The sequence below is a fragment of the Microcaecilia unicolor genome, chromosome 2 (genome assembly GCF_901765095.1).
Source record: "Microcaecilia unicolor chromosome 2, aMicUni1.1, whole genome shotgun sequence".
Classification (NCBI taxonomy): Eukaryota; Metazoa; Chordata; class Amphibia; order Gymnophiona; family Siphonopidae; genus Microcaecilia; species Microcaecilia unicolor.
The window spans coordinates 141408371-141480459 of record NC_044032.1 but is presented as its reverse complement, the minus strand read 5'-3'; the positions used below and the strand labels follow the sequence as shown (position 1 = coordinate 141480459).

Below are 72089 nucleotides of genomic sequence, written 5' to 3'. Positions count from 1 at the left end.
TCACCTCCTTTTTCCTGCTGACTGTTTCTCTTCCTATGAACGAAGCATCCCTGTAGTTTTTGCCGTCATCTTTTCTACCTGTTTGGCAACCTTAGGATCATCACATATGATCACATCCAAGTTCCACTCCTCTTTCATGCACAAAAGTACTTCCTGCCATAGTACTCTCAGCCAATATATAGAACAGCAATTGAAGTATATATACAATGAACTGTAATATCAGAGAAAGTGATTAATTTATAATTTACTGTTTTCATTGATTAGATTTAAACTTTGAAGCTAATATATTAACAGGCAAAGTTCTTTGTCAACTTGAGTCAGCACCACAAGTAGCGTTTAACACTACATTGGCTCATTGAAGTATCATGCAAATGACTTTCATGTGGTTAGACTTTTAGGAAAATTGCTAGTGTTCCATGTGTAATTTTGCTATTGTGAAATCATTAATGATCTGATTTCCATGATTCTTCAATTCGTTAGCGATTTTGTGCAATTTTTATGAATGGCTTCACAAGTCCAAAATCACATACTGAAAAAAAATGGCAAATACAATATGTAAAAATGTGTAAATGGGATTTATACCTGCAATTTGCAGTATTCCCATGTGTGATCATGTTTACGAAGCTGTTCGCACTCTAATATATCACTCTCTATGTCTAAAAAGCTAAGCTACTATCCTACAATTTAAAACATATGCCACAACTACAATAACAATTAAATTGCCATTATATATTAAAATGCATTTTATGTAATTTTTCATCTATTATCAGAGTAGACAAATTGAGAGTAAGCATCTCCAAAATCGCAAATAACTATGAAAAGACTTGATGCTCTGTAGTTTAAGTACATTGTTCAAAGATAGCAATTTCTATGCCAGATAACATGGAAGGTGCCTTTGGAACCAGTGGAGGCGTGGCCCAGTGGTTAGAGCAACGGGCGTGAAATCCAGAGGTGGCAGGTGCAAATCCCACTGCTGTGCCTTGTGATCTTGGGCAAGTCACTTAACCCTCCATTGCCTCAGGTGCAAACTTAAATTGTGAGCCCTCCTGGGACAGAGAAATGTGCAGCATATCTGAATGTAACTCACCTTGAGCTACTACTGAAAATCATGTGAGCAAAATCCAAATAAATAAGTTGAATGCACTGCCTTATTCAAGTTGTTTGGTTGGACTTTTTATATAAATGTGCACACCAAAGGAAAAGAAAGTTGACTTGGAATGAAATGAATTGCTTATTCATCTCATCAATAAGTATATCTAACTATAGTTATATATCAATCAAATTCCCTACACCAGTTCAGGTGTTCAAACCACTCACTATGGACTCGGAGCCCTTTTACTAAAGCTTAGCATGTGATAATGGAATTAGTGTGCAATAAGTGCCAGATTGTATATAGCTTGCCGAGAGATCTGCGCTGAAATGTAGGCATATTCTATAACAACACACATAACTTAATTGGTTTAACATGCTAATCAGCATTGATAACGGCACTTAACAAGTTATAATGAGCACTAATTGGCAATAATTAGAATTTACATGCACAACTCACTAAGAATATTCATTATGAACTGTGCCTAAATTCTAATGTAGAAAGTTCATAAGGGGCATGGCTATGGGTGGGGAAATAAGCATTCCAAAATTTACACACGTAGTTATAGAATATGGCCCAGTGTGCATAAATAATCTACATGCAGGGATTTATGCATCATTTTCATTGGAGTAAATGGAGGCATGTAGTTTTAAGTACTGGGATATCAACTAAGCATATACCTAAACCTAGGCACTACTTGTAGAATATGTTTACTGCATGGATTCTTTAGGTGCCTTATATAGAGTCTGGCCCTAAATGCTAAGAAGCCCATTTTATAGGCTTCTAAGCATTTAGTGTGCACTAATTCCATTACATCTTCAACAAAGCCTACCCCGAAAATCCATAGCGTAATTATAACACCTCATCACTCCAACCTTCCCTGAAAGTCTTTTTTATATAATCGTCTGATTAACTCTTTGTGTTATCCATGATTCTTTGTAATACCAATTGTATCTTAGTTATTTTTGATCTCTGTAACACCAAATGTATCTGTTACCCAGTAATGGCAATGCCATAACAGGATTATGTAAGCCACATTGAGCCTGCAAATAGGTGGGAATATGTGGGATACAAATGCAATAAATAAATAAATAAATAAATAAATAAATAAATAAATAAATTAGCACATGGCAAGCTTTAGTAAAGGAGCCCCTACTTAATGGATGTGGTGAATGATAGTTAATGCAAAAATGGGATGTAGATGTCCTCTAGCCATTGGGGATTGTTGAAAAGCATATTCAGGTCATTTTCAAACAGAAAATATCCTAATAATGGTAAAGAGGGCCAGAAAGGTAAATATTAAAAACATTCGGAATGATAATAGAGATTACAGATAGAAAGCAAAGAGGATGAGAATGCAAAATCATATATTGTTAAAAATAATTAAAATGTAAAATAATTAGAACTATGTCCCTTGCAAAGAAATGGTAGATCATTATTTTACAAGATTTAGGGGTCCTTTTACTAAGGTGTGCTAATGGATGTAGCAAGCTAAATGATGACACCCCTAGGAATATAATGGGCATCTTAGCATTTAGGGCCAGATTCTATATATGGCGCCTAAAAAATCTGCAGGGTAAACGTTTTTTTACTAGGTGTAGTCTATAAGTGGTGCCTAAATTTAGGCACGGCCTATAGAATATGCGTTGGTGGAATTCGCAGTGCCTAAAACTATACACATCCATTCATACCAATGATAACGTGGTGTAAATCCCTTTGTGTACATTTACGCAAACTAGGCCATATTCTATAACAGTGCATGTTAATTTTGGAACACCCATGAAATGCCCATTTCCCTGTCTATAACCACACCCACCTTTGCCTGCAGGTGTTAGAATTTAGGTACAGTGCTTTATAGAATACACTCAGGGATTTGTGCATGTAAAATTCGAATTATTGCCAATTAATTCTCATTATTGCTTGTTAAGTGCTGTTAACAAAGCTGATTAGCTTGTTAAGCCAATTAAGTTATACACATTGTTATAGAATACGCTTGGATTTCAGCATGGAACTCTAGGCGCGCTATATAGAACCCGGGGGATTAGCACACACTAATCATTAGCACGCACTAAATCCGTTAGCATGCCTTAGTAAAAGGACCCCATAGGCAGGAAGTTATTAATGTGGGCTACTGTTAAATTGGGTTATTGTACCAGAAGTTGAGTTATTTTAGCACAGGGTCCTGTTTTATGCAATGAGACCCTGTGCTAAAATAACCCAATTTGTGAAAAAATAACCGAAATTATGGTTAAAAAAAAATCAAGGGGAAGCTGTCAGCATGGGTTACTGTTAAGTTGGTTTATTTTACCACAAGTCAGGTTATTTTAGCACAGAGTATCAGTGCATAAAATGGGACCCCTTGAAAAAATAATCCAACTCAATAGCTTCCCACATTGATAACTTCCCCCTTAACAGTAGGCCACGTTGATAATGTCCCTCCTAAATTAAGAAAGATGACAGACTAGAAAGCTTTCATTTTAGTTCTAGCAAAATCCTTAGTGAATGCATGTGCTCTGTAATACTGTTTTTTTCACATTAAAGAACAGATTAACATAGGTGCCTTATTTGCTTTTAAACCTTTGTCATTGACTGTGGAAAAATTAGATTTCATAGATGATCCTGTCTTTTGAATGCAGAGCCCTTGTAGACCCTTTAGGACACAGGACCTCTGAAACCAGTCCTCGGGATACACCCAGCCAATCAGGTGTCCAGGATATCCACAATGAATATGCATGAGATACATTCGCATGCACTACCTCCATTTTATGTAAATCTGTCTCATGCATATTCATTGTGGGTATCCTGAAATTGAAGTTGAGAACCTCTGCACTAGGAGCAGAAGAGATGACCATTCAATTAACTACATCACAAAATATATGGGTCAATGCCTTGTTGTATAGAATTTGTCATAAATATTACTTAATCAGGAAACAAGAAAAATTAAATGCTTTTTTTTAATAGCAAAAAGCCATAAAAAGTAAATACAATTCAAAATGAATGCTTATTTGGTGAAATATATACAGAAAGAAATATATGAATGAAATTCTAACATTATTCTGCCAAGATGAAACAGATCTGTTAAAACTCATTGTATTGTGCTAGTCAGTTTGACTTGGCAGGCAAACAAAAAATATTCAATACAAAGAAAATTGCATAGCAAATGTGATTAATAACAGACAAGTGTTCCTGAGCAACAATGAACAATGTGTGAATGTTAAACTGCTTGCAGATAATGAAAGAATAAAACACAACAGAACATACCAACAGTTCACACCATTTATTTGGGGCTTTAATTTTATTTCCACCTTTAAAATAGTTAACAACAGTCAAAGGATACAATATTCAGTTGTCTTTGCCTGCTTAGCATATGGCCCTTTGCCAGTAGAAAAATAGTACCAAAATGGCTGACAAACAGGCACAGAAAGCTCTGCTGATTAGAGCATTCTGTATTACTAAATAGAAAGCAGAAGTTGGCATGGCACAGAACAACATTCGCTTCAGTTTCTCCTGGAGTTAGAGCTTTAAAATCCTCCTTGTGTGAGCAGAAGTTTAATTAGGTTGCATTATACCAGTCTCATGTTTCCTTTGATTCAAGCAACGATAGCACAATACTGTTATGGGGACCAGGTCTCAGAAGCACATTGTGCATTTATGTGTATGTAGGAACATGGGTACTGCCTGAGCTGTTTTTCCAAGGAGCCAAAATTTGGTTTGTAAATTCCTAAATGGGTGCAACGTAATACTGAGTTTCATCAAATTATTCTTCAGCAGTAGGAACAATGGCAAATTTAGTTTTTTTGTTTTGAAAATGGAGGACATAAAAGGTTTTTTTTCTTATAAAAAGCTGATTTTTCCCTCTGTTGAACAACTTGAAATGTACTTTGCAATCATATCATGCAGCTGTGTGAATTTTTTGTAAAGCCATTCCTAGCACAGTTTTGATGTAGACAAGGGCTACTTTTTCAATGTGAGTCCTTTTAAAGATCAAATATATTTCTGTGGGTTTTTTTGGAAGGTTAAGGAGGTTGCAGTTATTAGAAATTAATAAAAGGAAGCCATTTAACCCCAATATTCGTGATGAGTAATGTGTAGAAAAGAAATATTCAGACTCACAGAACTGATCACGATCTTTACAGCAGGGAATTAAGTTTCGCTTTGCCTCTGTACTGTCCTGTGTTTCAGTAGAACAAAGACACATCTGCATATTGAATTTAGGCAAATGAGTCAAAAGCAGCCTGAGACTGGTGTAGGAGGGGGCGGAGTGGAATCTGGCAGGCAGTAAAAAGACAAGAGAGGAGAGGAGAGGAGAATTGCAATATTTGATGCTAGAATATCTAGACTCATTTGTCCATCACCTAAGTGAATGGCTTCTGGAAAGACCAAAAAGGGAACTATTTTTTATAATGGGGGTGGGGGTGGGGGGGACTAGGGAGGATGATTATGACTGTTATTATTGTCATGACCATTGTTTTATATATGGTTGGCAAGTTCTAATCTCTCACTAGTCAGAGGCTCATCAGGGAATGATACTGGTTATGCACAACCTTTTCTACCTGGCTGCATGACGCACTAGTACTCATTCTCTCACCATCATAAGAGGTTCCAGGAACAACAGAAGCTGAGCAGTTGTATGAACCTGAAAATGTATCTTACAAAATTCTCTTTTAGTGACTCTCAACAAACTGTGGATCTGCTAAAAATGTCTTCACTTGTAAACTGCTATACAATGATGACAGCCCTTGGCGGAGATGTATGCTTTACACAAAACAGCTAGACACAAACTCATGTTTCATCAAAATTATTTAGGATACATCATCAAATGTAACCTTTGGTTTTTCTTATATAATGCTTGTTTTATTATTTGCAGGGGCTATGTAAAAGCCTAGGATGTGTCTGGTATAGATATGCTCAAGTATACAAGAATTCAGTACTATAGAAAGCAAAATTCATTCCTACAGGGCTTGAGTTACTAATATTTTTGCATATAGGTTGTCCGTAACGTTTGGCTAGTTATGAACTAGATGTTAAACAAAACCTGTCTTGAAGATGCCATGCTCTAGCTGGATACAGTAAGCAGATGATTGGAACATAATTTAAAGCATACATAATTAGAAACATCAACAAAATTTATTAGCACTGAATGGAGCCAACATTATGAAACTCAACTGTGATATAAAGAGGATTCTTTTTATTTATTTATAATATTTCAAACCTTATTCACAAGATATATCTTGTACAAGAAACACAGAGATATTATCTAAAATAACAAAAAATATTCTAAAGTAAATATTCCTCTTTTCTTAGACCACTACTTTAGAGGGGGAGGATTCTTTTCTACTACTCAAGTATGCCTGCACTCTCAGAGTATAATGAGTTTATGTGCACTTGTTTTTTTCTTTTTCAACATGTGAAGCTCTTTTCTAACATCATGACAAAAAGAACAAGCTTAGGACATGAAGTATACCATTGCTTCTTATTCTTATTTATTTATTTATTTATTTTAAAAATTATATTACTCATAATCCAAGAGTCCTTGGTGGATCACAATTATAAATCCATAATATGTAAATAAAAAAACATTAAAGGCTCTGTTTAGTAAGGTGCGTAAGCATTTTTAGCGCGTGCTAACTGTGTAGGCACCCATAGGAATAGTGTGGGCACCTGCACAGTTAGCGCACGTTAAAAGCACTAATGAACCTCTAGTGTGGCTTAGTAAATGGGGCCCTAAAAATAAAAACAATATAATACATTAAAACATCTTACAAGAAATCATACTTTCTATCATCATCATCATTCAGGGGCCATGAAAGCACCTACGTGCGCCCAACATGTGCCAATTCTAAGTTACTGCCCGGCTACTGCGTGGCCCTTGCGGTAATTTCATTGTTGGCATGCATCTGCTATGCGCGTCCCAAAATTTTTTTTAATTTTCTGGCACACATCAGCTACATGTGTCAAGTAGCATTTGACGCACATAGGTCGTTACCACCTGGTTACCATGTGAGACTTTACCACTAGGTCAATGGCTGATGGTAAGGTCTTAGTTCCAAAATGGACGCGTGACAATTTTCATTTTGCCGCATGTCCATTTTCGGCAAAACAATAAAAAGGCATTTTTTACAGGTGCACTAAAAATGATTCTGCTCACGCCCAAAACACATGTCTACACCATCGCAGGCCAATTTTCAGCACACCTTAGTAAAAGGACCCCTCAGTTCTCTACCTTCTCATATGCCTGTATAAACAAAATAATTTTTAATTCTCTTTTAAACTCATTCATATCGCTGATCTTTCTCATCCTTAAAGGCAATTTATTCCAGAGCAAGGGACCAGCAATATAAAATATTGAATTCCTAAACTCAGTTGAGCTTATCACCTGATAAGATGGTACATCCAAACTAAGTTGATCAGCTGATCTTAGTGACCTCCTGGGTTGGTATATTTGAAGCTTTGCTGCTAATTCTTTTAATTCTTTTCTTCATCACACTAATGTCTGGTTGGGAGAACATGAACTTCATCAGCTCTCCTGATGACGTATTTATTTTTTCAACTAAAATATGGACACAAGATCACTTGGGCAAATAATCTCTCCTACAACTGCTATGCAAAGCTGCAGTTGTAGAATATAAAATACGTAACAATCAGACACTTTAAGTACTTTTTATGTCAGTTTCTTAAAACTAGAGTACCGTTTAGATCTAAGAAAAAAAGCCCCAGCTCAACCATTACAATACAGAAGACCTTCCAGAATGTTTTCCATTTGTAGCTGACTGATTATTTAGAATTTCCATAAAAATACAAGTGTAACAAATCTAACCCATAGAAAGAGGAAAAAGCCTAATGAAGAGGCCTATAGATAAATCCATGATTATTATTTATGTTATTATTTGGATTTTGCTCACACCTTTTTCAGTAGTAGCTCAAGGTGAGTTACATTCAGGTACACTGGATATTTCTCTGTCCCAGGAGGGCTCACAATCTAAGTTTGTACCTGAGGCAATGCAGGGTTAAGTGATTTGTCCAAGATCACAAGGAGCAGCATTCGTCCATATGGGGAAGTTGGTGGAGGGGTGCAAATGCTAAACATATATTTCACCAGTACTGTGTTATGCTTGTAAAGCAGAAGACCAGGCATTTGCAAGATGCAATATTGCTAGTCTGGCAGAGAGGCTGAGGGAGAGAGGAAGAAGAAGAAGGATATAGGAAGCCATGGTAACACGACATTGCTGCATCTCTAATAGCTTAAATTAATTTGCATCTCACTATTCCTTCAGGTTGCCATCAATGCCATACAAACCTCAAATATATCATTATATCTCACCTCGAAACGAAATATTTCTTTTTACATTTTGCATATAGACACTTGCAGCAATATAAAGAGCTATCTCAAACGAATCAATATTCCTGTGTAGAAAAACTGTCATTTAGAATATTAGCATCTCTGTGTTGACCACTGTATGTTAATGTAATGGAAGCTGATTTTCTTTGTATCCATGTGCTATAGAAATGCTGTGCACTGTCTCTAAATACATCATAGTGTGGAACTGTGGTTTTTTTTCTACATCATAACCTTGAATTTATGACATGTGCTTTTGTGGAAACTGTTGGTTGTTTTTTTGTTTTGTTGGGGTTTTTTGTTTTTGTTTGTTTTGATTGCTGACTTGAGTTTAACAAAGAATGAATGAATTACTCGAACAAAGATGAACTCTGTATGTGCATTGGTTGCTATAGGCTAACCACGACACAGATCTCTTAAATCCATAATATGTAGCATGATCCTGAGTGGCTTTTGTTTTCAATGTCTTTTGTAAGCTTTCAGGGTTTTTCTTCCCTCTGCATCAAATGTCAAGTTAATTTACAGGGCGCTATCACTGATATGTTTCCTTGGTTTGTGGTTTTGTATGAAAGGCAGGCAGCTGAGACCAAGTCTTGGGATGAAGGGGGAAGGGCAGGAGTAGACCCCATAATGCATACACTGTACCAGTGCCTGTAAATTGGCAGCCTGTATGAGAGCAGGCCAAGGAAAACCTCCAGTGCTCATTTGCATGCTGAAGAATATCTGAGATTAAACTAACTTGATTTTCATACAGGATTTAGACCTGGCATTTATAATGCAATTCAAAGACCTCTGGCAGGAAAGTTTGTTTTCCACTCACAGATGAAAAACAAAATTCTAAGATAAATAAAGACTAGTTTAGCTACAGTGGAAAAGACATGCAGCTCTGTATTTCTTATAAATTTATCTCATGCTTACCAGACAGATGCTTGCAAGCAAATTGTTCTGTTTTGCTACTTAGCCGTTCTGTAGAAAAAAACATCTATCATCACTCTTCACTCTCATTCAGCTTTCCATCTCTCTCTCTCTCTCTCTCTCTCTTTCTCTCTTTATTTATATATTTATATATGCATCTTTCATTAGTCAAACATAACATAAGAACATAAGAGTAGCCATACTGGTTCAGACCAATGGTCCACCTAGCCCAGTATCATGTTTCCAACAGTGACCAAGAAACCCAAATCGTGGCAACATTCCATGCTACAAATCCCAGGGCCAGCAGTTGCTTCCCCATGCCTGTCTCAATAGCAGACTAAGGACTTTTCCTCCAGGAACTTGACCAAACCTTTTTTAAACCTAGATATGCTAACCACTGTTGTCACATCTTCCGGGACAGAGTTCCAGTGCTTAACTATTCATTGTGTGAAAAAATATTTCCTCCTATTTATTTTAAAAGTATTTCCATGTAACGTCCTCGAGCGTCCCCTAGTCTTTGTACTTTTGGAACAAGTAAAAAATGAATTCACTTCTCATTCTACACCACTCAGGAGTTTCATCCCTTTTATTATTTTGGTTGCTCTTCTTTGAACCTTTTCTAATTCTGCTATAACTTTTTTGAGATACAGTGACCAGAACTGAACGCAATACTTAAGGTGTAGTCACAGCATGGAGCAACACAGAGGCATTATATTATTTTTGGTCTTATTTACCATCCCTTTCCTAATAATTCCTTACATCCTGTTTGCTTTTTTGATCGCCACTGCACACTGAGCAGAAGATTTTAGTGTATTATCTACAGCGACACCTAGATCTTTTTCTTGAATACTGACCCCCAAGGTGGACCCTAGCATCAGTTAACTGTAATTTGGATTATTCTTTTCAATATGCATCACCTTGCATTTGTCTGTATTAGATTTCATCATTTGGATGCCCAGTTTTCCAATTTCCTTAGGTCTTCCTGCAATATTTCACAGTCCACATGTGTTTTAACAACCTTGAATAGTTTTGTGTCATCTGCAAATTTAATCACCTCACTCATAGTTCCAATTTCCATATTATTTATAAATATGCTAAATAGCACCGGTCGCAGTACAGATCCCTCCAGCACTCCACTCAGGGCCGGTCTTAGGCCGAGGCGACCGAGGCGGCCGCATAGGGCCTTGCGCCTAAGGGGGCCCCACGTGGTGCGCCTCTGCCTCCTCCGCTCCATCTCGCTCTGCTCCCACACCGACGCCCAACCCCCGACAGCCCTCCGTCCTTTCCATTCCTGCCATCTCCCATGGCATCTCCCTTCCTGGAACTGGAAACAGCATCGCGCGACGAGAGCTGATTGTATCACCGGAACCTGCGCATCCTCTTCGCCTCTTCAGTCAAGGCCAGTGCAGTGCAACCTTCTTCCTCGCGCACCGCTTGGCCATTTTTGGTGTTTCTGCCTCCCTCCACTCCCTACGCGATGCAGCTGTAACAGCAGAGTGAGGCAGGGGGTGGAGTCAGGCAACGCGGACCAGCAACGCTCGCGCCGGTCCCCGCAGCCGCGCGCTTGGAACTTGAAGCAGAGAGGACGAAGAGAGAACAAGATGGAGGCGAAGCGGAGCAACAGCAACAGCAGAGCCTGAGACCAGGGCTGTACAGAGCAGAGAGCCACCAGTCAAAGGAAGGCTGAGCGGAGTGGGAGAAGCACAGGCTGGCTGCGACTGACATGGCAGCCATACTTGCGGGCAGCACGGAGCCCAAAATCGTCCTCAGCTACCAGGTATCGCCAGGGCCAGTCAGGCCTAGGCGACAGTCTTTCTACACCTGACTTTGTACTCATGAGGGAACCATTATTGCCAGAGGAAATGTTCACTGCCCTTGGGAGAGAAAGCCACAGCCTTGTCTGAACTATGACACATGTGGGGTAATCTGTAAGTGATTTTAGCATGTAGAACAGCATTTTTACATGCTGAAATAGGCACTTACAAAATTGCTAGATGGTAGATGTTCAGAGAAAAGTATAGGGCAATTCTATAACCGTGTGCCTGTGGTTTTGTGGGGCAGCGTATGGGAGGACCGATGGTGGAGTACTCAGCTACATGTGTAACTTACAAAATACACTTGGGTGCCTACAGTTACACCAGGTCTTTGAGTACTTTAACTGTGGGTACCTAAATGTAAGATTAGTATTGCTGCATGTTGAGTCTGACTTCTTGAGGTAACGTACATCTTTTTTGGCTACTTGGGGTTGGGGATCTCTGTTTGATGGGTTACAGAGTAATAGGGGAATTTGAAAGTACTGGATCTTTTCTTAATTAATATTTTTCCTTTATTCTCCTTTGTTATGAGAATTGGAACTACTAATTGTAGTGGACTTGAACTGAATAATTTCTAAGGGGGGGGGGTTCATGATATCATTGTGCTTAATTTCAATCCGTTTTCTGTACAAGTTTAGCTTCATTGGTCTTTATTTGAAATTTCATAAATAAAAAAAATTCTAAAAATTGAATAATCATCAATGGGGTGGGGCGGGGGCAGGGCTAGGATGGGGCCCCACCAAATTGGTCTGCACAGGGCCCCGCACTTGCTAAGACCGGCCCTGACTCCACTATTCACCCTCCCCCATGGAGAGAAATAACCATTTAACCCTACCCTCTGTTTTCTGTCCAATAACCAATTCCTAATCCACACTAGAACCTTGCCTCCTATCCCATGGCTCTTTAATTTTCTCATGAGTTTCTCATGAGGAGCTAAAAGCTTTCTATAAATCTAGATACACTACATCAACCGGCTCACCTTTATCCGCATGTTTATTTAGTCTTCTCTATTCAATTAAGATCACTGAAAATATATGAATAAAGTTAAATGGATAAATGGATTAGTAAAACAAAAGCAACAAAATGAAAAGACAAACCAAAAGAATACAAAGGAGGCAGTTATTAACCAATAAATAAGTCTATAACTAAATAAATAAATAAATTGCAAATATATCTTCAAAACCATTAATACAATTTTATTAAACTACATTACAAATGATAAAGATGACAATTCAAGATGGCCATGTTTCCACAACTGGCTGCACCAGGGGTATGCGTAAAATTGATTAAAGACATAAAAACCATGATGCACCTTCTTTCATCAGAAAAGAGAGATCACACAGCCAGTGGCGTTCCTAGCCTCAACGGCACCCGGGGTGGATCGCCGATGCGCCCCCCTGTGAAATGACACCCCCCCGGGTGCACGCCGCTGGGGGGGGGGGTGCCGCAGCGCGCGCCTGTCTGCTCCCAGTTCGCTACACTTGCTAAATTCTCTAATTTGCTGCAGCTCCCTCCCTCTGCCCCGGAACAGACCTGTTCCGGGGCAGAAGGAGGGAGCTGCAGCAAACGAGTGAATTTAGCGAGCGTAGCGAACTGGGAGCAGACAGGCGCGTGCTGCGGCACCCCCCCCCCCAGCGGCGTGCACCCGGGGCGGACCGCTCCCACCGCCCCCCCCCCCCTTGGTACGCCACTGCACACAGCTTAACCTTCTCTGGTTATAAAGGACTTTTAACAGACCTCTTATTTCATTAGAGTCCACCACAATTTGAGGATCCCAAGGTCTTTCTACATTAAAGATACCAAAAACTACAGCTGCAATGTGAAGCAAGCCAATGTTACCAATAATAGTGGGCAGAACTGCAATGATACCTCAGGACTTTGTTTCCTGACCAAAGAAGATATACCACAGTTTTTATGTCTTTAATAAATTTTACCCCTGATGCAGATGCCACCAAAACATGATCATGTTAGGTTGTTTTGGTGGCATCTGCATCAGGGGTAAAATTTAGGTTGTTAGGTTGTTGTATTTAATTTTTTATATTGCATACAATATGGTTTATTAACATTATATATTAACTGTTCTGAAGATATATTTCAATTAGTCCAAACAGGAAAGATTAGGAACCAGTATGACAAAATTTACTTTATTGATAAACACTGGTAAATATCTGACATGGCCACGTTTTGGCAATCACCTGCATCAACTGAATTCAGCAATTTGGATATTTGCTACGTGACATCCTATACACTGTCATTGGAATATAATGCTGTGTAGAAGCATTTTCCATCACAACACATTGACTGTGTTGTTCCTCTGATGTAGACCTGTTAACAGTTTGCACTGGTTGTTACCCACCTTGTCCACTATATTAGAAGTTTATTTATTTTTATTTACTTTTTAAATATCTGTTACTTATCGTCTTTGTTTTCTTTTGATTTGTCACTCACTGTTGCTTCACTGCTGCTGTTGTGTGCCAGTGGTTTGCTTCTGTTTTATGAAAGTTTAACTTCATACCTGTTGTTGTGCAGTCCCAGTTGGATGACTAACTTATCCACAGTGCGTCTGAATATCTCCACTGTTTGTATACATTTTTCCCATTCCAGGAATTCCTCTATCCCTGCCTCCACCTGGACAGATACATTTTATTCATTCAGCAACTTAAAGGGATAACATTTATCCATTCTCTAGGCCACTAGTTCTCAGCCCAGTCCTCAGGGTACACCCTTCCAGTTGGGTTTTCAGGATATGAAAAATGAACGTGCATGAGATATTTGCAAGCACTTCTTTCTTGGTGAGCAAACCTATCTCATGCATATTGTCACACTGGAGCGGCCGACAAGGTGCCTACTGCTGGGTTAGAGCTCCATGGGCCCAGGTGTGACCTGTCTAGCCTCCTACAGGATAAAGGATCAGAGGATAACTCCATCACACAGGATACTTGTGTGGTGATCCATCTCAGCAAGTCAAACCAGTTTTGTGGGTTCCTCTGCTCAGGGTCAGTCAAAATTGAGAAATCAGATTATATTCCTTCTAGGACCAGGGTTTCTTAAACAAATCAGTGGTGCTTCTCTTTATATCTCAGATTCTTATGGTGTTATTCCTTAAATTTTAACTCACAGGGATAACTTTTTACTCATAGATTTGGCATATGCAAATTAAATAGCAGTCCCTATATATGCAAATTATGTTATTATTCCCCAGTAGTCCCAACCCATGCCAGTTTGATTTCAGTCAACCCCCCCCCCCCCCCACCCCAAGAACAAAGAAAATAAATATTCCCCTCCATTCTTTTGGATAATCTTTTTTTATTTTTATTTATATATTACATTTATTAAACAGGTATATAATAATCCATAAACCCGAGTAGAATCAGAAAAATACATGTAAAAAATATATAGAAGTAAACTATTTTATACTGAAAGAAAATACAACAGTTAAGAGGAAAATTCAAAATAAATGTGACTCCAAAGCCAATACTCTGAGAGTCAAAAATTCTTTCCTACGCCTCAGTGTAGCTTGTGACAAATCAGGAAATATATGGATGTTTGAACCCAGAAACTGCTCATCTAAATGTAAAAAATATAACTTCAAGACATAATCACTATAATGTTCCGAGGCAAATGTCACTAGGAGAGTCATTCTAGCTGTTATAACCTCCAAGGAGCTTTCCAGAAAGGCTGTTAAGTCTACTGGCCTCTTGTCCTTTGCACCAACAGGAGTAGAACTGCCAGGGTTTCCTCCCAAAGTCAAATATTGAGTTCTTACTAATGGAGACATATTTTCAGATGGTATTTGCAGAACCTCTCGAAAGTATCTCTGCACCATTTCCAAAGGTGACATAACCGGAGATCTAGGAAAGTTTAAAAACCTCACATTGTTTTTCTTTGATTGATTTTCCATGTATTCTAAAACCAATCTTTCCTTATGCAGTGGCCCATAGCCGGTTAAGTGCTGAATATTTCACTAAGGGTCCCTTTTACAAAGGTGCACTAGCATTTTTAGCACACAGTAAAAATTATTGTTTCCTGAATACTAAGACACTCATAGGAATATAATGGGCATCTTAATATTAAGACCCCCTTAAGTGGCTATGTGTTAGCAGGCTCTGCAAATCTGGAAATTCAATGCCAAAGCTTGGACATAGCCCGAATATTGAATTTCTGGGTTTAACACCAACAGCGGTCAGCAAAACACTGAGCACCACCAGCAGAATATCTGGCCCTTGGTTTGTTAGTGTGCATTAAAAAAAAAAAATACCAAGAGCAATCAGGGTATCATAAAATGTTACAAACCTTTCAAACACAACGTTTATTACAAACATAAATTTACATAGAGATACATGTATAAAATTGAAAACTTATACTTACAGTGGGTTACCACATAGATATGAACAGTGCTTTTACAAAATCCAGTGGCTGTCCATTCTCAGTTTGTCATATTTAATTCCGCCATATATCATATGCCCAACATGTTTTGGAGTTAATGTCTACTTCAGGGGCCTCTTAGGTGATAAAAAAAGGATGTCAGGGTAACATGCCACAAATAACATGGACAAAATTAACCCTCCAAAAATCTGTCAGGATGGCATAGGTATTAAACATATATAAAAAGGTGACTTATAGAGCCTCCAACATGAGTCAGTGCTGCCCTGTTGTTGTTTTGTCACACCTCTGCTTTCTTCATCATCTATCAAGTGCATGGAATCTGTATAAGTTGTTTTAGACTGCAAATCACAGATTTATATAACATTTTGGGGGAAAATAGTTGTACAGGAATAAATTTGATCCTGAATGTGAAGACTATCAAATTACTCTGGGGGTGCGATTAAATATTTCACTCTGGTGCGCTGAAAAATGGTTACTAAGGTGCGCTGAAAAATGGCCTGCGATAATGTAGACGCATGTGTTGGGCATGCACAGAATTATTTTTCACTGCACTTTAAAAAACGCCTTTTTAAAAATTTTGCCAAAAATGGACGTGTGGCAAAATGAAAATTGCCGCGCATCCATTTTGGGTCTGAGACCTTACCGCCAGCCATTGACCTAGTGGTAAAGTCCCACACGGTAACCGGGAGATAATGACCTGCATGCGTCAAATGCCACTTAGCACGCGTCCGATACACACGTCCGAAAATAAAAATTATTTTTCAGATGCGCCAAAAATTACAGCAAGAGCCACGTGATAGCCGGGCAGTAGATCCATTTTGGCACACATTGGGCGCACGTAGACGCTGCCGTGGCTTAGTAAAAGGGCCTCTCTCATTCTTCACTGTTTACACTCTGCTATTGATAATGGGAGACATAGCAATATGTTTAAAATAATATTTGATCAGCTACCGTCTACTGTAAATAACCAAGCAAGAAGACGCTGCCTGATGTATTGTAGTATCTACAAAGGCTTGAGTTTTGAAAGCTTGAACATTCATATTACAATTAGGTGCTTATTTTAGAAGCCCAATTCAGGTTTTAGACATATTTTTAACTAGCATTTAGATGTTCATATTGCAAAAACATCTGTAGCGAAAGTTAACAGTGTGGTATTTTACTATTAACCCCAGTTATTAGTAACTAGGGGGCCCTTTTACTAAGCCATGTAGGTGCCTACGCGCGCCCAACATGCGTCAATTTTGAGTTACCGCCTGGCGATTTAAGTAGAGCATTACGCCAAAGAGAACAGAAATGGATCTTTTTCTTTAACTCAACTGAACCAGAAGAGTTGAATGTCTGAGTTGAATGGTCGGCGTTTTTTTGAAGATATGTTTTGATGGAAGTTCGATCGACTATATAAACACAGGATTGGATGAGAGAAGGTTGACACAGCTGGCGGATATGATGAAGAGGAGTAAAAATGGAAAGGGAGGAGCTTAAATCCCCTTATAAATATGGCAGCAATTCCGTTGTTTGTTACCCGCTTGCTTTAAATTTTTTGGATACAGTAGAGCAAATACTGGATACAATTGGACATTACTGTATAACCCTTGATGCAGCAGTAGCGAAATGGGGGCTCCCTGTCAGGTTGATCAGCTGGTGATACCGATGAGAGCAGAACGTAACAGCGATCGGATTAAGCTAAGTGATATCTGGCGGGAACACCGGGGCTGAGCCAAAGGTTACAATATAAATGATATGGATTGTATCAGAGAAATATTGAAACATTGATCCTAATATCTTTAAACACACACAACTGTTATTTGAGATTGAGAAGTATTCTGAGAGAACTTATTTGAGTAACAGCAGTTAGTAATTAATTGATGGAGTTTTTTAAAGCTAAATGATGGTGCACTAAACCTACGCCTTATAGCCTGCTATGTCGAGCTGGCTGGGTGGTGATACTGAAGCTTTTTTCTCCATCAGTAATTGAAATAATTGTGATAAGGTTGATAACAGGGTGAGTGTTTGATACTATATATACACAGCCAGTGTGAGGCTGTGGTTAGATTTTCAATTGTAAATAGTATACCATGACATTTTTGTATTGTTTTTGAATATTTTTACTGCTGTAATTGTTTATTGCTCATGTTTGATCTATTCTTACTGTACACCACCTTGAGTGAATTCTTTCAAAAAGGCGGTAAATAAATCCTAATAAAAAATAATGATGAAAACCACTGTCCACTGTAGTAGTTGCCCTCTGGACTGATTCCATCTTGTTTATTTCTTTTTAAAAGTGTGATCTCCAGATTTGTGCACAATATTCTAAATGAAGTCTCACTGGAATCTTATACAGGGGCATCATCACCTCCTTTTTCCTACTGGTCATCACCTTTTCTCCCTGTTTGCGCACCTTAAGATTATCACATACCCCATGCAGGATTGTAGATGTGCAGGCTACAAGCCCTTTAAATAAATAAATAAATATAATTACACCCAAGTCTTGTCCCTCTTTTATGCACAAAAGTTCTTCACCCCCTAAACTGTACCATTCCCTCGGGTTTTTGCAGCCCAAATGCATGACCTATTTCAGATTTTGGTATCATCCACAAAGCAGCAAATCTTACCGACAGCCCTTCAGCAATATCACTTACAAAAATGTTAGAAAGAACCGGCCCAAGAGCCGAACCTTGCAGCACACCATTGGTAACATCCTTTTCCTCAGAATGAGCTCCATTTACCCCTACCTTCCGTCACCTTCCACTCAACCAGTTCCTAACCTAGTCAGTCATTTTAGGGCCCATGCAGAGGGAACTCAGTTTATTTATTAGCTGTCTATGTGGAACTGTGTCAAAGGCTTTGCTACAATCTAAATACACCACATCTTGCGCTCTCCCTCGATCCAACTTTCTGGTTACCCAGTCAAAGAAATTAATCAGATTTGTCTGACAAGACCTGCCTCTGGTGAAACCAAGTTGCCTTGGGTCCTGTAATCCATTGAATTCCAAAAACATTTCAATTCTCTGTTTTAAAAATGTTCCATTAATGTACTCACTGAAGAAGTCAGACTTACTGGTCTGTAATTTCCAACCTCTTTCTTACTTCCGCTTCTATGGAGAGGACCACATGAGACCACTCCTGACTCTAGAGAAGCATTGAAAAGGTCAGTCAGTGAAGCTGCTAGAACTTCTCTAAGTTCCTCCAGTACCCTCGGATGTATGCCATCTGGTCCCATTGCTTTGCCCTCCTTTAGTTTAGCCAGCTTCTCATGAACACAGTCCTCTGGAAATCGTTCAGGGACTGCCACCCCTCCAATCCTATTTGTATTTGTCTCCTGCAATCCTGCTCCCGGCTTTTTAGCTGTGAACACAGAACAGAAATATTTGTGTTCTGCTACATAAACATTTATGCTGCTATTTCATAATATCAATGTTTATGTCCCCATTTTGTCCCCTTTGATAATTTAGATATTTATGATTCAACAATGGACACTCCTGCCTCGTATAACTGATGCATAACTGTCTATCTCGCCACATACTTTAGAATAGGCTCTACCTCAGTAGATTCTAAACTACTAGTTTCTCCTTCTCTGCGCATATCCAGCAGATAGCCAAGTCCTGTCGCTTCTTTCTCTTTAACATCAGCAAAATTCGCCCTTTCCTCTCTGAGCACACCACCCGTACTCTCGTCCACGCTCTCATGACCTCTCGCCTTGACTACTGCAACCTACTCCTTACTGGCCTCCCACTTAGCCATCTATCCCCCCTTCAATCTGTTCAGAACTCTGCTGCACGTCTTATATTCCGCCTGAACCGATATACTCATATCACCCCTCTTCTCAGGCACTTCACTGGCTTCCAATCAGATACCGCATACAGTTCAAGCTTCTCCTTCTTACCTACAAATGCACTCAGTCTGAAGTCCCTCATTACCTCTCTACCCTCATTTCCCCTTACGTTCCCACCCGTAACCTCCGCTCACAGGACAAATCCCTCCTCTCAGTACCCTTCTCCACCACCGCCAACTCCAGGCTCCGCTCATTCTGCCTCGCCTCACCCTATGCTTGGAATAAACTTCCTGAGCCCTTACGCCAAGCCCCCTCCCTATCCATCTTCAAATCCTTGCTCAAAGCCCACCTCTTCAATGTTGCTTTCGGCACCTAACCTTTATACCTTTCAGGAAATCTAGACTGCCCCTATTTGACTGACTGTACATTTGTCCTTTAGATTGTAAGCTCCTTTGAGCAGGGACTGTCCTTCTATGTTAAATTGTACAGCGCTGCGTAACCCTAGTAGCGCTTTAGAAATGTCAAGTAGTAGTAGTACTAGTGAAACTTGAGCTGTCCCAACCTGGATGTCTCAACACTGATTTGTATGTCTTTTCTAAAATGCCACTGGGCCATTCATGATTTCATGGGTGTATTTAAAAAGGCTCACTGAATGTGAAGTCTTCAGTAAAACAACAGAAGGGTGTATCTGTTTATTTTGCAGCATGGCTAGTATGGTCAGCCATTTTACTTAAAAAAAACACATTCAGAAACAAAGCAGCATCACCTGGGGCTTTATGCATATAAATGTTGACATTTAACTCATGTAAGTACCAATTTTGTAACCTATGAATGTAAGAAGCATAGTTATCAATGTGGGCTACCATTAAGATGTGTTATTTTCCCACTAACTCATGCTATTTGAGCATAGGTCGAATTTTTTGCATGGAGACCTAGTTACCAATAACTAGATTAACAGTAAACTGGCAAATGTTAATGATACATCACATTGATAACTGCACCCCTAGATGTATGCACTTAGACATATAGAAGTGGATTTTAGAAAACAGGCCATCTACAAGAATCCAAATAACAAGCCGAGCTACATAGATGTATAATTTACATACCAGACAGATATGCACAATTGGCTCTTCAATGACTACTGTGAACCTCAGGACCAAATAAGCATGTAGTTGACGCTAGTCCTTGCCTTAGAGCAGATGTAAATGATGACATCCACATTATTTTTTATTGAAAAATGTATTCAAATCTTAACACAAAGAAATGATCATGAAAATGCTCCAGGAGATATGAATAAATAAATAAATAAATACATATATTTCACCTAACATAAGCAATTAGTTCACTTCACAGGGAGCCACAAAATAAAATAATAGAAAATAAACAGCTTCCAAATATAGGACCCTATTAAATTATTACAACTTGATGAGAACAACTCAAAAGTATAATACTATTGAGCAGATTTTTCAGAAAGAAAGTTCTCAAGAATAGATGGATCAAGAAAAACACAATGTACAGTACATATTCTCTTCATACATAAGCAAGCACTTACATGGAAACTTTAAAAAGAAGGGGGCATCAGGAATGAAACCTTTAGCTTCAGCCCCAGGAAAACTATACATGTATATTCCCACTGTAACATCAGAAATACATATATACTTTTAGGGGCCTACTAAGCCCTACTGTAGGCGCGCTAATGTTTTTAATGTGCACTAAAAATTAGCGCATGCTAACACTAGAGACACCCATAAGAATATATGGGTATCTCTAGCATTAGCGCATGCTACAAATTAGCATGTGCTAAAAACGCTAGCACATCTTGTAAACAGGGCCCTTAATTTGTAAAATCAGTTTATTCACATTGGAATTTATGGGCATAGTTATCTATGTGGGCGTGCTATTTTACCACTAACTTATGCTATTTAACATAGGGCCCATTTTATGAGGTGAAATCTAGTAACTAATAACTGGGGTTAACACTAAAATAACACATCTTAATGAAAGCTCACATTGATAATTTCCTCCCATCTAGGGATTCTATATACAGTATGGTGACTAAAGTTGCATGTGCAACATAATTGATTAATGAGCCAATCAGTGCCGCTAACTGGCATTAATTGGCCTTGATTGAGATTTATGCATGGATCGTATTCTAGAATGCTCCACGTGTAAATCCTATAGTGCATAAATTCAAAGGAGCACGGCCAGGGGCATTCCCAGAATTTACACATATTGGGCTAGATGCTATATAAGGTGCCTAAAAATTCCACATGTAAAACAAAAACCTAGGTGTATTCTCTAAAATATGCCTAAAATTTATAGAATAGGCTTAAATTTAAATGCAGTAAATAGAATTACACTGAGCACCTCTTCCCATGACCAAACTTAGTCACCATTTATGCCCTGTTTTACTTGGCGTAAATCACGATGCCTAAATTAGGTGCAGAGTGGGTGTATTCTTTAACAAAGCATATAGATTTTAGAAATGCCCACTCCCCACCAGGGGTGTAGTCAGACCAAAGAGTCTTCTTCAGCGCCGGTCAACTCCGGTGCCTTCTAGTTAACCAATTAAGTTATACATGTTGTTATAGTACACTTTGATTTCTGCACTGATTTTCAGGTGCCATATATAGAATCTGGGGGATAATTACAGAATAGACCCCCATCAGCGCCTAATTTAGGTACTAGAATTTATACATGCTTTCAGCAGGCATAATTGCCAGTAGCTTAAGTTAGTTGCCATTTATGCACTTAATGCTATTCTATAAAGGGTACAGATCCTTTATATAATAGCGCTCAGCGCTTAAGATTTTCAGCACCAATTTTTTAGCACCGTTTGGAGAATCTAGTCCTTAATGTGTAAACTCCACTATTTACACATGTAAAGGCTGTGCAAGGCTTCTGAAATGGCCTCCGTGTTTTGAGGTTGCTGATTTTCAAAGGAAAGCGATGCGACTAGTTTCCCTTTGAAAATGTGCTATAAGCTAGGTAGGCTAATAATACCCCTGCAACCTGCACATTACAAACAATGCAGGCTACTCAAAATAACTCCCTATATCTGCACTTCTTACAATATTATAGTCTATTCATTCTCTTTAACTTGGTGTTTTATCTTCATATAGCTGATATGCCACAATTTCTTAAATACAGTAGTCAATGCTTGCATTCATTTTGCAGTGGGCTCATACTGAACATGCAAATGCCACCTTAAAATATTTTTTACCTCAAGATTTGTATTAAATGAACAAATGGGGGGAACCCCCCCCCCCCACCCTGATTAATAGGCCCTTATCAGCATGTAAAAACACTAACTATTATATTATTGACAACATATACTGAGGAGAAACACTAGACAGTAATATTAAAATATGGTTAACTGATTTTCTGATAGTATCTTTTATTAAATTTTGAGCAGAGCTAAGCTTTTTATGTATAAAACCTACCATTTTATATAATGGTAGCAATCTCAAAGCCTTCATTGACGCTACACTGTTTTGCATATATTTCTATAAAATCCCCGGATGGATTTTCCTTTCTCTAAATCCATGGTAACCAGAAAGACAGGATAGAATTTGCTAGAAGTAGCATTCTCAGAATTTTTGGTGCAATAATATAGTATGCTTAATGGATAGAATAGTGTAAATTTAAGCAACAACCCAAAAGGGACTGGATTTTAACTTGAATAAGTGTGCAAACAGAATTGATATTTTCATAGTGAGCCTGCCCATTGCAACATGGGGAGACTTCCAATGATCATAATCCTGCACCATTTAAGAATCGGCATGAATAAAGAAATTGGAGCCTTTCCCCGCTTTAATGATCTTTCTTTCTTTCTTTTGCAGTCATTTCCTAAGTACTACCTCGCGATGCACTTCATAGGCTGTACAGTTACACAGATCATATATATGCAGCGAGGCATCCTGAGGCGTGCATGCAAATGCCCGTATCATTCATTACTATTTCTATTAACATTCAGCTTCAACAGCAGGCCTTACTAATTATGGGAGGAGGATCCATGCTGCTGTGACAGTACTTCAATACCAAGCAGCATTCAGTTGTAAAGGCACAACCTTGAAATCAAACTACAGAAAGAATAACAAAGATTTCAGCTGAGAAAAGAATAGAACTCGCTAAAGGATAAATATATCTTTGGATGCTAGGTCAAGATATATAGCTCTGTTTATCTATCTATCTATCTATATTTATCAAAATCTGTTTGTGTAGTTATTAATGAGCTAATAAACAACACAGATCTTAAATCAAATTGCAATATGTGTAGCATAGAGCTAGTAACAAAGGGTCTTATTTAATGAGGAGTTATTCTGGGAGTGCACTGTTGCAGAAATTCCATACCAAATTAGGCTCAGACAAAAAGAGCGCACCAAATTAAAATGTGCAAACTAAAACAGAGAGAAAAACCAGGAGCGCTATTAAAAGAACAAGATTCCACTTATTTCATAACCCATTGGAGCCATCTTCTGTGAATATCTGTAAAAGGGTCACTTTTTTTGTGTGCCAGTTTGCACACTGAATACTGTTCCCAGGCAGATGAAGGAAGTGAAATATAAAGAAAGCAGCCACCTATTAATGGGATGAAAGGTCACTGTATATTAAGGAGACAAAGTGCAAAGCATTTCCCCCGTAGACACAAAACTAGAAAATGCATCCTGCCCTAAGTCAAACTTATAAGTTCTGAATTGCTTTTATTTGAAATAATAAGAAGGATATTGGTTAATACAGTGGCTTCATGGCATGTCGTTCCTGTATCATTACCTGTGCCAATTACAAGTATTAATTTCATGTTCACTTCAAATACTGAATATAGCTGAAACTTTTAAACTGAATTTTAAAGGAGTTTCATGTTAAAAAACCAATGAAATGACTTTGCGCACTTCAGCTGGCTATTGTCAAACTTCTTTCTTGCTTCCATGCTATTTTTATATTGCAACTGGCATGAACACTAATGAAATTGTGCACTTTGGAAAAAGATATAGGATTCTGTATATCATGCCTAAAAATTCTGCAGTGAAATGGAATTCACCTAATCATATTCTATACAGTATTATATTATAATATAAGGAGGGTAAGGACACAAAAGTCAGAAGAACGGGAAAGATCATGAGGGCAATACACGTTGGCTAAATGGGTATAGGTAATATGGGGAAGGTGAAGACTGAGCTTTATTTGGGGGGATATGCTTTCTCGAATAAAAACGTTTTTAAGGATTTTTTGAATATTTGGTGGTCGTCAATTACTTTTAGATGCCTTGGTAGGACATTCCAAGACTTTGGGCTGACGTATGAGAAAGAAGATGAAAAGAGCAGTTTGTATTTAACAGACTTACAGCTTGGGTAATGTAGATTAAGGTAGGATCGAACATTTAGGCATACTTTATAGAATAAGCCTAATTTTCCACATGGTATATACAATATGCTGAGTGACCTTGACAGATCCTAACTCCAGGTGCTGCCCTTTACACCAAGTAAAACAGCGTAAATACCAGCGCCTAAGTTAGACGCAGAGCAAGTAAATTCTAAAACCCTGCACGTAGTTCTCCGGAATGCCCACACCACACCCATTCCACGCCCAAAGCCATTCCCCCTATTCAGCAATGCACATTAGAATTAACACACATCGCTTTGCAGAATACATTTAGCAGGTAGTGTGCGTACATTCTAATTAATGCCAATTAGTGCTGATAATTGCTTGTAAACATCCAATTATCAGCGCTGATTAGCTTGTTAACTAATTAAATTAAGCACATTGTTATGGAATACACTTCGATTTCTGATTGGAAATCTCGGCGCGATATATAGAATCCAGGCGGATAATGTACCAATGGCTGACACAGGTGAGAGAGCGCAGTAATAACTTTCTAAAATTGTTTCAGCCTCCATCATCAAATTTAACTCCAGTGGGGGAAAAGGAAGCAAGTGCATGACCTGGAATAACATCAGTTATGCAACCAAGTTATGCTAACTTTTGACAACAGGCCCAAATATCCATTGATTGGGCTTCATCTTCTCCCAGTTTTCTGAATGTCATTCACCATACTTGCTAATTATAGGAAATTTGCAGAGTACGTGCCTGCTAGTTGTGAGAATATGGTTGGTAAGAGAATATGGGAAGGTACCACGGACCACAGTTTCATTGCTTCCAAGGCTTTATTTGAAATTAAGTCACTTTGGGCCTGTTTTACAAAGTGGCGCTACCGATTCTCGGTGCAGCAAATGAGAGGAAGCCCATTTAATTCCTTTGGGCTTCCGCTCATTTGCTGCGTGGGAATCGCTAGCGTGGCTTTGTAAAAGAAGCTCTATGAATTTATTAGCAAAATCTTTTATTAGCTAAGTCATCAGATTTCTAGAATGATTATGTGCAAAGCTTTTTTCCCAAGTACAAAAAAATGGGAAACCCATTATTATCGCTTCTCTTAAATGGAACATGTTCAACTTAATGGTGTTTGAAAGTCTTGCTGACAGTCTCCTTAAGTCAAATAAAAATAAAAAAAAGTAGTATTGTTTTCAGAGGACAAATTTAGAAAAGACAAATCATGCAGGTCAGAGCATATTGCCATTGATTTCAGAAGCTGCACATATGTATTTCAGAAGGTCTTTTTTTATGTTCTTACATGAAATCCATGTAGTTTTTAGTGTTCCCCTGAGAGACTGGGGAAATATTAAAAACACTACAGAAATAAAGAGACCAAGATGTTAGTCCTGTTTAAATTGATGTACGCTGCTGTCCTATAAACGTCACATCAGATAACCCTGAAAAATTACCATGAATCTCCATAATTACACATATTCATGATGCTGTTTTGCATAGCACTTGGAGCAGACTGCAGGAAGTGGGGGAGGGGATACAGGGAGGCAGAGAAGGGAGAAGGGAGAATAACCTGGAGATTTTGACAGATGAAAATTATTGCCTGCATCTTAGAAATAGACACAGCAACCATTGCCTTTTGTTCTCCTTTTTCGAGAAAGAACGCGTTCGAAAAACAAAACCAGATGCCCGTGTTACTAACGTGCTAATCGCCATGAAAAAATGACCAGTCCATTTGCATATTCCACCACAGCACGGCAATTTATAAACTAAACCAGCTAGAATGATTAGGGTCAGTTTATCTGAATAGTATTTTTTTCACTGAAGCATTCAATTAAAATATGTCTTGTTTTTTTGGTTACGGATTTTTTTTTTAAACTATTGGCCTATGCCTAGAGGAGCCAAGTGAAAGTGATGATGGCAAAGTCTTGTCTTTTGGCATAAATGCAAGGCCCAAGCAACACTGTGTCAAATGCTAAAAGGCTATGGGAGACAGAAAGGTTGTCCAGTGTCTAGTTGAATCCTCTTTTGTGCCAATGCAGAGAGCAGAGTTAATCAGGGGCTCTAGAAGTAATTATCGATGGAGTTTGGATAGTACAAATGCTTGGATAAACAGCGATTGTTCTTTCCACAAGATTCCGGCTGGAAACAACAATGCTAGCATTGTCCTCCACTTCTCATTAAGGGGATTCAGGGACGGAGCCGAGCGCTCCGAGGCGGATGGGAAACTGACAGGCAAACTGTGCTCTGAATGAATCTCTCATGATCCCACCACAACAGGCGCAAGCTTCTGGCATCAGCAGTGCCAGCTGCAATGGGAAAAGCCAAGCTTGTCATACCATCTTCATGTCAAAATCTTTTAGTGTACAGAGGCCGTAGCATAGTCGGAGCTTAATGAGGAAACAAAGACAAAAGGAAAGCCTGGGCCTTGTTAACACTTGCATTCATTCAGCCTTCTAGAAACAGCAATGTGGAGTTTGTGTTATAGAACTGAAAGGGGAGAGGGGTTGTTTTGATTTCTTGTTTTATTTGTCCTTTAGGGGAGTGGGCAAGCTACATCAAATCATAGGTCTTTAGAATGTACATCAGGAGAATGCGTCAACTATCCGAGTGTAAACAGGGACAGCATCCGAGGAGATCATTTCTCTCTTTCGGCAGCTACCTTGGAATTTTGTGCATATTCAGATCTGTGCATTTAATATTTTTGCTTGCATGTAGGGTATTTCTTTGTTCCCTTTTGTGTCATAAAAGTGGCCTTCGTTAGCAGGGAAGAGTCACGCGCTGCTTCCTTCACTTTTATTCAACACAAAATAAGCTTTGTGGCCAAACATTGACATTTTGTGATAACATATTGCTGGGGGATCCATTTTATCTCCGCATTAATAGTGTTTCAGAGAACGAAAAAGCATTTATAAAGTTCACAATAAACTAGTCAGGAAGTTTGACTGGTGAATGCTGCAATTATTGTGTATTGCTGCAAGCAGTCAGTCAACAGCACAAAGGTGTATTATTTACAGACACCAGTAAGACCCACACTTATTTATGCTACATTTAACAATCTACAATCCAAATCAATATTGATAGGATATACTTTAGACACTATTTTTCAAAAGGAAACAAGGAGACCTTAATTAAATAATATGTTTCCTGTGCCGCAGAGTCAAACATTGTGTATAGCACTTCCTGGATTGCATAGTAAAAGCCGTAATAGATTTGAAGCTTTACAATCTCATACTGTATGCATGATTAATGAAGACAGTCTAATCGTGCATATATTGAGGAGAAGGGGTGTACAGCACACTGCTTTGAGCTTTAAGATGTTTGGCTCTTAGAGAACTGCACAGTCTCGAGCCTTTTCCTTGAGTCTTTTCGGTATATTTTTGGCTTTCCATTGAGGTGGTTGGTGCAAGAGATGCTTCAGACAATCCAGTGTTCAATGTCTCACCATATATGACAACATAAAAGCAATATGGAAATGACTATGCCTTTTCTGATTTCAGACGTTCTACTTTGATTTTTAAACATACAAAAATGGAACAGAACTGTGGCTTCTACATTTAATCCTTACGGAAAACTGGCACAGCATTGATTGCCTTGCAGTTGTAGGAAGGGGCATTGTAAGTGTAAAGAAAGGAATCTGGACCATGAGAACAATGAATAGTTGTTTGTAATTTTATAGACCTGTGCCACAAATGTTAGCAGGCAAGTTCTGAACTCTCACACGTCCTTCATCCTCACCCAGCATTTACTCCCACTGTTTGAAAATAATAATTTCAAATGACTAATGAGTTTTTAGTAACTGGTTGAACAAGAGGTGCAGCACTGGGAACCTGAATCTATTGATCAACAGTATACCAAATTTTATCCCATGGGAATAATTTATTCTGCTATTAAGCAATGGAGAAATCTCACCGTCTCATTGTCTGTTATTGCTTCAGGCCTATTTAAGTGATTCTGATTCCTTCATAAAGTATTTTCACAGGCTAAGGACCTTATGAAAAGGATGTGGTGCAGCTTTTCTGCTCTTACTGCTGTCACCTGTGCTCCAGAGTATTTGCACTATTCAGTTATCAGTTCATATGTGTAGATATAACAACGAGTACTCTATATGTAGACAGAGCTGCTTGTTCAGCTATGAAAAGCAATACTTTTCAGTGGTTAATGCTGCTTGCTGTTCATAAGCTGTTGATAATTAACGGGTTTGAGTTAGAGCTCTCCTTTACTCGTTCTCATGGCAGCCTTGGTGCATCAAAGCCTTAACTTCCGAATTTTTGATGATAACTAGAAAACCAATCTTGTTTCTTTCCGTACTTAGCAAAGATGAAATACAGGCTGAGCTGTTTCTGCATGGTGACCAGACATTAAGATAGCCCAGTGCCTAGAATTGACAGGCTAATGACATGGCAGATGCAACCATGTAGACGTCTATGTTGGAGAGCTGTGTGCTTATGAGCCATGGCCTCGCATCCAGGATTCTCACAGGGCAAACCACTTCAGGACAGTCAGGCTTAGCTCTATCTGTACCAGCCCTTCAATAAGGCATCCTGTGGCTGAATGTGCAGATGCTGCATTTTCAATATGTACCGGGGTCAAATGCAAGACTGTGAATCAGACTTACTGCAATGCCATTCTTATCATAGACAGACATAGGAAAGCCACCAAATTATCTTCCTCCAAATGAGACATTGCACATGAGTGTTTCTTGCCACAGAGAAGACATGTTTCTCCAAAAATCTACAAGGAAGTAATTATTATGTTGCAAATAGCTAATCACAGAATTATACAAGATTGCTCCATTTGAACCCCTTTTACATAAACCAGATAATAAGCCAAAGGATGCGTTCTTGCAGCAAGGACAGTACTGATAAGGAATTTAAGTCAGTCACATTTTATTTTATAAATACAGTTCTGAGCAGGAGAATATAATGTGGCCAGTGATCATAAGGAACAAAGGAAGGGTCGTTTAGATGATCGCACTGGAAATCATAGAGCAAAGCTGAGAGCACTGTACACATGCATAAAAGGAATCCAGAAGGAGCAGGAAGAGCCAAAGTGAAACCCTGCCAGATACACTAGCAGAGTGGTTATTATATGCTATTAGGGTTTGCATGTACAATGTCAATAAAAAAAAATGGGAGTATATGCTAAAAACTGTCAGGCAGAATAGATAACATTGACACCTGGATTTAAGAGACCTAGAAAATCACTTGAAAGCAATTAATATTAGATAATGGTTTTTAAGGCCCTTTGCATTTTCATTTCCCTGAATGCAAATAAACTGTAATACACAATGGCAGTTAAAATCTGTAGTGTGCAAAATGAACAGAGCCGGGAATGCCATTGGCTGGCATTGAGAGGCTTTTGAATATAATAAAGCCCATGCCTCTCTGAGATACTGAAATTCATTTGCAGGAAAAACTAAATACAAGCAGTTGCCTGAGAAAGAAGCATGCTGTATGTAACGCACGTTGCCAATTTTTAATTTACAGAGATCAATTTTATTTAAAGTACCTCTACTTCATTAGGTTAAAATACATTCCCTAATGCATAGTACATATTTCTTGTTTTCTCGCTCTCTCTTTCTTGCTAAATAGATAGATAGATAGATATAGATACACACACATTTACACACAGATCTATATCTATCCTTTCATGTTTCTTGATTGCAGATATGAAACAAAATATAAGAAACACACCTCAAATACATATTTAAAAAACCTACAGAACATGGTGAATAATTTCTGTCTAATTTTAGCATCAAATTGTGAAACCACAAGAATAGGGAATTAGTAATGGTTGCACATCTGTTATAGATCGTGCCAGGTCACGTACATAATACAACTTGTGCAGCTCGAAGAGGCCATGGGTACCCATGCAGCCACACTGTGGCATATTTCACGCTTATTCTTTCATTAATGTCTTGTTTAGGCTAAGCACAGCTTACGTAAGCTTTGTGTTCTCAGTCACAAGGAAATATTTTTGCAGTCTTCCAGCATAGTCCTAAGTAACTGTCACCTGAGTGCTTGAAAAATGTGCTTTACTTTTTTATGAAGGCTGATGTATTTTCAGACATGACCACATACACTTGTGTTAAATCAAATCTGCTGACTGTATGTAGGCCAGCAAAAATGAATCCTGCCGCTGTAGGCATTATGCTGACCTGATAACCTGAGTTTTATTTCTGAATCTTAAGAGTAGTTAAACTGCATTCCATCACCTGGGTAGTTTTTGCCTATTAATTTATATTTGCAGGTTCACACCCAAGACACAAATTGTTGGTAGAGATAGAGGAAATACATATGAATTGTTTCATTTGAAATACTTGAGGTTTCATAATGAAGTCACTACCCTGAAAAATGAAGATGATCCTGTTGGACAATACTAGCATATCTTTGGTCCAAGATGTGGGTGTTAGACCAGTAGCGCGTTGCCTCATGATGAATGCTGGTTTTGTCTGCAAAGCTACTTGGCTCGCCTGCTTTCCTAAAATTTATGGCATATCTATATATGTCATAAGTGCCCATATAAATACAAGAAACTTTAGGAATCATATTTCCTGAGTGGGCATAATCCACATAAATCACACTGATTCAAAAGGAGGTGATGCTAATGTCAACCTTCTAGTTACAACAGGAAAAAATAAGAGATGGAGAACACAAAATGCTGACGGATAATGTCCACTCTCTGCTACGGGGAGGGATATGTGTAAGGGTTTTTAGGGGTCCTTTTACTAAGGTGCACTGAAAAATGGCCTGTGCTGTAGTAGACTTATGTATTAGATGCACACAGGTCCATTTTTCAATGTTCCTGCAAAAAAGGCTTTTTTGGGGCTGAAAATGGACGTGAGGCAAAATTAAAATTGGTGCATGTCCATTTTGGGCCTGAGACCTTACCGCCACCCATTGACATCAGCATCTGTACACTGCTGATTACCACCCGGTTAGCATCGTGTGCCGGAAAATTTCCAATGCACGTAGTGGACGCATGTAAAAAATAAAATTACAGCCCGGGCCACGTGGTAGCTGGGCAGTAGTTCTGAATTGGTGCACCTTGGATGCACGTAGGCACCTTCTCAGCTTAGTAAAAGGGTCCCTTATTATTTAAGAGATTTTCTCTTCCTGTAAAACATGTTTTTTGGTAAATATTACCTCACATATACAAAGACAAAATATAGATTTGCATGCACTGCCTCCCTGATATGCAAATCTATCTCTTGCATATTCATTGTGGATATCCTGAAAACCTAACTGGCTGGTGTGCCCCGAGAATTCAGTTAAGAAGCACTGATATTTGGTATGTAAGCTTATCGCATAGGATTTCAAAAGCTTCCCATGACTTCCCTTAGAATACACCCGAATGCACTTGTTTTAAAAATGCATTTGCCATGCAAGGGATAGGTTGCCCAACTGATCCAGTCCAAATTGAACCCTTCAAACCATTGCACATTTGGATAAAAACCACAGCAGCAGTATGCTGATAATCCCTTTAATGAAGATGAAATCAGTCACTGGACATAAGAATCACCCAATGGCATATGCCTGCATCAGGATCAATGATTCATATCCAGAAAAAAAAAACAAGCATTCAACAAATGTATTCAAAGTGTTACAGAAGAATCAACACTTTTTCAAAGATCAACCATCTGAGAAGCCCTTTTACAGAGCAACAGTAAGCTCAACGTGGGCTTACCGCTCACTCTTTCGGGACTACCGCCGGCCCAAAATGGCTGTTGGCGGTAGTCCTGCCCTGAGCGCATGCCATTTCTGGGGAAAGAAGAAACCCTCGGAAATGGCTTGCGTGGTGGTAACCCGGCGGTAATTGGGCATTGCCACGAGCTGCCTGGTTACCGCCGGGTTAGCGCGGAAGCCCTTATCGCCACCTCAATAGGTGTCAGTAAGGGCTCCCCTTCATATGGCCATGTGGTAAGAGTTCTCTTATCACATGGCCATGTGTGCCTGGGGTCTTTTTAACCCTCTGCAGTAAAAAGAGCCCTGGAACATGGGGAAAACGGCCCCCACCGCCAGCACGGGGCCCTTTTCCCCGCAGCTTGGTAAAAGGGCTCCTGAATGTCATAAAAGAAATGGAGCAATTCAAGCTTACATCTTTTTGCCCCAGTGACTGATTTCATCTTCAATAAAGAGATTATCACCATAGTGCTGCTAATTATGGTTTTTATTCAATTGTACGACTGTTTATTGATTGTCTGTTGGATTTCTGCCTCTGTTCTGGACTGCTAGTTTAACCCCCCTACATGCACAAATCTGGAGTTCTTAATTCTCTATCAGCTGCCCCAACAAAAGTTGTGCATGTGATTGAGTAAAGACAAACAAGAGAGGCTAAAATCTGCAACAGCCAATGGCAGAGAACCAGAGCAGATCAATACTATAAACCACAGAAAAAGATTGATAAAAATGTTATGTTTATTATGGGACTCATTTAAAAAAAAAAGTCAAAAAAAATCTTAAGGTGGTAGATAAACATTTTTCTCTCAAAAACATCCAAGGTGTAATTTTTGACACTCCAATTTTAAATGTTTTTCTCCACAGTTCATCCAAATTTCAAGGGAGCATGTTGGGAGTGTATTTTTGGAGAGACATGGGTGGCACCAAAAGATAGATGTTTTCTGCAATAATGTAACATAACAAAAATATCTAGGGCCAAAAGTAGGACTTTTTGGCTAGACTTGTTTCAATCATGAATAAGTTACCAAAAGGTGCCCTAAATGACCACTGGAAGGATTAAGGCATAGTCCCCCCTTACTTCCTTAGTATTCACAGATCCTATCCCACCCCCCTAAGATGTGACAGTGACAGTACATACCAGGCTCTATAACAGCTTCAGATATGATGGCCATTCTTGTAAGAGCAGCAGGCAGGTCCCAGGAATATCCTAGTGGTTGGTGCAGTAGACTGTAAAGAAGGGGACCCAGGCCCATATCTCACACTGGCACACTTGTGGTAGAATGTATGAGCCATTCAAAAGCACTAAATACCTACTGTTCCTATATATATATATAGGTGACACCTGCAAGCTTGAGAGATATTGTAGTGGTGTACAGTAAGGTACAGTAGGTTTTTCTCTGTTTCTGGAGGGCTCACCATGCAATATAAGGGGGTTATGGTGAGATGTGTACCTGGGTCCTTTTATGTGAAGTCCACTGCAGTGCCCCCTAGACTGGCCCACTGCTCTTCTGGGATGTCTGTGTGGCCAAGTCTATTAAAAATGATGGCCCCCATACATCCCAATGGCTGGCTTTTGTATGTTTTTCTCTCATTTGTTTTCCAAAATGATCCCAAAACAAAATCATACTGAGCATAAAACATCTAGAGAAAGGCAATTTTCAAACCAAAAAGATAGACTTTTTGAGATTCAAATATGACTATGTTCTCTACTTGATTTTTGGACATTTTTAGCAAAAAGTCCAAAATCAGACTTAGACATTTTATCGAAAATGCCCCTCCACATTTATTAATCTACTTGGAGGCAAATTAAAAATCATAACCTGGCATGACCATGTTTCATCCCAACATAGGACTGCATCAGGGGTATGGTACCTACGCTCAGTGAAATAATACACTGTGCTACCACAAAGGTAAAAAAATAGTAGTTTAGGACAGTTCAGCCTGTCTTTTCCAGCACACAAAGTGTTGTATAATTGGAGCTGCCTCGAACTATTTTATACCATTGAGGTTGCATGGAATGACATTTTCGAAAGGACATGCAACTCAGAATATAGACATCCATTTCTCATGTATTTCAGAAAGCTGTATGTCAGCAGATCCTGTTCTAAAATACATGAGAAATGGACGTCCATGTGATGATTATATCCAGCATGAACTTCCATTTAACAAACTGAAATTTCCTATGAACAGGTCAAACCAAGGAAAATAAATGCCATTGTGGCAGTGTAGGAATGTTCATGTTATCAAGTAGCTACCTGGTCACCTATGTGGAGGAGTAGCTTAATGATTATAGTAGTGAGCTGAAACCTGGGGACCCCGATTCAAATCCTAGTGTGGCTGTTTGTGATTTTTATTTTTTAATTGTGAGCCCTCCAGGGACAAAAAAAAATATCTACTGTAATTTCCCTTAATCTCTCTGGTGATTAACTGCTCAGTTGGAGCACTTTTCTGTAACCTGGATGAGCTGGATATTAGGGCCTAATGCCAACATCCTTCTTTTTGGAAATATACTGAAATCAGAGTAGGATGTCCATATTTTGTCCCATCCCTAGCCCCACCCAAAACACTCCCAGACCATGCCTCCTTCCCATAAGGGTGTACTGAAGCTTTAGACGTCCATATCTCAGCTGTAAAAATTGAGATTTGGATGTCCATGCATTATGGTTGTCTAAATGCTAGTTTCAGATGTTGAAAACATGAATAGAAGTGCTAAAATGAGGGCCCTAGTGCATTATTCCTATCAACCATTGGTAACATACCTCTGATGCAGCGCTACATCGGAGTGAAACATGGCCATGTCAGGTTGTGATTTTAATTTGCCTTCAAGTGGTTTAGTATATATTGAGGGGCATAATCGACCAGAAACGCCTATCTCCATGGGCGTTAATCTCCGAGAACGGGTCCGTGAAGGGGCGGAGTGAACCGTATTTTTTAAAAAAAATAGACGCCCATGCTTTATTCGCCAAGGTGTGAGCTGGGCGTTTTTGCTTTTCACCGATAATGGAAAATGAAATCGCCCAGCTCAAAAACGAATAAATGCAAGGCATTTGTTCGTGGGAGGGGCCAGGATTCATAGTGCACTGGTCCCCCTCACATGCCAGGACACCAACCGGGCACCCTAGGGGGCACTTTTACAAAAACAAAAAAAAAGGTAAAAGAGCTCCCAGGTGCATAGCACCCTTCCCTTGGGTGTTGAGCCCCCCAAATCCCCCTCAAAACCCACTGCCCACAAGTCTACACCAGTACTATAGCCCTAAGCGGTGAAGGGGGGCACCTACATGTGGGTACAGGGGGTTTGGGGGGGGGTTGGACGACTAGTAGCATTAAGCAGCACAATTGTAACAGGTAGGGGGGGGATGGGCCTGGGTCCACCTGCCTGACGTCCACTGCACCCCCTAACAACTGTTCCAGGGACCTGCATACTGCTGCTTGGGAGGAGGGTATGACATTTGAGGGTGAAAGTAAAAAGTTGTGAAACATCATTTGTTGTGGTGGGAGGGGGTTAGTGACCACTGGGGGAGTCAGGGGAGGTCATCCCCGACTCCCTCTGGGGGTCATCTGGTCATTTAGGGCACTTTTTGGGGCCTTATTCGTCAAAAAACAGGGTCCAGGAAAAGTGCCCTAAATTCTAGCTACAAACGCATCCATTATCGGCGAAGGGCGCCCATCTCTGTTCGGGTGATAACCACGCCCCAGTTCCGCCTTCACCACGCCTCCGACACTCCCCCGTCAACTTTGTCCGCATCCGCGACGGAGTGCAGTTGAAAGCGTCCAAAGTTCGGCTTTCGATTATGCCGCTTTATTTGTTTTTGTGAGAAGAACGCCCATCTCCCGATTTAGGTCGGAACTTGGGCGTTATTCTCGTTCGATTATAAGCAGGCATATAAACTTTTATCTTTTTCCTGTTATATTGTCATACTGATCTATAGTGGTTCTTTGCCTGTGGTGGAGTAAAACCAGGACTGCATCAACCCATCTAGAAAACAAGGTTCCAGTTTGCAACTCGAGGGAGAGGGTGGGTGATCTGTGTTCAATCCCTGGGTCTGGGAATCTGTTCCCAGGTGTACATCAAAAGGGATGTGGATGAGGAAGAAATATCTGGCAAAGTATCTTCCTTTAGTTGTCAGGCTGGGTCATAATGGTAGCTGAAAAATTAAATTGCATTTTTCTAATTTTATTAAAAAATATAAAAAAGCTTTCCAGTTCCTCAGCTGAAGGCTTAAGGAATCTGTCATAGTTGAGGTGGTAGATATTAAATTGGATTGAATAGAAAAACGTATTTTAGTCAGTTGATTGCATTTGTAATCTGAGTTGTATAATAGTTTCTTTTAGATCATTTTACCTCTTCATAAAATCTATTATTTTGTTTATAACGTACCAAAGATTCAATAGATTTATTTTTCCTTCAATGCCTTTGTGTGGATCACACTTATTTTTTTCAATAAGTGCAAGCCATTATGATACAAGGGCTGGATTTTACGATGGAATGAGAGGGAAGATTGGATTGGCACAAAAGGGGTCCTTTTATGAAGGTGCACTAACGGATTTATCGTGCAGTAATGATTAGCACATATGAAATGCCATGCAGCCCATTAGCCATGAAGCCCATATACAATGGGCTGTGTGGTATTTAGCGTCCACTAATCTATAAATGGCGCCTAAAAAATCAGCACTGAAATAAATAGTGCGTAGTGCTATTGTATAAACTGCGTTTAAAGTTAGGTATGGTTTATAGGATAGCGCTTCGCGCTGGGAGCTGCAACTACATTTAGTTGTGACCATTTACACCAATAGAAACATAACTTGAAAAGAGTTAAGGAAGTGATCAGTCCAAGGAAGTTCTAATACAGATAAACTAGAAATCATAAAAGTATTATTACAATGAGATAAAAACAAGATCTAAGGTATGATGAGCAATGAAGGTCAAGTTCCAAAATCAGGGTGAGAACATGTTTGTCCTGTGGCAGCATAAATGACCAGCATAAAGATATTCAGAAAACAGATGATTATTGTAGCTAGTGTTTGTGACAGTAAATATTAAGTGGGGATGTTGTAGTCCTACTAACTCAAAAAACTATCAGCATATACTATAAGCCACAGGGAGGTCAAGAAGTGTTCAAATACTCATTTAACTATTAGGGGCGTTTGTGTGTTTTTTTTAAATATTTAAAAAAATTATGCTCAATTATGCATTTTTATAGGATTGTTCTCTCAGGGAGTAACGTCTCCAAATGGATTAGTTGTGTGCATACCCATGGCAGTAATGAACCTCTCTCCTAAGACAGAGTATGTGGAGTATGACCTCAGTCTCTCAAATTTAATGCTAACGCTCTCTGCAGATTTTGCATCAAAGAGAGCTTCCTTTCGGATTTCCTGGGATGTAACATGCAAAGGCAGTTTAGCAAGGAGTGCTTGGTCACTGCTTTTAATCAGGCCTGTCCAATTGAAAGGACAAAAATCAGTGTGTGGGCACTTTTCAACAATAATACAACTTCTCCCAGCAAATCTAGATCTTCAAATTCTCATCAGTCACCAATCATGAATATACAATTTTCTAATATTTTTATATGTAATTTTCACATTTATGATGTTTCTTCATTTGTAACCTATTTTATAAAGGATCTTCTGATATCTGGTTAGCAAACTGCATAGAAAAGAACTGTTTTTGCAGTAGCTGCCCATTCCTCATTGATCCAGTTTTTATCTATAGATTTCTAAACAACATCTTTTGCTTTCTTATAGAAAAACAGCTACTTAGCCTTTAAAAATTTGAACCTCTGCCAAAATGGCTAGGTTTGGTTACTTCTTCAGGGTAGAGGTCCGCTAGGGAAACAAAACAAATGTTAATCAAATATCCAATTAAAAATCAAACCAACACTTACAAGTATCATTTCCCATGACTTTCCAATTTCCTCTGGAGTCTTTCATGAGGTACTTTGTCAAATGCCTTTTGAAAATCCAGATACACAATCTCGACCGGCTCACCTTTATCCACATGTTCGTTCGCCCCTTCAAAGAAATGTAATAGATTGGTGAGGCAAGGTTTCCCTTCACTAAATCCATGTTTGTCTCATTAATCCATGCTTTTGAATATGCTCTGTAATTTTGTTCTTTATAATAGTCTCTAACATTTTGCCCGGCACTGACGTCAGGCTCACCAGTCTATAATTTCCCAGATCACCTCTGGAACCTTTTTAAAAAGTTGGTGTTACGTTGGGCACCCTCCAAACTTCCGGAACTATGCTTGATTTTAAAGATAAATTACATATTACTAACAATAGTTCCGCAAGTTCATTCTTCAATTCTATCATTACTCAGAGATGAATACAATCCGGTCCAGGAGATTTGCTACTCTTTAATTTGTCAAATTGCGCCATTACATCCTCTAGGTTTATATAGATTTTCATTCAGTCAGATTTGAATACCATTTCTGGCACCAGTATCTCTCCTAAATCATCCTTGGTGAAAGACCAAAGTAAAGAATTCATTTAATCTCTCCACTATGGCTTTGTCTTCCCTGATTGTCCCTTTTACCCCTCAGTCATCTAGCAGTCCAAATGATTCTTTTGCCAGTTTTTTGTTTTTAGTATACCTAAAAAATATTTACTTTATGTTTTTGCCTCAACGCAATCTTTTTTTCAAAGTTCCTCTTTGCCTTCCTTATTAGCTCTTTGCATTTAATCATTAAATATAACTTTTTTCCCCCTAGGCAATGAAGAGCCCACCCCTACCCAGAAACCCACCAACAATAAATTTTAATACCCAGTGCCCAAGTTAAAATAAAAAAAAGGTTGTATTTTTTAACTGTTGGTGGAATTTTGAGTGGGGATGGTCTCTGTAGTGCCCAGGTTAAAATAATAATAAAAAAGCTTTATATTTAATGTGAACAGGTTTCTGGGTGGGGGTGGACTCTGTAGTGCCCAGGACATTTTAAAAAAAGATTTCATATTTAATACTGGTGTGCTTTGGGGGGGGGGGGGGGAATGCCAGACTAGGAGGGTTATGGGTAGGGGGTAAGACAGGGCTGACGCTATGCTACAGGGAGAGGTGGGGAAAAGGGGGTTGATGCCAGGTTACAGGGATTGATGGGGGTAGGGTACAGAAGGGAAGGGCTGATGCCGGGCTACAGGGATGGAGGGGATAGGGAAAGGAAGGGCTGGATGCAGAGAGGTAAAGAAGGGAAGGGCTGAATCCAGGCTACGGAGATGGATTGGGGGAGGGGAGGGAAAGACTGATGCCAGGCTATGGGATGGTTGGGAGTGGGGAAGGGAAGGGAAGGGTTGATGCTGGGCTACAGGACAATATCTAATTTTTGGTCCTTTATTCTGTAATTGATGAGGGTTGGTCTGTGTTCTGCATGTGACCAAGCAGGTAAGAGATTCTGCTGGCATGTGGTTTGTGTGGGGATCTATGAGTCTGACTTGTCTGACTTTTCCAATGGGATGCATATTGCTGTTGTGTATATTCACTGCTGCCTTTTTAAAGGTACTGTTATTGGCATTCCTGTTCAGAATTGGTATTAAGGTATACAACATAGGCTCTAAGAATCTACTTTGCAGGATTTAGTGTTACTTCACAAAGTACCAGGCAGTGAAGGGATTTTGTGTTGCTAGTATTGAGGTGCTACCAGAATTTGAGTACATTTTCCTATGGAAAGCTGTAAGAGGAAACATTCTTCAATGTTTGATTTTACCTGTTTAATTAATACTGCTTAATAAGGCATATGTATTTATTATAAAGCAAAGTTGAAGGATATGTGGCAAAGTGTGGTAATTTTATTTTGTCAGCATCAAAAAAGAGAGAAAGCAGTAGAGCTAGAAGAAAGGGTAAAGACTCAAAGGTATCTATACCTGTTTGCTTAATCGGGCATGTACATTTGTTATAAAGCAAAGTTTGAAGGATATATGCCATTGCTGTAATTATATTGCAGGATCCTGTCATGTGTGTTGAGATGTTTGTCATTATTGCAGACTTATTTCTGGTCAAGTTTAAGATATGGGATAAAGTAACTGTATTTAAAAATATCGTTTTTTTCCATTAAGTATGTATGTGGCTTATGTTGATGCAGGACAGCTGTTGGGCAGACTACTTAGAAATCCATCATTAAGTGCATTCTAAGGCATTATTTTGTAGTATCCCAAAACACACTACTCATACCTATATACATAGGGGGGATTCTATATATGGTGCCATAAAACTCATGGTTAGCTTGATTCTATAAAGTACACCTAAAATTATGCATAGTTTATAGAATACACTCATGCGCCTTTCTTATGACTAAAATTTAAGTGCACTCATTTAGGCCTCCTAAAACCAGGTCTAAATACCTGCGCCTAAGTTAGGTGCAGATCGGATGTATTATATAATTTATTTATTTATTTGTTACATTTGTATCCCACATTTTCCCACCTATTTCCAGGCTCAATGTGGCTTACATAGTACTGGAAAAGCATTTACAGATTCCGGTGGGAACAAATACAATGTGATGTTGTGGGAAGATAAAGTTCATATGGCAGAGCCACAATAGGAATCGTAGAGCGGAAGAGTTGTGTTATGTTCATTACGTGCTTTAGTTTTCTTGTGTAGCCGAGGTCAGGCATTTAAGTTGGATCGGGAGGGTATGCGTTTTTAAACAGGGTGGTTTTTAGTATTTTCCAGAAGTTTATGTGGTCGTACATCGTTTTCAAGGTTTTTGGTAGCACGTTCCACAGTTGTGTGCTTATGTAGGAAAAGCTGGATGCATAGGTAGATTTGTATTTAAGTTCTTTACAGCTTGGGTAGTGTAGATTTAGATATGTTTGTGTTAAATCGGATGTGTTTCTGGTTGGTAAGTCGATTAAGTCTGTCATGTATCCAGGCACTTCGCTGTAGATAATTTTGTGAACCAGGGTGCAGATTTGGAAGACAATGCGTTCTTTGATTGGGAGCTAGTGTTATTTTTCACGGAGGGGTTTTGCACTTTCAAATCGCATTTTTCCAAATATAAGCCTAGCTGCCGTATTTTGAGCGGTCTGCATAGATTCCATTGCAGTAATCTAGATGGCTTATTACCATTCATTGTATCAGGTTGCAAAATGTTTCCCTCGGGAAGAATTGTTTCACGCATTTGAGCTTCCACATTGAGTAGAACATTTTCTTTGTAGTGGATTTTACTTGGCTCCCCAGTGTTAGGTTACGGTCCATTATAACGCTGAGGATTTTCAGGCTGTGTGAGATGGTGAGGGTGTAATCTGGGGTATCAATACTTGTGGGATTGTCCGTGCTGTCTTGGGATGAGAGGATAAGACAATGTGTTTTTTCTTTATTGAGTTTTAGTTGAAATGCATTTGCCCATGAGTCCATGATGTTCAAGCTTAGCTTGATTTCAATGGTGATTTCTGTCAGTTTGGTTTTGTAAGGAAAGTATATTATGACATCGTCTGTGTAGATGAAAGGGTTAAGGCCTTGGTTGGATAAGGACTTGGCTACTGGGGTCATCATTAAGTTGAAGAGGGTCGGTGATAGCGATAAAAGTGCATATAGTTTTTTGAAATGCCTACAACCCACCCATTCCACACCCATGGCCATGCCCCTTTTTTGACTGCATGCATTAGAATTTATGCGCATCATATTATAGAATACACCTAGAAAATTGTGCATGTTAATACTAATTAAAACCAATTAGTGCCGCTAATTGGTTGTTATAAATTAACAAATTAACAAAGCATGAATTTTGCGAGAATGAGTCCACTTTGTTGGACACTGTGCACACGTTGAGGTAAACTTCACCTGAGACCATTTGTTCCCACGGAATATGAATGTTTTAAAGCCTGGCTGAGGTTAAGGATCAGACTAGCAAGCTACAACTTTTATTCAGAATTCTTCCTAACTTAATAAAATATAATTCATATGGAATATCAATCCTTTAAAAAGTACAGATGCCAGAAAGAATGAGCATATAACTCTCCTAAATTCAAGTCCTCAGTTTAATATGAGTATTGTTTACAATCCAAATATATAGATTCAATATTTGTAATTAAATACAAGACATGACAGATGTGACATATATACTGATTTTATTGCATTATTGTGGCACTAAATATTAAATATTTTACAGTATAATATCTTAAATATTCCTACCAAAAGCTGAACATACTGTAGAACAAGAAGTTCCTAAACCTGTGCTAGGGAACTCAACCAATCTAGTATTAAGGATCTCCACAACGAATATTAAGGATTTGTGTGGTCCTTTTACTAGGGTGCACTGAAAAATGGCCTGTGGAAGTATAGGCGTGTGTTTTGGGTACGCACAGATCCATTTTTCAGCACGCCTGCAAAAAATGCCTTTTTAAACTGAAAATTGACGTGCGGGAAAATCAAAATTGGCGCACATCCATTTTGGGTCTGAGATCTTACCTCCAGCCATTCACCTGGAGTCTCACGCGGTAACTGGGCGGTAATGAGCTACGCACGTCTAATGCATATTGGATGCATGTCAAAAATGAAATTACTGCAAGAGCCACATGGTAGTAGGGCGATAACTCCATTTTGGCATGCGTTGGGTACACTTAGACGCTTACGCGGCTAAGGAAAAGGGCTCCTGTATTTGTTAGCATGCATTTGGTTCATTTGCAGGCTTATTTTCGAAAGAGACGGATGCCCATCTTTCAACACAAATCGCAAGATAGGCGTCCTTCTCACAGGGTCGCCCAAATCGGTATAATGGAAAGCCGATTTTGGGCGTCCCCAACTGCTTTCCGTAGCGGGGATGACCAAAGTTCCCGGGAGCATGTCAGAGGCGAAGTGAAGGCGGGACTTGGGCTTGCCTAACACATCGGCGTCCTCAACCCATAATGGAAAAAAGGGCGCCCCTGACAAACACTTGGATGACTTTACCAGGCCCTTTTTTCCTATGACCAAGCCACAAAAAGGTGCCCGAACTGACCAGATGACCACTGGAGGGAATCGGGGATGACCTTCCCTTACTTCCTCAGCGGTCACTAACCCCCTCCCACCCTCAAAAAATATTTTTTGCCAGCCTCAAATATCATACCCAGCTCCATGACAGTAGTATGCAGGTCCCTGGAGCAGTTTTAGTGGGTGCAGTGCACTTCAGGCAGGCGGACCCTGGCCCATCCCCCCCTACTGGTTACACTTGTGGTGGTAAATGTGAACCCTTCAAAACCCACCAGAAACCCACTGTACCCACATCTAGGTGCCCCCTTCACCCATAAGGGCTATGGTAGTGGTGTACAATTGTGGGGAATGGGATTTTTTGGGGGGGTTTGGGGGGCTCAGCACACAAGGCAAGGGAGCTATGTACCTGGGAGCTTTTTCTGAAGTCCACAGCAGTGCCCCCTAGGGTGCCCGGTTGGTGTCCTGGCATGTGGGGGGGACCAGTGCACTACAAATGCTGGCTCCTTCCATGACCAAAGGGCTTGCATTTGGTCATTTCTGAGATAGGCGTCCTTAGTTTCCATTATCGCCGAAAATCAGAAACGACCGAGTCTAAGGACGACCATCTCTAGGGATGATCTAATTTTCAAGATTTGGGCATCCCCGACCATTTTATTGAAAAGAAAGATGGACACCCATCTTGTTTTATTAATACGGGTTTCCCCGCCCCTTCGCCAGGATGTCCTGCGAGGACGTGCTCAGAAAAACTTGGGTGCCCCTTTCAATTATGCCCCTCTTGGGTAATTTAAACATTTAGGGCCCTGTTTACTAGGCACGTTAGCATTTTTAGCAGGCCTACAATTAGCGCGCATGCTAATAGTGTAGGTGCCTATAGGGATATTGTAGGCGTGTACATGGTTATCGTGCATTAAAAATGTTAACATGCCTATAACGTGGCTTATTAAACAGGGCCCTTAAGCACATGCAAAATTGAATTAGGGGTCCTTTCACCAATCTTCTGTAAAAGTGGCCCTGCAGTGGCATATGCGTGTGGATTTGCTGCATGCTGAGGCCCCCTTTTACCACAGTGGGTGAAAGGCTTTAAAAAAAAAAAAAGGATATGGTTGTGTGGTAGACCGGTGGTAGTACATGGTGCTTCCCAATTACTGCTTCACGCACCCCTGATGTTCAAATAAAAAATTAATTTCAGAGGTGCTGGAAATGATGCATGGTGAGGGCAAGCACTATTACCAGGCTTCTGTGGTAGCCTGGCAATAATGCTGAATTTGCAAATGGCAAGCCCGCGGTAGGCTTGCTGCAACTTTGTGAAAAGACCCCTTAATGAATTACCCTACCAACCCAACAAATGCCTGATCTCTGCAACATAATAACACTAGAATTCAAAATGCACAAAACACAACTCTCCCACTGTTCAACTACCTTATGTGGCTGTCCCACATGAACTTTATCTCATCTCAACATCACTCTGTATTTGTAAACACCGGAGACTGCAAACGCACCTCTGGAACGATGTAAGCCACATTGAGCCTGCAAATAGGTGAGAAAATGTGGGATACAAATGCAACAAATAAATAAATAAATAAGATGTGCATACAATCAATTTACCTCTATTAGGTGGTCTTTTACTAAGGCACATTAGTGCTTTTAGTGCGCCTTAAAAATAAGTACACGCTAACACTAGAGATACCCATAGGAATAGATTGGCATCTATAGTGTTTAGCGTGCGCCTGTTTTTAGCATGTGCTAAAAACGCTAGCATGCCTTAGTAAAAGACCTCCTGAAGGGGTGTTCTTATCAACATGGACTACTGTTAAAAGGTGTTATTTTGCCACAAGTTCGCACTATTTTAGCATAGGTCCCATTTTATGTGATGATACCTAGTTACTATTAACTGGTGTTAAGAATAAAATAACATGTCTTAACAGCAGACTATGTTCATAACTTCTCTTCTAAAAATTCTAATGTGCATTAAAACTTTTACATTAAAATAAATGAGTAAAATAAACAAAAAACATCCAAAATTGGATACAAATTTGGAAATACTCCAAAAATGAACTGAAAATGTTTTGATCATGCACACCCCTAGTCAATATGTATGAGGCAGCTTTGCATGCAATAGAGACAATACATTCAAATGTGTCTCATGCATAGTAATTGCAGATGTCCTAAAAACCCTGCTGCCAGGGGGTCCCTCAGCCCAAGTCTAAAAACACCTGCTCTATAAATGCCTCTTCTTTCTCTAGGTCTAATGCTCCCTGTTAACTCTCCACTGCAGGGTACACTGGATGTGTTCATGCAGCTAGTCTGTTAGGGCTGCTAGCCTTACTCAAAGGTAATGTTATGAAATGGATGCAATCACTTGCATATATTAACAGTGCTTTGCTGCAGAATGGAATCTGGCTTCATAGCCTTATTCCACACAATGAGTCTGACGGTCTTAGACCCTTTATGTTAGAGGTATGTTTGTTCTACAAACAAGGCCTTTAAATACATTTTTTTGAATTTCAAATACGGTATCATAAATTTTAATCGTCTCCCCTATACTTTAATTAGCTAATTGTTGCTATTTTGTGCAACAAAAGGTATAGAGCACATAATACAAGGTGCTAATTGGCCATTTATCTGTAGTGAGGAAAATCTGTGCCTTAGAGCCCACTGAATCTTCTGTGACTCAATACACTTATGTAAAGCATTTGATCAGTGGGGGTTGGTCTCTGTTTTTCTTTGTGTTTTCTGTTTTGCAAATGCTGGTGCAGATCTGATTAGAATGCTGAACATATAGTTAGCTTCATCACTAATAACGAAACGTTCATTGATGCTTATTAAGAAAGTCTGGCAATGGAGGGGACGGGGAGGGGGAGGGGGGAATTGCCCATTAAATACTTTGAGTCTGGACATGAGAAATGACAGGCAGTACTGAAGGTCCAGCTGCAGTGCATGTCTCCACTGTTCCTAGAGTCATGGGAATGGCGAAACCAGTTTAGGTTCAAGGTCGTTGCTGACATTCAGCTGTCATGACTTCATTGTTTGCAGGCCTACTTTCCATTGATACATTCAAGGGTACTTTATAGCAATCACAAAGAACCAGTCAATTGATACCATTACACTTCATGCACACACAAACCACAAGCCTGTTCAGGACTGTTGAAACAGTTCAACATTTATTCATTACAGAATCTATTGAAAATACATCTTACCCATCTTCTAGTCAAATAGGTTCTTGCTTACTTAGTCCAAACATTTAGATATCTCTTGTTTTCCTGTTTTCCACAGCATTCTCTAATTGACTTGACGGTATCTGCATTTTAATGCTGGGTCGTTTGTATCAAATAAAAGATTACCTGAATAACTCAGACGTTATTACACCAGTTTTAAAATTCCAACAGTAAAATAGAAATAAAGCCTACAGAAAACATGGAAGAAGAGAAGGAAGAGAGATATCTAGTCATTCTGGGAGTACCAGGGAAATCCAATGGTTCAGAAATGAAATTAATCTTTAGTTAAAAGGGTGGTGATGGGGGGGGGGGGGGGGGGTGGCAGAGACACAAACTTGAGGTAGGGAGGAGACAGTGATTAACTCCATTGTTTGGGGCTCTTTGAGCTTCATTGGGCCTAAAGAAAACCCCACTAATGAATCTATTGAAGCTTGCCAGAACTTTGTATGGGAGACAACTTAAGTTATGGCACTTATCTGAGCCAAGGTAGTTAAGCATGTGGGTACTGAAAACAGCACATATGTCTCTTTGTTAAGATCCTGTGACTAAAAATAAGACAGAAAAGAAAAGTAGAATTTGAAAACTGTATGTTAGTTATATGTGGGAATTTGCCACTTTCTATGGACATCCTATAATTTAGTTTTGTTACAAAAAAAAATTCAAATGAAACAAAACAGTCTCAAAAAAGAAAATATTATGGTTTAGTGTGCCTCTTTAGGAAAGGAGGAATAGTTGATACCTAGAAGTGATTATTTTCTGCAAAGGACCATACTTGGCCACACTTTCTTTTTATTGTAACCACTTTTTACATATTCTGAATACATAGACTCAAAGTTTAAACATTCACAGGAAAAAAAAATCATGGGTTGCTAAACACTGCACATGGAAAGGATTAATCAGTAAATAAAATGCATTGCCTTCCATTTGTAACTATGAATTGACATCCAAGGAGCCCTCTTTAAGCATTTATGAACCTACTACACTTTAAAAAAAAATTGGAGACTTCTGCATATCCGGCTGATAGAAAAAGTGTTTTCCTTTCTTCCAATCATGCTTTGAACACTACCTTTTTATACATCATCCATTTTTCCATTCATTCCCTGCTTAAAAAGAATTAGCTCATGCAACATCTTTCTTGCCATTAAAACTGGCTGTCCCGGCTCTCGATTCATGCTATTCATTCTCTGTGTATATTTACTATTGATATTTATGTTGTACATTGTCAGATAAAAGGTTTATTCCATTTCCAAACTGTTACACTGTCATAGATAAACTGAATTTTGATTCATAAATTCCATCACTTGGCCGTGCTGCTGGTTGCGTGTCTAATTCAAGAGCCTAGTTTTCGTTTTCTATTCATCAAGAAGAGAAGTACATCTTTCCAAACGTGAGAACATTTACCTTCTTGGATTTTTTCCCCATGTGATAACTACAATTATCCACTGCAGGGTACCTGCTAAGGCTCAAAGGCCAATGTACTAAGGGCATCAGATATCACAAATTGGACTGCATGTGATAGAAATGTTGTTAGCATGCAAAGGTGATTTTAACACATATTGTTTTTCATTCTTGCAGAAATAGTGTTTTTGTGGCAGGTAATTTATTTTTTGTGCATTTAAGTGCTCAAATTCAAGCTAATGAGATACCGTAATGGAAAATTATGCAACATGCTGTGTAGTTCATTATCTATGAATGCATAGATATACTACTTATGATAAATGATTCACAGACTCAGTGTTGCAAAAAAAATATATATATAACTACACCTCAAAGAGGTATAATTAGGCTTTTGTGAACTAATCCTTATAAAAAATGATGCACATGATTTGTTTGCTGAGATCATTTGCATAGGCCAAAACTATGCATGCTAAACACAAATTAGCGCAAATAGTTCTTTAAAATTCAGCACAGCTTAGTACTTTGAGTTTATAGCTATTAAAGGGATTTTGCTGCATAACTGTATGTCTGGTATTATAGGTCTGGTGAACATCAAATAAGTTCTGCCTTATTGCATGCTCTGTCATTTGTTATAAACAGAGAAAAAGAGAAACAAAGATACAAAGAAAATGATGACAAATAAAGACAATACAGCTTATCAAATCTGCCCATTCATATAATCTCTTATCCCTTCCTCTCCCTTAGAGATCCTATGTGCTTGTTCCAAGCTTTCTTGAAGTCAGATACAATCTTCATCACCCCCACCGATGTCCCGTTCCATGCCCACCACCCTTTCCGTAAAAAAATATTTTTCCTTAGGTTGCTTCTGGGTCTGTTCTCTTTCACCATTATCCTATGCCCCCTCATTTCAGAGTGTTCTTTCAATGAAAGAGACTTGCTTCCAGTGCATTTATGCCACAGAGGTATTTAAACATCTCTATTATATCTCTCCTCTCCCACATTTCTTCCAAAGTATATTGAGATCTTTAAATCTGTTCCCATATGCTTTATGATGAAGACCAGAGAACATTTTAATAGCCACCTTCTAGACTGACTCCATCATATGCATATCTTTATGAAGGTACGATCTCCAGAATTGTACACATTACTCTAAATGAGGTCTCTCCAGAGGCTTATACAGATTCACTATTACCTCCATTTTTCTGCTGACCATTCCTCTCCTTATCCACCCAAATAGCCATCTGGATTTGCCCTCACTATTTCTACCTGTTTGGCCACCTTAAGATTATCAGATACAATCATGCTCCAATTCCCACTCTTCTTTTGTACACAGTAGTACTTCACCCCCTATACTGTACCATTCCTTCTGGTTTATGCAGTCCAAATGCATGACCCTGCATTTTTTAGCATTAAATCTTAGCTGGCAAATTCTAGACCATTCTTCAAGCTTCACTAGATCCCTCCTCATGTTATTCACAACAGAGGTATCTACTCTATTGCAGATTTTGGTATCATATGCAAAGAGACGAACCTTACCAAACAGCCCTTCAGCAATATTGCTTACAAAAATGTTCAAAAGAACCAGACCAGAATCAGTCTTTACAGCACACCACTGGTAATGTATCTTTCCTTTTAGTGAGCTCTATTTACCTCTACTCATTGCTGCCTTCCACTCAACCAGTTTCTAACCCACTCAGTCATTTTAGGGTCCATACCAAGGGCACTCAGTTTATTTATAAGTTACTTATGTAGAACTGTATCAAAGGCTCTGCTAAAATCTATGTACACCACATCTAGCACTCTTCCTTGATCCAACTGTCTGGTCATTGAGTCAGAGAAATTAATCAGATTTACCTAACAAGATCTACATCTAGTAAAACCAATATTGCCTCAGGTTCTGCAATCTATTGGATTCCAGAAATCTCGTTATCCTCTGTTTCAGAAATATTGCCATTAATTTATTCACTTAGAGGTCAAAGTAACTGACCTATAGTTTGCAGCCTCCTCCTAACTACAGCTTTTGTGGAGAGGAACCACATCTGCCCTTCTCCAGTCCTCTGAGACCATTCCCAGCTTTAAAGAAGCACTGAAAAGGTCAGACTGTAGAACCACTATAACTATCCTAAATTCCTTCAATATCCTTGGATGTATCCCATCGACCCCATTGCTTTGTCTACCTTTAGTTTATCAACAACTTATGAACACAGTCTTCTACAAATTGTTCCAGGACTATCACACTTCCATTCCTATTTGTGTTTGTCTTCTGTGGTCCTACTCTTGGCCCTTCATTTGAGAACATGGTACAGAAATATTTGTTAAGGAATTCTGCTTTATCCTTATCAGATTCTACATATTTCTTCCTTTCACCCTTGAGACTCACAATACTACTTCTAAATGTGCCTTGGCTCCCAATTTTCCATATTGGCTATTTTTCTTTCATTGCCTATTTGCTTGTATCAGTACTAAATAAGTACATATAAGTACATAAGTAATGCCATACTGGGAAAAGACCAAGGGTCCATCGAGCCCAGCATCCTGTCCACGACAGCGGCCAATCCAGGCCAAGGGCACCTGGCAAGCTTCCCAAATGTACAAACATTCTATACATGTTATTCCTGGAATTTTGGAGTTTTCCAAGTCCGTTTAGTAGCGGTTTATGGACTTGTTCTTTAGGAAACCGTCCAACCCCTTTTTAAACTCTGCTAAGCTAACCGCCTTCACCACTTTCTCCGGCAACGAATTCCAGAGTTTAATTACACGTTGGGTGAAGAAAAATTTTCTCCGATTTGTTTTAAATTTACTACACTGTAGTTTCATCGCATGCCCCCTAGTCCTAGTATTTTTGGAAAGCGTGAACAGACGTTTCACATCCACCTGTTCCACTCCACTCATTATTTTATATACCTCTATCATGTCTCCCCTCAGCCGTCTCTTCTCCAAGCTGTATAGCCCTAGCCTCCTTAGTCTTTCTTCATAGGGAAGTCGTTCCATCCCCGCTATCATTTTAGTCGCCCTTCGCTGCACCTTTTCCAATTCTACTATATCTTTCTTGAGATGCGGTGACCAGAATTGAACACAATACTCAAGGTGCGGTCGCACCATGGAGCGATACAACGACATTATAACATCCTCACACCTGTTTTCCATACCTTTCCTGATAATACCCAACATTCTATTCGCTTTCTTAGCCACAGCAGCACACTGAGCAGAAGGTTTCAGTGTGTTATCGACGACGACACCCAGATCCCTTTCTTGGTCCGTAACTCCTAACGTGGAACCTTGCATGACGTAGCTATAATTCGGGTTCTTTTTTCCCACATGCATCACCTTGCACTTGCTCACATTAAACATCATCTGCCATTTAGCCGCCCAGTCTCCCAGTCTCGTAAGGTCCTCTTGTAATTTTTCACAATCCTGTCGCGATTTAACGACTTTGAATAACTTTGTGTCATCAGCAAATTTAATTACCTCGCTAGTTACTCCCATCTCTAAATCATTTATAAATATATTAAAAAGCAGCGGTCCTAGCACGGACCCCTGAGGAACCCCACTAACTACCCTTCTCCATTGTGAATACTGCCCATTTAACCCCACTCTCTGTTTCCTATCCTTCAACCAGTTTTAAATCCACAATAGGACATTTCCTCCTATCCCATGACCCTCCAATTTCCTCTGTAGCCTTTCATGAGGTACCTTGTCAAACGCCTTTTGAAAATCCAGATACACAATATCAACCAACTCCCCTTTGTCCACATGTTTGTTCACTCCTTCAAAGAATTGAAGTAAATTGGTCAGGCAAGATTTCCCCACACAAAAGCCATGCTGACTTGGTCTCAGTAATCCATGTCCTCGGATGTGCTCTGTAATTTTGTTTTTGATAATAGCCTCTACCATTTTCCCTGGCACCGACGTCAGACTCACCGGTCTATAATTTCCCGGATCTCCCATGGAGCCTTTTTAAAAAATGGGCGTTACATTGGCCACCCTCCAATCTTCCGGTACCACGCTCGATTTTAAGGATAAGTTGCATATCACTAGCAGTAGCTCCGCAAGCTCGTTTTTCAGTTCTATCAGTACTCTAGGATGAATACCATCCGGTCCAGGAGATTTGCTACTCTTCAGTTTGCCAAACTGCCCCATTACGTCCTCCAGGTTTACCGTGAAGTCAGTAAGTTTCTCCGACTCGTCCGCTTGAAATACCATTTCCGACACCGGTATCCCACCCAAATCTTCCTTGGTGAAGACCGAAGCAAAGAATTCATTCAGTCTCTCCGCTACGTCTTTGTCTTCCTTGATCGCCCCTTTTACCCCTCGGTCATCCAGCGGCCCAACCGATTCTTTTGCCGGCTTCCTGCTTTTAATATACCGAAAAAATTTTTTACTATGTTTTTTTGCCTCTAATGCTATCTTTTTTTCATACTCCCTCTTGGCCTTCTTAATCTGCGCCTTGCATTTGCTTTGACACTCCTTATGCTGTTTCTTGTTATTTTCAGACGGTTCCTTCTTCCATTTTCTGAAGGCGTTTCTTTTAGCCCTAATAGCTTCCTTCACCTCACTTTTCAACCAGGCCGGGTGTCTTTTGGACTTCCGTCTTTTTTTTCTAATTCGCGGAATATGTATGGCCTGGGCCTCCAGGATGGTATTTTTGAACAGCGTCCACGTTGTTAACATAGGCTACCATTAAAGTGGTTTATTGTACCACTAACTCATGTTATTTTAACATAGGTCCCATTGAATACAATAGGACGGGGATGAGGCATTTTCAGAAGAATGCTTAAGTCAGAATTCGGACATCCTACTCATAGGGCCAGATTCTATATTTGGCACCAAAAAATCAGTAAAACATGCCTCCGTGTATTCTATAAACTGTGCCTAAAGGCGTGGTTTATAGAATATGTCTAGCACTGTCCACATAACTAAAATTTAGGCACAATTAAATCAATGAAAAGCTGGTGTAAATGCCCACACCTAACTTTGATGATTAGACCTTTATCAGGTCATTTTTTGATATTAGAGTGATTGCGGATAAGTGGAACAAGAGGTAGAAGTGAGTGTTTTTCACATTTCACATTTAAAGTTATTTTTTGAAGCTTTGAATAGTAATTGGAGCACTACAGTGTGGTTTTGAGAAGTATTGGTATATATAAAAAACAATAAATACCACGGAGAGGTTCTATGATTGAGAAGCTCAACCACCCCTAGAGACTAAAAAACAAGGGGCTCGAAGTCTCGTTTGGGTGAGTTAATACTCTGAGAACGCTCCATAAACAAAAAATAAAAATAAAAGCAAGTGCCTTAATTTTTTCATATGTGTAATCACCCTTCTACCTAGTGTATGTATCCACTTAAAGAACCTCTGGTTTATATTTTGATAACAGTAACGCTTTACCAGGGAGTTATTTTGAGATTTATTGTTTGTCGAGCACACCTAACTTTAGGCATGGAACTGCTTATTCTATAACACTCCAATTAAAATTTAGGAACGCTCATGGCTACACCCATTTTTTAAATCCACACATGACCGGGTGGTGAGTATTAGGTACATTAGGTATATCTCTGTTTCTGGAGGGCTTACAATTTAAAGATTAACTAACAGAGTTGAAATGGGATTTGAACCTGAGTCCCCTGATTCACAGACCACTGCACTGACCACTAGGCTTCCCTTCAGACCTGCTTGCTGCTGTGTTCAGAATGCCATAATACCTGATGTTGTCAGGGAGCCTATTTTCCCTTTCCAGTGTCACTTTCTGGGGTGAGGGAGGGGGACATTAACCACTGAGGGATTAAGGAGGGGTCATGCCTTAGACCCTCAGTGGTCAGCTACTCAACCAAGGCACCTTTTTATAACCTGGATGTGATCGAAACAGGTCTAACTTAGGATGCCTTTCGTTTATGACTAGGATATTTCTTTCCATTTGATTATTGCTGTTGGACATCCTAAATTTTGGCCCTCCCTAGTCCCAACCTAAATATGCTCAGAACATGCCCCCTTGCTATTTGGATGAACTGCAGTGTAGGATGTTCAAATTCTGACTTTTGAGAATTGCGATTTGGTCGTTTTTGACAGATGGATTTTATTTGGGCATTTTGAGATGTCTATTTGCTTTGAAAATGAGCCCCCTAGTTACTAATAACCCAGGCTAACAGTAAAATAACCCATCTTAACAGTAGCCCATTAGTTGGTCAAAGCACAAGTAAATATTATTTGGGATTAGATAATCATTATCCAGAACAGTGGCAAATGCAAGATATGTTTCCATGGTTCCATTGTGTATTCAGAGTTCCTCTGACCTGATACATAAGCAAAGATAATATTGACTAACAAACCAAGGGCCCTGTTTACTAAGCCATGCTGTAGGCAAACTAACTCTCTAACACATGCTAATTTAGAGACACCCATTATATTCCTATGGGTGTCTTTAACATTAGCGTGCTCTAAAAAGTTGAGGCTTAGTAAATCGAGCCCCAAAAGATCTAATTTTACAAATCAATTAATTATATTTTAAAACTGGATAGATTGCGTATCCACAGATCATGTATTTATTTATTTAGACTTACTGTATCACCTTTGCTAGTGTATAGTTCAATGAGGCATACAAATTTAAAAATAAAACATATAACACACAGGAAAAGGACTACAAATTTAAATAGGAAAGGAAAGAAGAAAAGATGGCAAGCTAAATAACAAAACCAAAAAAAGACCATTTCACACAGCGAAACACCGGAAAGCACTTAATTCAAGTTATGGAAACGACAGGATTTGAGCTGGGATTTGAATATCTTGGGAAGAATTAGCACGATTAGTGAGGGGCAGGGAGTTCCAAAGGGCCGGTGCAACAAAGTAGAATGTACAATGCCGTATAGATTCTAGAATGTCTTGTTTTGGGATGGGGAGGACAAGACGATAGTCATTAAGTGAGCGAAGGGAGCAGGAAGGAGAGTAGGGGATGGGGGTATACAATAATATATATGTTTTCTATGGATTAATTTCTATCCAACCCCCACTTCCACCTGCATCACAGGTCAGAATTTTATAAAATTTTACTGGATGAATATATTATACTTCAAAATATCCCTAGTGCTAATCCTTCAGTAAGACATCCACTACTGAGGTTTCTTCTTCAAGCTTCTTCTTACTGAATCCTATTGTATAACTTCCATTTTCAGCCATGGGTGTGCATTACGTAGCAAGCTATATGAATGCAATTCTGACAAAAAGGAAATGTTTCTACTCTACAGGAATCCTTTTTACTAAAGGAAACTTACAATGAATTACAGGTATTAGAAATACTTTAATTTTAAATTGGAGTGAAAGTGAAGGTTGAAGTATTTTATTTTCCTTTTAATCTAGACTCTCTTCTGCAGTAGTGAGCCTTATATGTATCAGTAAGAATGATGATTTTATTTATTTATTTGTTGCATTTGTACCCCACATTTTCCCACCTATTTGCAGGCTCAATGTGGCTTACATAGTACTGTCAAAGGCGTTTGCCCAGTCGGTTGATAACAAGTACAAGGTTGAAATGTGATCGTATGAGGTATATGTGAAGGGTCGGGAAGGATGAAGATTGCGTGTTGTCCAGTACGATCAAAGTCATGCTGTGTTGCTTGGTGAAGAGGTTTACGTGGGGTCGTTGGGGTAGGCCTTTTTGAAGAGGTTGGTTTTTAGTGATTTCCTGAACTTCTGGTGATCTGAAGCATGGTCCCAAAATATAAGAATATGTCTTACTTTGCCTTTAGGAGCCCTTTTACAAAGGCAGAGTAGGCTCTACGCATGTGCAGCGAATGCTGAAACAAGACTACTGTCAGGCTAGCGCACTACCTGGTGGTAATTTAGGATTTGGTGTGCGCCCATAATGCCGTGGACAAATAATTTTTTTATTTCCTACCGCGCGCGGTGTTTCTGGTGTTAATCAGTAGTTGGTGTGCGCCAACCGGTCACCACACTTGTAGCGCATGAGCCCTTACTGCTAGGTCAATGGGTGGCGATAGGGTCTCAGGCCAAAAATGGACATTTGATGGTTTCAATTTTAGTGCACATCCATTTTCCAGCCCCTTAAAGAAAGGCCATTTTTCCTAGATAAGGTAAAAAATAGCCCAGCATGCGCCCAAAAGATGTGCTCGCATTACCGCTGGCCATTTTTTACCACAGCTTAGTAAAAGGACCCTTCAATGCCTAGGCCTATGCTGTCTTCATTCTTTTTTTTCAACATTATTTGAATAGTTGTTATCTCACCAAGGGGCCCTTTTACAACACTACGGTAAAGTTACTGTGGTGTTGTCTGTGCCGCCAATCCAGCACTACCACCAGCTTTCTGCAGCAACCGGTGCTAGTGCTGCCCCCAGTGTGCAATTTCTGGCATGACAGAAATTTTTTGTTTGTTTTACCAGTAGGTTAGTGTGGGAATCCAAGCCACCTCCTAAATAGATGGCAGCAAGGGTTCCCCCTGGAAATGACCACAAAGCAAGTGTGCACTAACTACACAGCCATTTCTTTCTTCCTTTTAACAACTGCGGTAAAAGGGGCCTTGGTGTGCCGCAAATCCACGCACTGATGCCACTGCAGGGCCCTTCTACCACAGTTTGGTAAAAGAGGCCCTAAACCCTAAACCAGGCATGGATCGGAAACTGACTCATGGATTCTAAAAGCCACATTTATTACAATATTGATATGTCTTTGAAATCAGTTGGGCAGGGTGATAAACACATTTTGCAGTGAATTTCGTAAAACTGGAATTAAACTTGTTATGAAAATGATATTCAAGGGAAGTTATTTGCTGACTGGTAGCCAGTGAACATGCAACGCATTTATCCATTGATGTGCAATTTAATTAACAAGTTAATTAGTGACAATAATTGAGTATCAACAATCAATTCTTGGCATTAATTGGCAAAAATTTGGATTTGCACCTGTATCTTGCTGTGTGCTATTCTATAAAGATGCGTATGCAAATTTGTTAGGGGCCCTTTTACAAAGGTGCGTAGGTGCCTACACATGTCCAACACATGTCAAATTGGTACTGCTGCCTAGCTACCGCATGTCCCAGGTGGTAATTCCATTTTTGGCGCTTGCCAAAAGCACATGGTAGAAAATATTTTCTAATTTTTATCACGTGGTGCTTATCCAGCGATAATCAGCAGTTGAAGCGCGCTGGATGCTTACCACCCAGTTAGCGTGTGAAGCCTTTCCACTAAGTCAATGGAGGCAGCAAGGTCTCAGTCCGAAAATGGATGTGCACTGGTTTTAATTTTGCCACACGTCCATTTTCCGTCCCATTAAAAAAATGCCTTTTTTTTTCAGGCACGCTGAGGAGATTGACCAGCACGCATCCAAAACACGTGCCTACACACCAGCGCATGCCACTTTTAAGTGCACCTTAGTGAAAGGGCCCCTAAGTGCGCAACTGAAAAGGGGGAATGGCCATGGAAGGGACATGGGCAGGTCAGGGGCATTCACTAAAGATACGTGCAATATTACATGCAAGGATTTACACTAGGTTTCACTTGGTATGAATCCTTGTACCCAAAGTTCACTATGTGCTGTTCTATAAATGCTGCCCAGCTTGGAGCACCATTTATTGAAAGGCACTCAGGTGTCCTTTTACCAAGTTGCGGTAAAAAGGGCCCTCTGGTAGCGGTGGGGGCCATTTTTCCCCACACGCAAGGGTCCTTTTTCCCCTAGCGGGTAAAAAGCCCCTAAAAAAATGGGCATGTGATAAGAACAGGTACACCTATATTTTTGCCTTGAAAATTACTTCAAGAAAACCATATACTTACATTTATCTGATTTTTTTAATATACTGCCTTTCTGTGATAAAATTAAATCAGTTTACATATTGCATTTAGGTGCTTTCTTTGGGGCCCTTTTACTGAGACACAGTAAAAAGTGGCCTGCGGTAGTGTAGGCACGTGTATTGGGCACGTGCCGGGCCATTTTTTACCGCATCTACAAAAAAGAGCTTTTTTTATTGGGATAGGAAAAGAGCCTACAGTAAAAATGAAACCAGCTTGCACCCAAAACAGGTCTGAGCCCTTAACGCCACCCATTGATCTAGTGGTAAAGGCTCACGCGCTACACATGCGGTGACCGGTCAGTGTGCACCAAGTGCCGATTACCGCTGAAACTGGTGCACGTAGGAGGAAATAAATAATTCATCTATGCTTTTGGGGTGCACGCCAAATCTGAAATTACTGCCAGGAGGATGCGCTGGCCTGGCAGTCGCCTCATTTGGGCACATGCTGCACATGTGTAGAGCCTACCGCAGCTTAATTAAAGTGCCTCTTTGTCCCTAGTGGGCTCACAATTTAAGGGACCATTTTACTAAGCTGAGGTAAGCACTAATATGTGCTTACCATAGCTTAAAATGGCATCCTGTAGTACTTGTGACATGTGCATGCACTACTGGAATGCTACAAAATGTATATATTCCTGCAGGGGACATGCTTGGGGGTCGAGAGTGGGCATGTCAGCGCTAATTAGTTAACATTTTGCTAAACACTAAGGGGAATATTCTATATATGGCACCTAAAAAATTGCCACTGAAATCAGTGCCCATATGGTAATGGCAACATTAGCATAGTGTAATTAATGCAGAAAACAGAAAATCAGCCGATTTGTGACCATGGCAAAAATGGCCTTAGTGTGTGGGAAAGACCCGCATAAGGGTTTGCTACAGCCACTTTTTGCTGCAGCTTTGTGAAAGGGCTCTTAAATTTTTCTTTTTGTACTTGAGGTAATGGAAGGTTAAGTGACTTGCCCAAGGTCATAAAGAGCTGTAGAGGGAATCAAACCCAGTTCCTCAGGTTTTCGGCCCACTGCACTAACCCTTAGGCTACTCCTCCTGTTCTTTGGGGAAGAGAGGGGGTACATAAATTTTCTAGGATAATTTATACAGGCTTGCTTCTGTTTTCCAAAGTAATAAAATGCAAACCCTGCCCTAGGAACAACTCTTCAAACAGAACTGTCCTATATATTGGCAGGCAATGTTATAACAAGCCATTGTTCTGTATGTAAAGCACTGCTTTACCCACAGAAATGCCCTTGAAAATTATCCTACCTAGAAATAAATGATATTTCCTCAAACCTTGATTCTCCAAGTAATAGTTCCCTTTCGATTTGTATGTAGGACCTGCCTGTGCTTTTGGGAATAGTTTTTGATCTTGAATTCTGACTACGAGAGCCAGTTCTGTGGGTGCAGTGGGGGCATCAGCACCTCTAGTACTGAGCAAATCTTTCACTGTTTCCAGAGAAGAGTAATTGGTGCTGAGTTTACCACCACTAATCATTTTGAAAAGTTGGCTGCTATGATTCTGACCATCTTGCTGTTGGATTTCTACCAAGTTTTTTTTCTCTTTCTCAGGACTAGTCTGTTGCTAATAACCATAGAATAGTGTGCCTTTAGAGGGATAAAGATATATTTAAATTGTTAGGGGAAAATGTATACAATAATGTCACTCTCCTCATTCATTGGCTCCCTATTCATTTTCCTATAAAATTCATACTCCTTTTACTACATTCATTCTGCAGCAACTCAGTATCTCTCATCTCTCCCTACCCATCCCCAGAAACTCAATTCATCAGATAAGTCACTCTTATTTGTACCCTTGTCCTCCACAGCCAACTCCGGACTCCATTTCTTCCATCATGCTGTACCGGATGCCTGGAATAGACTTCCCGAGTTGTTACATCTTGCTCCATCTCTGAATCTATTCAAACCCAGGCTAAAAGCCCACCTTTTTGAGACTGCTTTTTACTCTTAACCCCTTAGTCACCTTTTTAGAACCTATTTTGTTTTAATCATTCTCATAGTAAACTAAGGGCCCCTTTTATTAAGCCGCGTGTCTACACGCACCCAATGCACGCCAAAATGGAGTTACCGACCCGACTGCTGCATGGCTCTTGCGGTAATTTCATTTTTGGCGCACATTTTCGGATGCGCGGAATGGACGAGTGCCAAGTGGCATTTGACACGTGTAGGTCATTACCACCCAGATTCCTTACTGCTAGGTCAATGGCTGGTGGTAAGGTCTAAGATCCAAAATGGACGTGCGGCAATTTTGATTTTGCCACACATCCATTTTGGGGGGGAAAAAAGAGGCCTTTTTTTACAGACGCGCTGAAAAATGGATTGGTGTGCGCCCAAACCCATGCCTACTCTACCGTTCACCATTTTTCAGCGCGTCTTTGTAAAAGGACCCCTAAATCCCTAATCCCTTATTTGTCCTGTTTGTCTGTCTTGAATAGATTGTAAACTCTGTTGAGCAGGGACTGCCTCATATGTGTTTATGTACAGCACTGAGTAGTAATTAGTAGTAGCAGTAATAATAGTTGTTGTAGTAGTAGTATTGGAGGGGGGAATTTATCAAACTGCATTAAGGTTTTAAGTCACGTTATTTGCCCCTTAACATGAAATAAAAGGTCCTAACAGAGCTTGACAATTTAGGGCCCCTTTTACCAATTTCCTATGTGCCGAGGCCCCTTTTTACTGCAGTGGGTAAAAGGTTGTTCTTGGCCAAAAAAAAAAGAGAAATGGCCCTATGCTAATCTCAGGGAATGGTGCGTGGCCATTTCCAGAGATGCCCTTACCACCACCTATTTAGGTGACGGTAAGGGCTCCCAGGCTAAGCGTTCGATGCTGCCCGATTACCGCCGGGGAAGCCCCAGCGCTAGAAAAATAAAAAATATTTTTTTGGTGCCAGATATGATGCATACTGGAGGTAGTCCTGATTTGGCATGCTGTGGTACCTCTACTGCGGTGTTGTAAAAGGGCCCCTTACTGCAGTGATATTTAAGTCTGGATCGGGGACTTGGAGGCTGGATCCGGGGAGTGGGGTACTGGATAGTTGAGTCAGATGTTGGATTGGGCGTGGAGGGGGGGGGGGGGAGGAATGACATCAGACCCTGTATACTGTGGCCTGGGAGAATCAGGCTGTGGCTTTGCAGCACAATGCTCCCAGTCTATTGAAACAGTGCTGCATGTGAAGTGGGTCTGAAGTAAGATTATTCTTATACCACAGGATTCAACAGCCTGGCCGGATATAAGACTGCAGTGGCTGCATCTAGGTTTGATAGATGCCTCGTACTGACAATCAGCTAACTCTTGATCTCCAACCCAATCCTACCCAGACTATTTTTGAGTAGCTAAGTCTAACCAGCTAGTGAAACTAACTCCTTGGTTAGCCTACTAGACCCCTTTGGAATTAACTCCTTGTTTTTTTCTAGTTATGTTTAAGGTCAGAAAACATCCATCAGGTAGAATATGGAATGCTAGAAAGTTGCTAAAAATGTACTTTTTGTTGCTGCTTCAGTTCTCCTATTCAGGAAGGAGTTCATCCTTGCAAAATTATGAAATTAAAAGATTGCAGGTTGGCGATTAGTACTGGGTTCTCTTCATCTTTATCTCTAAGGAGAGCATCATAGACTGGCAAAATTAGCTTTCAATCTTGCCATAGCTTGAATCATAACCTTCTCAATAACCTCTGCTTAAAATGTTCTGAACTGAAACGTTTGTGGTCTTGAAAGCTCTTGCAATATAACCTCTATTTTATTGGACTTAAAGAGATACCATAACCTGAAATCGCTCTAATTTTCTCCAGGACCAAAAAAGCTACTAGAAGGGGTCCTTTTATAAAGGCACGCTGAAAAATGGCTTGCGGTAGTGTAGGTGCGGATTTTGGGTGTGTGCCGATCCATTTTTCAGCGCGCCTGTAAAAAAAGGCCTTTTAAAACTTTTTGCTGAAAATGGACGTGCGGCAAAATCGAAATTGACGCATGTCCGTTTTCGATCTGTGACCTTACCACCAGCCATTGACCTAGTGGTAAAGTCTCACATGGTAACCGGGTGGTAATGACCTATGCAGGCCAAATGCCACTTGGCACGCGTCTGATACACGTGTCCGAAAATAAAAATTATTTTTTGGCCATGCGTATCGGATGCGTGCCAAAAATGAAATTACCACAAGAGCCATGCGTTACCCGGGCAGTAACTCCATTTTGGCGCATATTGGGCAAACATAGAGCCTTAAAAGGGCCCCAAAATTCTTTGATAGAGTCCTTAACTGGCAGGGTTTTGGAGTCCACTAGGGTAGAGGACATGAAGGGTTTTCTTCAACCAAGGCTGTAATTGCCTGAAGGAAAGATATTCCAGGAGGGAAATATCTTACATAACAAGCTCCAAGAGATATTCAGAGTTCCCTTGAGTTCACAGAACCTGGAATGCTACGTTGAATGTCAATAAGCATTTTTAAAAATTATATCCCTATCCACAGTTTACATTTCCAAAATGTTTATTTGTTATTTCAGCAGCTCAGGAACTGAAGTACCGGTATGTCTCTATATGGACTAAAACCTTGAAGGGTGGAGAAGCACCCATATGGAAATCTCTCTGTTCTGAACTGAGGTACGAACACAATTATTTTTCATTCCTTAAAGAATTGCACAACTGATTTTTTGAGTCAACTGTTGTCAGAAGAGAGTGACACCTTAGTTCTTCATGGAAAACTGTAATCAGATACTGTTGATAGAGGCAGTGGCCTTGGAGTTTTGAATGGGTTTGATGATTTCTATGATTTATTTATTAAAAAAATTTGTATACCACCTATAACTAGACAGTTTCCATAAAAACATACATTATATATAAACTCATAGAACTCATTTTATTTTAGGGTATGTTTAAACTTAAATTGGTGCGATTAACTAATGTATTATTTTATTATTTATGTATTTATTTTTTTATTGCATTTGTATCCCACATTTTCCCACCTCTTTGCAGGTGATGTGTTGTCTGTTATATAAATTTATCGAACATTGATACTTGTTATGTGATTGGAATTTTACAATGTATTGAGCTTATTATAGTTAAGTGAATATAAATATACTTTTAAATTAATTTAAAAGATGGTAATAGAGTAGTACTTGGCCATATAGAATTTCAACTACAGTAGCTTGGGTATCAAATTGATAAACACAATTTTTGACTATACTATACAATCAAACTTCCCTAACTTAATTAAAGATAAAAAATAAACTTATTTTTTGAACATCACTGAAAAATAGCGATGCCGAGACTTTCTGATGAAGCCAAATGTGCCTCGAATAAGTCAACTGAAACCAAAAAAGCTGATATTAGTGTTTCTCTAGCTGTGGAATTCCGATATGTCATTCCTTCATGTGGAGGGGCATTTTTGATGTGACATCTAAGTCTGATTTTGGACGTTTTGCACAAAACATCCAAAATCTGAACAGGAAAGAAGGTAATTTTCAAAAAAGAAAAATGTCTATATATATGTGTTTTAAAATACTGTTTTGAACAAGGTTTTGTGACTTGGACGTTTTGGTTTTTTGGTCCATTTTTTACCCCCCCCCCCCCCCCCCCGAATAGGTGCAAAGTGTAGAGATTCATGCCATTGGGATGTGCTACTACTACTAATCATTTCTATAGTGCTACTAAATATATGCAGTGCTGTACACATTATATGCAGGTACTTTCTCTGTTCCTTGAGGGCTCACAATCTAAGTTTGGTTTTTTTTTGTACCTTGGGCAATGGAGGTTTAAGTGACTTGCCCAAGCTCACAAGAAGGTACAGTAGGAATTGAACCCAGGTTGCCGGGATCATAGCCTGCTGCATTAATCATAAGGCCACTCCTCCACTCAGTAGACTGGTCCCTCAGACATCCCAGGAGAGCAATGGGGCACCCTAGAGGGCACTTCTGTGCACTTCATAAAAATGCTCCCAGTTACACATCTCACCTTTGCTCCCATATCTTGTCCCATGAGCCCTCCAAAACTCACCCAAAACCCACTTTCTCCCACTATACACCACTACCATTGCCCTTATGGGTGAAGGGGGCACCTATAAGTGGGTACAGTAAGGTTTTGGTGACCTCTGGAGGGGGTCACAGTTTGTACCACAAGTGTGACAGGTAGAGGGAGATAGTGACCGGAGTCCCCTACTGTGTACTGCACTGACCACTACACCACTCCAGGAACCTATATGCTGCTCTAATAGACCTGATTTTAACATCTTCTTCAGCTGTCATAGATGCTGGTAAATCATATTTTTGTTCACATTTTTGAGGGGTGGGAGGGGGTCATTGACCACTGGGGGGTCACCCCTGATTCCCTCCAGTGGTCATCTGATCATTTAGGGCACCTTTTGTTCTTTATTCATTCTGAAAACAGGTCTAGACCAAAATGTCTTGGTTTTAGTCCTGGACGTTTTTGTTTTGTTCCATTATGGCTGTAAAACGTCCAAGTGTTAGGCACGCCCCTAATCCCACCTTCAAAACATGCCCCCTTATGATTTGAATGCACTTCTGATGGACTTCATAGAAAAACGTCTAAAAATATATTTTGAAAATACTGATTTGAACGTTTTTGTGAGACAAACATCCAAATGCTTCTTTATGCCTCTTTTTAGATGTTTTTCCTTTTTGAAAATGAGCCCCTCAGTGCCTTTAGCATCCTATCTCCCCTTTTACAAAACTGTGCTTGTGGCTGCCAGAGTGGTAATGCTGACACAGCCCATTCAAAGTGAATGGACTGTGTCGGCATTGCTGTGTGGAAGCAGGTAGTGCGGCTTTGAAAAAGTAGGAGTAAGTCTCCCCCCCCCCCCAAATAGAAAATAAAAGTAGATGCCACGTTTCCTTTTTTTCTGAACTCTCCTGTCCTGTTCCCACCATTACTTTACTTTCTTTTTCCTAATTTTTTTTTTCATTGATTCATGTTTCCTTATAGATGTTAGAAAAGGTCAATGGGCTCAGGATAAGGTAGTCTAAAAGATAGCCTAGTGGATCTTAGGTTGTGGAACTTTGTTAGACAGTTCTCAAAGAATCCAATACAGTGATACCTTGGTTTTCGTTGATAATCTGTCCGAAAACAATCAATGAAAACCGAAACAATTATTTCCATATGAATCAATGTAAATCCAAATAATTTGTTCTAGACACTCCAAAATACATACCAAAAACACATTTTATAGAGAATAAATATAGTCCCATGATGGAGCTAAAGGGAAAGGGTTAACTTATTAGCAAGGAAAACACTTGACAGGGAAAATGAGATTTGAGCACATGTGATTTTATCTTGCGTGCGTTGCGTTAGACACATGGAGTGATGCTCACACAACGAGAAACAACGCCACAATGAGCAGGAGAATGCATGGATCGCCCTTTGTTTTCGCAAAATTAGCAACGAAAACCGAGGCAACCAACGAAATCCGGGACAAAATTTTCACTGAAAAAAATCAACAAAAACTGAAACCGACGATAACCGAAGTCAACGAAAACCGAGGTTTCACTGCATATTTTCAGCCTATCAATAGTTTAGTTTGAACTTTGCATTGCACTAGAAATGTGTTCCAACCTTGGCTGGGTTTGTTTAACAAGAAAGATAATAACATCAGCATATTGTGTTTCATATAATTTCCAATGTCAGGACAACGACTTTCGATGCTTCTCTGAATTTGTATTAATTTTCCAAAGTATTCATCATTTGCTTGCCTTAAGTGTTATGTTCTTATATTCTTATATCCAGTAATGACATCCAGTAAAAGCTATTAGGGGTGTGTATTCATTAGCATGTGTTCATGGGTCCTTTTACTAAGATGCACTAATGAATTTAGGGGTCCTTTTACTAAGCTACGGTAAAAGGGCCCTGCGGTAGTGGCAGGGGCAGTTCTTGCCATGTGCCAGGTCCTTTTAATCGCAGCGGGTAAATAGCCCCTAAAGAAGACATGACCATGTGATAAGACTATTCTTACTGTGAGGCCATGCGAGGGGTTGGGGGAAGCACTTACCACCACCCATTGAGGTGGCGGTAAGGGATCCAGCAGTAACCAGGGCCCGAATACCTCTAGGTTAGCGCCACGCTAGAAATTACATAATTATTTTCCACAGCACCGGAAATTGGCATTCCATGTTTATTTAAGATTGCAATGGGAGTTGGTATGCTATTGTAGAGATGTTTAGGTTTTTTCAGTTCTTCCGTAGGGGCCTTATAATAAATATAAATGCAAAATATACAAAAATGTTCTAAGTCGAATTTGATGAGCCAAAGGGCATAGAGATAAGGTGTGGAATTTAGCATCAGGGGCTGATTTAAGTTATTATGCTGGAGGTTTGCATCAAAATTATCCATTTAGTTTGTGTTTTTGGTGTCAGGTCTGCTTCTACATTTAGGGGGTGAGGTATCGATGTGGACTCCTGTTAAGACAGGTTATTTTACTTTTAACCTGGGTTATTAGTAACTAGGGGCCCTGTTTACTAAGGTGCACTAGTGTTTTTAGCATGCGCTAATGCTAGAGACACCCTTATGGGTGTCTCTAGTGGTAGTGGGCTCTAATTTTTAGCATCCACTAAAAACATTTGCAAGCCTACAGTGCGTCTTAGTAAACAAGGCCCTTGGTATCATTGCATAAAAGAAACCAGTTCTAAAATAGCATGAATTGTGGTAAAGTAACCCGTCTTAATGGTAGACCATGTTGATAACTTCCTTCCTTAATTAAACGTCCAATTTGAACCAATCATGCATCATCTTTCTGAATGCATATCTATCTTAATTTGTACGATGCTGGGTGGTCTGTTACTCGTGTAAAAGTATTGTGAACACTCAAAGTAACTCCTTTGTGAAATTCTAGGGAGGACAGACCAAAATTTGTGTTGTGCCTTATTTCAGCTGCAGATTATGTGCTGAATTTTGCTACTTTGCATGCCTAGTCAAAATACTACTACTACTTAACATTTCTAAAGCGCTACTAGGGTTACGCAGCGCTGTACAATTTAACATAGAGGGACGGTCCCTGCTCAAGGAGCTTACAATCTAAGAGACAAGTGAATGAACAGTCCGATAGGGGCGGTCAAAAGTGGATTTTGGAAAAATAATAGAAGTCCATATAGATTTGTCTGAGTTAAAGATGATTTTACATTACAAGAATATTATTAGAACAAGTAAAAAATGGAATAACCTTAATTTTTCCATTACAGAAATTTAAAAAAAACAATGATAGAACAGGGGAGAAAAGCTATAAATGAAATGAATACTGAGTTCATTTCGAGTCATTTGGTTAGTGAAGACTGATCTATTCCAGGAATAAAAAAAGGCATTGGCATGCTGCTACATCTTTCTCTTGCACTCTATCAGCAGCTGCTATTGTGAAAGCCTCAGAAAAGGGGATATACTGGTAGAGATGGATGGAACTAAGACTGCCATGCTTTGCTGAGGCAACCGTTACTTCATCAATTTAATCATCTGTCTATAGGGTGTTGGTTGTCCTAGCAGCTGCAGCAGCTCTCACAGTCTTTGAGCTCAAAAATTAGTTACCAATAAATATTACACTAAACTCTTCAAATATTCATGGCATATTGATGACATTTTATGATTTGGACTGAGGGAGCAAAGACTCTCAGTTGAACAACTCTTTTAATGCATGCTATCCTTCAATCAGATTCAAAATTGACTACATCACAGAAAAAGTAGACTTTCTCAACATCACAGTTTCTGCCAACAATAGACATCTACAAACATCTTTATACAGGAATCCAATCTACAGATGCAGCTATCGTCACAATTCCAGCTTCCACCCTTTATATACAGCCACCACACAACAGCATAATTTCTCTAGGATCCAAGAGACAGGGATGAAAACCTTAAAGTCCTGACTCTATCCTTTAAACAGAAAGGCTACAAACCCAAAATCATCTCAAGAAGAATTGTCTCTTTTCTTAATGAACCCAAGGCAAGCCTACCCCTGGTACAAGGGAAAGAAACCCAGAGAAAATCCCAAAGTGTAAAACAGATTTTTTTGCATCTCATTGTAGAAATAATCAGTGGATTTTCCAAAGTCCATCTTAATAATAGCTTATGTACTTTTTTTTTTAGAAATTATTCAAACCATAAAACACATTCAATGTGTGCACAAATATTTGGTCATTCATAAAACACATTCAATGTCTTGCATGAGGACATATCAGTTTATTCATGAGGATGAGCTCATTTTTGGAACTATGATATGATAGACATTTGTTTCATGCCTTCTCTTTTCTTCCATTTAGCTAAGTCGATGATGGTCTACAGCTGGATAATTGTTAGGCAATCTACCTCCTGGGTTTCTAGTCACCTCATCCTAAATTCCAATGCATTAACTGCTTCAGTCACCTTTGGGGGTGGTTGATCTGGTTCCTTGTCCTCTACCTATTTGTCCTCACTTGGGTCTGTGGTGGAAGGATTGCATACTGTATGTTCAACAACCTCTTTGTCATTTTTTTCATAAGTTGGACATAGATCATCGATGTCCACCCAGTCCTCCAAGTTATCGCTAATTGTCAACACCAACAATGTCTTTTAGACTCAGTCTGTTTCTTTGACCTTCACTTTTGTAAAGACTTCGAAGCCGTCTGAATCACCATCGTTATTGTCATCATCTTCATCAGGAAGAGTGACAGGTTTGAAAGCTGCTTTAAGGCCACATTCCTAGCATTTCTCCCAGTTCAAATACTTTGTGGAGACTAAGCCTCTTCACCACTTTGATCACAGTGACGATGTCTTCTGCAATCTTCTTCATTGAGGCCTTTCGGTAATTCATCTTGAAAGTGGAAATTATTCCCTGGTCCAGCAGGTGTATTTTAGAGGTGGTGTTCTTGGGTACTAAGCTTACTTTTATTTTTCTATCTTTGCTGGTAAACGTTTTCACAGGAGAATGTGCAAGGCAGTTACCAAGAAGGATTGCCTTTTGCTCAAGATTAGGCCACTTCATATGAGACCAAACAGATAGCATAAAATGCTTATGAAACCATTCTTGAAATACATCCAATGTCATCCAAGCATTTTGGCTGTTGTTGTAAATGAAGGCTAGTGTGTTCATATTTTTGTGATGAAAGCAGTGCAGGGACTTTGACTTCCCAATGTAGAGTGTTTTCAGTTTGTGTGAACCCATTTTGTTCACACAAAAAAGCAGTATCGCACAATCCTTCATCTGCTTGAAAATCTCTGCTTTTTGCTTATCAGTTTCGCAGGCAAGTGCTTTGTCTGGAAGCATTCTGTAACAGAGCCCCATTTCATCTGCATTATAGATTTGATCTGGAGAATATCTGTTTTCCTCTATTAAGATGCATAATTTATCTGGATAGTCATTAGTGGCAGCCGTGTCCGCTGAACAAATTTCTTCTGATGTGGCAACTTTCCAAATCCTGTGTTGACATTTAAAACAGCATAACCATCCATTGCTTGTTTTGAAATCCCTTGAATTTCCTTGCTTACTGTCAAGGTTTTGTCTCAGAGACTATGCCTTAAGCCATATAATAGCCCTTGACATTGGCGTACCTTCTGCCCTTTCCTGTGTGAACCATATGAACACAGCATTATCCAAATCATTGTCTGGACTGTTCTAATCTCTTCCTTTTCGGTCCTTCACTCTTGTCGAAACCCAAGATGGATTCCCTTAACTTGGACTCTTCCTTTGTCAACCCATGAAGCTCTCAAAACACTTTTGCTTGAGTAAGACCTGTCTTTAGCATATTCAATGCATCTAGTTTTTCTTTGATCAACCATTGTTTTTAGAAGACATGTCAAAACTTGTTTTAGCACTATGTGCAGTGCTTTAGTGAATTGTACAATGTGACAAATGTGCACATGAACTGGAAGAGCCAATGTTTTATTGTTAGCACATGATGGACCTGATCAAACAGTTTGAACTGTGCTGTTAACTGCCAATTGAACTCGGTAGCCTACAATACGATGAAATATAGTAAGATCAGCAGGATCTGAAGAGGCTGGATGATAAATTGGGGTCCATAAGCTGTTCATGTTATATGCGGGTTCACATTCAATCGAAGCATGTTATATTGTGTCACAAGTGTATATCTTTTTTCAGATGCAGTGACAAGAATTGCACACAACAGTTGAGGTGTGGACACAACATGGAGTGATGCAAAGACATTATAATATTATCTGTTTTATTTTCGATTCCATTCCTATTAATTTCTAACATACTTTTTGTTTTCTTGGCCAATCCTGCACACCGAGCAGAGGGTTTCAACCTATCATCAACAATGACATCTAGATCCTTTTCCTAGGCAGTGACTCCTAATGTGGAACCTTGGCACAAGTCTCTGGAATATACCAAGCTGCAAAATATTTCAGCTTATATGACAGGACTTCAGAGTTACCCACATGGGAAAGACATTAGTAGCATTAGAAGATCCAACTCATACTTCCCCCTCTAATTTAGTATATTTTACTCAATGTAGAAAATGTAAAAAAGGAAGCTACATTGGTGAAACAGGCCAGATTTTAGTAGCAAGAATCAATTCACATATATATATACGATCAGAAGCCATAATGCTCCTCAAGTTGGCATCACTTGAGGAGCATTATGGCTTCTGATCGTATATATATATATGTGAGCAAATTTTAGGACAGAGACAATTGTTTGAATGGCTTTATGATAAGCATACTCAAAGGAAACTTTAAAATAATCCATGAATATAAGATTTTTGATGTTAAGATTATTAGATATTTTCTGGTCAATATTCAGCCCGTGGTGGTCAGCATTTTTTTGAACACTGACTACTGTTGGCAAAATTAGCCCCAGATAGTCAGTGCCAGGCCATATTCAAGCACTCGCACTGAACGTCTGAGGCTAATTCAAAATAAACTGGCCGCTGGAGTTTATGTAAGTCCTAGCCATTATTCATCTGTGACCCACATAAGACACTTATATGGACCATGGCTGCATATCAGCCAGGAACTTTATAGGAGGAAATAGGTGCTTTGCCCTTCCAATCTGCAATCCCGATCCCCTTCCCTCCCCACCAAAAACAATGACAATCCTGATCCGAGTCCCCACCCCCTCATTTCCATAGGGCCTCCCCAGGTCTACCTTGGAATGCTTTATCCATGGGATTCTATATAGTGCGACTTAAGTTGCGTGTGCAAATCCAGTCATATTTTGGATTGCATGCACAACTTAATTACTTAACAAGCCAATCAGTGCCAAAAAATTGCCACTTAACAAGCAATTATTGACACTAATTGGCATTAATTAGAATTTACAAGCAGAATTTTCTAAGTGTATTCTATAATGTGCAAATATTAAGTCATGTAGTTAAACAGAGGGCATGGTCATAGGCGTGGAACGGGCGGGTCATGAGCATTTCTAAAATCTGTGTGTGTGGTTACAGAATATACTTGGTCCGCTTTTAATTTAGGCATCTGCATTTACACTGAGTAACTGCCCACAACTAAATTTAGTTGCGCAGGTGGGTGCTCGGTGTATTATATAAACCACATGGAAATTTTGGCTTATTCTAAATTTATGTGTATTTTACAGCATACGTCTAGGCATATTTTATTTTGGCACTGAAGTTTTGGGTGCCATATGTAGAATCTAGTCCTGCATGACTCACATATATATTCTACTATTGCCATCTTTTGCTTCTTCTATCCTGAGCTGAGAGGAAGGAGTGTTAGTTCCTGCAAACTAGTCAAAAATGTATCAAGTTGGTCCAATAAAAAGATATCACCTTATATTTTTATATACTTTTTATTTGTTTTATTAACCTTTATTTCTGACAAAGTCTAACCTTTGTCCTGTTACATGTAAGTACGTTGGGGTTTAGGACACTAATATATCTGGAAATGGCTCGTAAATGTTTATCACTTTTTCTATTCCCAGCAGCAATAAGGTAATCTTGCTGTTTTTGAAAACCATTGCCTTTCATTGTACTATAGTATTCTTACCTAGACATGGACACGGCATGATCTTTCCCTCCTCTTCTTCCATCTCCTTCAGAGCAATCTTTGCATGGGAGGATTTGCAGATATAGGGTCACTTCTTTTGACTGCTGTTCAGAATCACCAGCTGGTTCTGCTAAAAGAAAAATATATAATAATAATGTAAGTGTACTACTTTAAATGCTGCTAGTTGATTAGAAGCAATCAGAATCCTAAAGGTTAAGAGCTTATTAGGACTTGATTGATATAATTGCTTTCCTTTGCTTTCTAAATGGTCAAAATCCATGTTGAAATGTAGTGGTTAGAAATGAATCTGCCTTCCCTCCTAGTATTCAGCTTCAGCTGCTGTGAATGTCAGAAGGAGGCCTGCAAATGCAGTAGGAATAGCTGTCAAATCTACAGGTTAAGTTATTTAAGGCAATTTCTGCATTAGTTTAAGTACAAAAATGAAATAATTAGGTAAAAAGTTGTCTCTTGCTCTTTTGATGTAAAAGATAACTGATTTATGTTCTGCATTAGAAGGGATATAGAGCT

At 39.5% G+C, this 72089-nt stretch overlaps 1 long non-coding RNA gene across 1 annotated transcript; it reads right to left on the bottom strand.

Annotated features, from left to right (window-relative positions):
- Positions 1-32604: 32604 nt before the first annotated feature.
- On the bottom strand, positions 32605-53095 carry LOC115462301. Its single transcript, XR_003940805.1, has 3 exons — positions 53085-53095; positions 35710-35719; positions 32605-32694 (listed from the first exon to the last, which is right to left on the bottom strand). It is a non-coding gene; the product is annotated as an uncharacterized LOC115462301 (long non-coding RNA).
- Positions 53096-72089: the final 18994 nt, after the last annotated feature.